A 71,916-nucleotide genomic window follows, 5' to 3' on the forward strand; every position below is an offset into this window, starting at 1 on the left:
TCCGTGAAAAAATTGTCCTAGGCTTCGGAATGCCGAAGGTCCGAAAACACATTCTCTGAGCTCGTTGCCGAGAAACGATTAAAATATTCCTAGCGCGGGGTGGCCCCACCATGCGGCGGGTACACGGGATCTGGTGATTCATCTCCCACGCGTCGTGGTCCACCGTTCAGTGGGTGCGTGTGACTGTTGAGCGGGTGCGGGCGACTTGATGATTCACCTTCACACATGCAGCACTATATAAACAGACGGGTAGGTGTGAAGTTACCACAACATTCATTGCCATTGCACTGTTGTGCTGCTGAAAAATTTAACCATAGCCGAAACTTTCTCATCGCATTCTCAAGCAAAGCATCATTTTGATTTAGCTTCGGCATAAGAGGGAGCTACATCAAAACTGTAAAAATCATCAACATTCGTAAGAACTGCAAGAAATTCAACACCTGATGGCCAGAGTACGTTCAACTGCTAGAGTGACCCGTGACGGAGAGGAGGACGAAGCCACCGAAACAGCCCCGATTTCCAAATGGTTGTGACAGAGGGGACTGTTGACGAAGATGTACATAATGCTGAGGCTGAAGAAGCTGATATTGAGGAAGAAAATGCTGATGAAGAGGAAGACTACAACACTCTAGTCCCATCAAAGCCCAGCCACTTAGATTTTGAAAAAACTACTGTCTCTGAGGCCGATGTGCCGATGATGATGAAGCTCGGTTACTTCGGGGAGACAGAGAAGAATCTTCTTCGTTTTGCCGGCGACAAAACCATCCCAGAGCCAAAAGATGACAAAGTGGTAGTTTTCAAAAGCTTTTTCAGAGCTGGATTGCGGTTTCCACTTCATGAGATGATTGGGGAAGTTTTGAATAATTATGAAATTTACCTTCATCAGCTGACTCCTAACACTATCGTTAGGCTCAGCATCTTCATTTGGGCCCTTCGAAGCCAGGGAATGGATCCAAATGTTGAAGCCTTCTGCCGAGTACATGAGCTACATTATCAGACGAAGGCCAGAGAAGATGGGCTTCATGAGAATTTTGGCTGTTACAACTTCGCTTACCGCAAGGATATGAAGGCCCCGATGCTAAGCTATCGCACCAAGTGGCCAACTGGCTGGAAAAGTGAGTGGTTCTATGTTAAAGCTGATGAGAAGAAAAGGGAGAAGCTGAAGACGTTAGTACTGAGCCCGCTGAGTTTGAGCTACGGGTTGACGAGGCCCTTGTGCCGTATGTCGTCGGGGTCACCATGCCAACAGGCTGTGGCAGAATTTAGAGTTGTAACTGAGCAGATAGACACTAGAGATCTGGTGCAAGAATTCTTAGCCTATGGGGTGTTTCTGTTGTTGAGTGAATGGAATATGCCGAAGCTGAAAGGAGAAAAGAAAAAGAATGAACTTGTTCGATTACCCTATCACTTCAAGTTCAAGAAACAATTCAAAGAGCCTTGCCAAGAGTGGCTAGAAATGATTGAGGCTATGTGCAATGAGATTTTGGGCAACTATACTAAAAAAGAAGATCAACTGATGACTGCGGCCTTCGGCACCCGACCGAAGCGAAGGCTGAATCGAGTAATGGATGCACTAAACTTTGAATACCCTGACTATGAACGATTAAGCAAGGGTGCCGAAGGGTCAAAGTGAAAAAGGGTTGTCAGTGTTATGAACAGACAGGCTGCTAGGATGATAAAAGAAGATGAAAATTTTTTGAAAAAGAAAAAGTCTAGCCGTGAGCCGAAGGTGACAACCTCGAAGAAGAGGAAAACAGCAACTCTAGAGCCGAAGATGGCTGAGATAGAAGAGGGAGCTCCTTCGACACCTTCTGCTACCGAAATGGAAGAAATTTTAAAGGTAATGACCGAATCCTTGCCTATCAAGCTGCTAAGTCCCCTGGGGCCAGAACTGACAAAGCTTTTACAGAAGAAGGACGAGCCTTCGGCAGCGAAGAAGGTGGTTGGGCGAAAAAAGCAAAGGATTGTTACTGTTATGCAAGCAATTGAAGAAACACCACCGCCGGCCTCAACGTCAAAAATAACATTGGCTGCGGAAGTTGCTACAGCTACCGAAGCTGCTCCCACCGAAGCTACAACTGCCAAAGCTACAACGGCCGAAGCCACGAATCTGGAGAGCACATTATCTAATATTGATAGAATACTCTTGGATATGGTCGCAGAAGAAGCTGCTGCAGCTGCCAAAGAAACCCTGGCCACATTGCCTGGAAAAGAAAAGGAGATTGCCAAAGATATTTCGGAGAAAAAAGACTTCAATTTTCAAAACATAATTGGTCAAGAGTTATCTAAGGCTGAGGAAGAGGAGCTACGAGATTATGCTATATCCTGTGGCTACCAGCCAGGAGCATTACTCTTCGGCGGTATTAACGAAGAAAGCCTAGGATGCATCCGAGATCGAACTGGAGTGAAGGTTATCAGTACTCTGTCGAAGAGTGTTGGTTTCCCGAAGCTTGAAGCTGACATCAGTCGCTATCGATGATAGCATATCGTCGGTAGTTTATTCTATTCTAATTTCAAGGTAAAAAAAATTTTCCTTCAGCTTTTCATTGTTTTACGATGAAGGTGATTGCTGATGAAGGTTATTTTGCACAGAGTATGCTACTAAGTAAAGCCTTGAGGATGCAACAAGACCTCGAAGATAAGAAAAATGAGGTTATAATTGAAGGCTTGGAAAGCAAAATTAAAGATCATGAAGCTGCTCTTGAAAAGAAAGATTTTATTCTTCAAACGATGGAGGATTCACTGGCAGAGGCCCAAGCCGAGATTGCCAGATTAAACAGTGAACTCCTCCTGAAATCAGAAAACTTCGAGCAAGAAAAGAAGAATCTTGATACGAAGCTTAAGTCGAAGTCGAAAAGAGTTCAAATTTTCAAAAATCCTTAAAAGAGCTTCAAGACAAATGCCTAAGCTTCGGCAATCGGTGTGTGCAACGGCTGAAGCAGGTCTTCAACTCAGTTGGAGCCAGTTCTGAAAAATTTGAACCTTCGGTTGAAGACCTGCCAGGCACCTTCGAACATATTGAGGGCGAAGTTGATGCACTTGATGAAGTTATAGCTAGGCACAGTGACTTCTGTGCCCTGCTAGCTTCTCGGGGCACAGCTGTTGCTTTCATGAAGACTGGTTGCACGCATGGGAAGATCGTGAACAGGCCAAACTTCAGCCTGTCACCAGCGGATTGAACTGACATCCCTAGTCTAGCCCGAAGCATTGGAAATAGATTCATAACTCAAATCTGGACAAAGGTGGACGAGACTTAGCTGGTGATGAAGCTCGAAGTCATCTCAAGCTGGTAATACACTTGTACCTATTGCTTACCTTGTCCTTGAGATTTGTGTTTACCTTATACCGCTTTGTTATGTACAGGATGCCGAAGCCGAAGAGCAATGATCCGAAGCTTGGCGGATATTGATGAAGTGATGAAGCTAAAGACACTGCTGCGAAAAAGCTCTAGAGAAAATTTTGAATTAACCTTGTAAAAGATATTGTAATTTAGGAATCAAACACTACTCTGTAAATTTGTCCATACCTTGTAATATATTTTTACCTTTCCATCCATGTATGAACTGCTTTGATGTGGACGAAACTTGTATTTTTTTTGAGCCGAAGGCGAAAAACACCTTCCCTTCTTTTCATACACAACGAAGCATAAATTTGCTTCTTTTGTACTCATCAAAGCCTTGTCATTAGAGCCGAAGCAACTGTCTGTACACTATGATATGATGATGATGATCCTACGAATGTCTAAATGAATGTGTATGAATGCAATGAATGATGTGATGTAATGTGCAAATGAATGTCCAAACACACGCTTACGAAGCCACACCCAGACTCTGCATCCCCTTAGGAACGACTTTGGAGTCTTCTTCACCGTTTATTTTTTGGTGTTCACCGTTAACTTTTCGGTGTAAGTTCTGCATCCCCTTAGGAACGTCTTTTGAACTTCTTCGCCTTCTTTTTCGGTGGTATAAGTTCTGCATCCACTTAGGAACGTCTTTTGAACTTCTTCGCCTTATATTTCAGCGGTATTTGGCTCTGCATTCCCTTAGGAACGACTTTTGAGCAGAAAACTTATGCTACGCTCCCTTGGGAACGACTTTTTGTAGCTTCGTCATGCTCTGCATCCCCTTAGGGACAACTTTTGAGCTTCTCCCTGGTTTTTTTTCTGTTTCTGCACTCGATGGTGCATGTTCAGATTTTACATTTTACATTTTTGGGGGATTTTGCTCTCGTAGAGCTGAATAAGAAAAGAAAAATTACAAGCTATGGTCCCATTAAAAACCTTTCTCCTCTTTGGAAAGGAAAAGGGTGCCATAGGAAAAAATGAAAAAAGATTACATCAAATTACACATAATATCGTCGAAGCTCATCCACATTCCAAGATCTAGGAATGTCGTTGTCGTCCATATCCTTCAATCTGTAAGAACCGGGCCTTGACGAAGATACCACCAGAAAAGGTCCTTCCCACTTCAGTTGTAGTTTGCATACTGTGTCCGGATTTGCCACTCTTCGAAGCACCAAATGCCCTGGCTTAATATTTTTCAACCGAACTTTTCTATCGCGCCATTTTATTGTTTCGGCTTGATATTTATTGATATTTTCCACAGCCTGAAGTTTGGTCCCTTCTATAGTATCTTTTGCCACATGATAATCATATTCATCTTCTGTTGCTGTTCTTATTGACCCCGCTTTAGCTTCTTCTGGGGTTATAGCTTTGTCGCCAAATAATAATTTGAACGGTGTAAAACCTGTTGATCTTGATATGGTTGTATTGTGGCTCCACACCACTTTAATCAACTCATCTGGCCACTTTCCTCTGGGCTGATTGAAGATTAGCTTCATTATTCCCGTCATTATAATGCCATTTGCTTTTTCGACCAGCCCGTTTGACTCCGGGTGCCTAACTGATGCAAAATGAATCTTCATGCCAATCTGATCACAGAAATCCTTGAAAGTTTCAGCATCAAACTGTGTTCCATTGTCCACAGTTATAGCCTTCGGCACGCTGAAGCGACAAACAATATTCTACTAGAAGAATTTCTGGACTGTAACCAAAGTTATTGTTGCCAAAGGCTTCGCTTCAATCCACTTAGAAAAATATTCTACAGCCACCACAACATATCTCAAATTGCCTTGCGCTGGTGGAAGTGGGCCTAGCAAATCCAGGCCCCATCTTTGCAACGGCCAGGTGGGCTGTATTAACTGAGTGATAGATGAAGGTTGCTCCTGGTCTCTTGCACATTTTTGACAATTTTCACATTTTTGAACTAACTCTACTGCATCCGAAGCTACCTTTGGCCAGTAGAATCCTTGTCTAAACACTTTTCTCAGCAATAGCCTAGACCCAATATAAGATCCACACAGACCTGCATGTATCTCCTTCATTAATTCAACTCCTTTAGCTCTTGATAAACACTTGAGACGTGGAGAACAGACTCCATGCTTAGATAATTCCCCTTCTATTATCTGGTCTTGTCCTTGCCTCCATCCTCTTATTATAAGCTTCGTCATCTGAAAGGCAATTATCTTGGAGGAAAGATATAATTTCAGTCCTCCAATCTTCACTATATACTGGAGAAATGGCAAGCACTGCTCTCTCCATGAGTTCAACCGAAGGTGCCTTTATTGTTTCAAAAAATACTTTCGAAGGTAGAGGAAGCCCCTGAGCCGCTGTTTTGGCTAGCAGATCTGCATGCTCATTTTCACCTCTTGGAATATTCTTGATAGAAAAACCTTCGAAAGAAGCCTCCAACCTTCGAACTGTATCCAGATATTTTTCAAGCTTCGAATCTCTTGCCTTGCTACTTTTGTCTACATGGCCAGAAATAACTTGAGAATCAGTTTTCAGGATGGCCCTTCTTATTCCCATTGCCCTTAACTTCCGAAGCCCCAACAGAAGTGCTTCGTACTCAGCAATATTATTTGTGCAATTAAAGTCAAACTTGGCTGCATAACATGTTCTGACTTTTGAAGGTGCCACTAGGACAGCAGCCGCTCCTGCACCGAAGGTTCCCCAGGATCCATCACATAACACCGTCCAAGCTTCGGTGTCTTTGTTTATTTCTTCTTCCTGAGCCCCTGGCGTCCAATCAGCAATGAAGTCTGCTAACGCCTGGGACTGAATTGAGGATCTATGCACATAGTCAATGGTGAATTCATTAAGTTCTGTAGCCCATTTCCCAATCTTTCCAGTAGCTTCTCTGTTCCTCATAATGTCCTCCAGAGGCTGTGACGAAGGAACAATTATGTCATATGCTTGAAAATAATGCCGAAGCTTTCTGGAGGCCATTAACACAGCATATAGCACCTTCTCCAATTCTGTATAATTTTTCTTTGACAGACTTAAAACTTTGGAGACGAAGTACACTAGAGCTTGCTTTTTGACTTGGTCATCTAGCTTCTCCTGCACAAGTGCCGCACTTATTGCAGAATGCGAAGCTGCAACATATAAGAGCAATGGAGCCCCTGGCAAAGGTGGAGTTAATGTTGTTAAATCAATCAAATATTGCTTCAATTCTTCGAAGGCTTTTTGCTGAGCCAGGCCCCATTGAAAGACTTCGGCTGACTTCAGTATTTCAAAGAATGGCAGATTTCTTTCTGCTGATCTGGATATGAATCTGTTTAATGATGCTAATCTGCCTGTCAGCCGTTGAGCCCCTTTCTTTGTACTTGGTGGTTCCATCCGAAGGATAGCTTCAATCTTGCTTGGGTTAGCTTCAATTCCCTTCGTTGATACTAGACAGCCAAGGAACTTGCCCTTCTTTACCCCAAAAACACACTTTTATGGATTTAACTTCAAACCAGCTTGCCTGAAATTGGCGAATGTCTCTTGCAAATTAGCAATATGATTTTCTTGCTTCGTGCTTTTAACTATGATATCATCAACATAGGTCAGCACATTCCTGCCTATTTGAGAATGAAGGACTCTGGCTGTCATTCTGCTGAAACTTCCTCTAGCATTTTTAAGCCCCTCAGGCATCCGAAGATAGCAATATGTACCACTAGGGGTTATGAAGCTAGTCTTCGGCTCATCGTCCTTCTTCATCCAGATTTGGTGGTAGCCTGAGTAACAATCTAGTAGACTCATGAGCTCTGACAAAGCGACTGCATCTACTAGAGAATCTATTCTTGGCAATGGAAACTCATCCTTTGGACAAGCCTTGTTAAGATCTGTAAAATCAATGCACATTCTCCATTTACTGTTGACCTTCTTCACCATAACAGTGTTGGCTAACCACTCTGGGTATTTCACTTCTTTGATAACGCCAGCACTAAGAAGCCTCTTTACTTCCTTCCGAGCACCTTCAGCTTTGTCGTCAGACATTTTCTGAAGCCTTTGTTTTCTTGGCCTAAAAGATGGATCCACATTGAGCGAATGTTCAATGACATCTCTGTTGACACCACAAAGATCATTGGCTGACCAAGCGAAGACATCTTTGTTGTTGAATAAAAATCTTAGCAAATTCTTCTCTTGCTCTTCAGATAACTGAGACCCCAGCAGTACCTTCTGTTATGCTATATCTTCACACAGAAGCATAGGCTTCGGTTGATCTGCCGAAGCAGCCTTCTCTCTTTTGTATCTATACTGTTCACAGGCTTCAGCTCCATCTATATTATGGATTGCCTTTGAATCGTCCAGTTTCCTTCGGCCTTTCTGGCAGCTTCTTGACTCCCATGAATAACAATGGGCCCTTGTTCCGAAGGTATTTTCATGCATAGATATGCTGGATGAAGTATTGCTTCGAAAGCATTAAGTGTCCCACGACCAATGATTGCATTATAGGGGTACTCCATGTCAACAATGTCAAATATGACATGTTCAGTCCTTGTGTTATGAACGAAGTCGAAGGTTACTGGCATTGTGATTTTGCCGAGTGCTACAATCTGCCTTCCTCCGAAGCCACATAGAGGATGTGTAGCATCATGAATCTTGTCCTCTGGTTCTTGCATCTATCTGAAGGCCTTAGTAAATATGATATCTGCTGCGCTGCCTGTATCAACCAGAACATTATGGACCAGAAATCCCTTGATGACACAAGATATGACCATAGCAGCATTGTGATGGTAATCTTTGAGCTGAAGGTCATCCTGGGAGAAGGTGATTGGGATATGGGACCATTTTGATTTGATGAAGGGTCCCTGTACCCCAACATGTTGTATCCTTCTCTGTGCTTCTTTCTTCTGCTTCTTGTTAGCCGGTTCTGAACCTGAGCCGCCTGTTATCGGAAGCACCAGCTTCGTAGCCGAAGGTACTTCGGCTTGGTTGTTGAACGAAGCCATCAGCTCAAAAGTGGAAGTGAGTTCACCGAAGGTGGGCGCCAATGTTGGGGACTTGTTCTCAAATGCTATGAATTAGGAACAAGGCAACACAAAAATAGGTTAATGGTTAATGCCCTTCGTCCTGCGAAGCATTATTTCTCTAAGGATATAATGATCTTCGGACGAAGGTTATGAAGGACGTACCTTCATCATCACAACATATATCAATGAAATATGAAGCATATGAAACATGAGAAATAACATGGATAATCATATGACATCATAATATATCTTTCATTTATAATCATGAATGAATAAGAATAACACAAGATTACATTTTTACCTTTGGCTTGACCGAAGGTGTCAGTACAAGCGTGACGCACGAGCGAGTACAAATCAGTGTGAACAGTACGGGGGTACTGTTCATCTATTTATAGGCACAGGGTGCAGCCTGTGTGGATTTACATTCATGTCCTTTACAACTGGTTACAATCATGACACAGATTATCATGGGACGATCGGTCTTTTCATCTTTAAGTCGGTGCAACCCTTCGTCTCAAGCGTGTCACTATGCCAAAACTCCCTGGATGGTAGCTTCGGCGTTGCTTCTGTGTTGATCTTTCGAAGGTATTTCTTCTTACAGGACCTTCGGCGACGAAGCAGACCCCCAACACCATCTGGTTTCAAATTAACTAGAGCATCTGTGTTTTGCAAGATTAAGAACAGTCTAACTGACATAGATGCCACATAGCAGTCTTCATCTGTTGCAGGGTTGCATGTGTGATGATTAAATCTATAGTGGTTTTTTGCTCCTATCCTCTAAGGCAACGGTCCTTCCATTAGTTTTTTATGTTTCATAGCTATGGATATTAATTATCTCTTAGTTTAAAATTTTATTTCAAAGATAAGCCTCACAACCCACACGTTACCCTTTCCTATATGTTATTTTGTTACAAAACAAGCGCTACTGTTACAGCCTGACTCAACAGTTTATGAGAAAGAAAGCATTTGCGAATAAAATTTTTGATAAGAGCAAGGTACCTTATAATTATGACACTGATACTTTCTTTAAGGTATTGAATATTTTTCTAATTTCCCATTAATTGATGCTTTGGTCAGCATGTTATGATTCAGGTGCATAATCTTGCAATTGTACATCGAACTTGGCCATTTGGCATACATGCCATTTTTTATTGAGTTGGTGAGGAAACTTACAGTAGCAGTTCTTCAGCTTTTTGAATGGACCTAATATATAAAAAAACTAGGTTCACTCAATGTTTAGGTGTTCTGGACCTCACCATTTCACCCATCCAGTACTGCATTGGATGACTCCATCTAGGAGGATGGAGGATAGACTAGAGGCAACAATAACAATAAAGGTATGGACCAGCTGCAGAGCTATCACGGTGGAACTAATGGTGTATATGTTTCTCATACAAGTTAACACACAAATGCTATAGTATTTCCCCAAACTATACATTACTCTACTACATGACCCAACCAACGACGTTATTTGCATTTGTGTATCGTCTTTTGTTAGTTATTAGGGCCTATGCTTGGATTGTATAGTTTTCAGCCATATATTAAATGTCCCAATGCACCAATAAACATACAACTGATATCTCGCTATATACAGACATGGATCCTATTTTCCAATATGAAATTATGTGGGACATGGATCCTATTTCCCCAAACTGATATCTTTTGTTAGTTAACACCAGTAAAATTCCTTGTAGTTCTTGTTAAAAAATACCAATAAATTTAGTAAAGGAGCAGGGGAAATTGCAACCTTCGTTTGTACTAACATTAAATTATGTGTTGTGCAACATGTTCTAGTTCTTGAAAATTCGCCCTAGCCTCGCTCTCTTGAGCAACATGGGTTGCGTACATAGTATGGGTACGTTGGCGTCAATTTGAGCGTCAAACACTGGAACAAATTATCTGACGGTGCTCTCTGCGGAGGCGTGAACAGTTCACGATCTAGGCGCAGGAGCGACTTCTCCTCAGCACGCTTCTGGATGGTCCGCGTCTAGGGCTCGGACGGTCCACGATGGCACAGAAGGTCTTCTTTGCAGCAGACTTGGATCTCGCCTCTCGGGAGGGATCCCGTCGGAGTGAAGATATCGTAGGACGTGTCTTACCGGTGGCGGATCCAGAAAGATCAACAGGGCAGACTAAATAATATAATCAATGTTTAATATGACAAAGTACTAATATACATTTCAAATCTTCAAGACACATGTAGACCACAGCGTTGGTGGCCCGACGACAGACATTTGATATTTTATAGTGGGCAACCTAGCCAACTAGTCAGCCTACCTCGAGCCTAGGCACATGCGCCTGCAGGCTGTGGCCATATCATAGAGGAGGTGGAGGGCAACCTAGCGACAATCGATGGAAAGTGCAGACGTCAGACATTAGACTATCTCTAACATGTACTGTAAAATAGGGGATACAGAACTGTAGATGACATTGTTTGTATAATGGAGTTTGAGAAAAAGTATGAGATAAAGAATCTACTAGAGATAGTATTAGATTACAAGAAGATACAACGCCAGTGCTATGGTACGCATGTGTTGGATATAAATGTAAATAGTGCGTTGTGGAGGTGATCATTTAAGTTGGTCCGAACACTCAAGACCTACTTCTACCGTTTTTAGCCTAGGGCCCAAATATTTCATTCATAGTAGGAATAGCTAATTTTTTCTATCTATTTACTTTTTTCTTACAAACTTGAAACCATCTATGAGAAGATAGTCTCGTTGAACTTTGCAAAACTACCTAATTAAATCACCTTCATACCTATAACCTCTACTAAATTTATCAAATAAATTACGTCTAGACTTAACACGTCATCAAAACCAGCTCTTCAGATAATCACATAACCCTCTTCTTTACTCACTTAAATCAAATGATTAATATTATTTAGATTACTCTCATCCCTACACTTAACGTCGCTGCCCCAGCCTCCCCTCCCCACCCTCTCTGTTTTCCTCCCCGCCGCCCTCTCCCTCCACACTCCTCACTCGCGCCATCACCGTTCTTGTCAACCTCTCTTCTCACATCGACCTCTTATCTGCTCTTCCTAAGATCATTACGTTAGTATGAACTATATACTAGTATAATATAGATTTAAGTAATGAGATCGTGTGACTTATTGTACTGTCACTATCGAAACACGATAAGCATATTTTACCATCGGGAAAAGTTCAAATTTCATACGTTTTGAATATCAATCGGTCAGAAGTATTGGTGAGTTCAATGGATAGAACCGGCATCGACAAGTTCTGCTATGTTGTGTCTAGTTTCCATTCGCATGGCAGCATGAATAAAACCGTGCTGCAACCGTTAGATGAGAGAGAGAAAAATCAGCTTTGCGAACAATTAGATGTTCAGTAGCCAAAAACCGGCAGGAGGTCCAAAGAAGAGGGCCTAAGATGCACGAAATATAACATAAATGGTAACGATAATGATTCACACTTGATTACCGACAGTAACATGTTTGAATAAGACAATATCAATTTTTAGTATGATATCTAGTTACATTTGTACTTAAATAAACATAGTTTAACGTTATCATTTACCGTTCACGTTACAAATATGTAAACTAAACAGCACCTTAACTAATAGTATGATCCCATTGCTCTCAGTCAAGAACTTGCCCATGACATTTGCAAGCGATTTTCAAGATTATGGACATTGCTTAGATCCCAAGCCCTGACAGAACTTTGTTAGTCCGGCCGCAAACGAGGGAGGGATCCACAGCCAGCCAGCCAGCCAGCTCCATGGCGCTGAAGTCAGGTCAGGACCAATCAAGGAAACAGAGACATCATGCACGGATCTGTGTGTGAAGACGTAGCTGGCATGCATGTTGCATGGAAAGGGAAGGCTTGCAAGCCTCCATGTCCTCGTCTCCATGGAGACGTCGCCGTCATGGACAGCGATGAGCACTGCCTGCTGCGTCCAGGAAAGAAGGCATCGTCAGGTGGCCGGTTCGCCGGCTGCGTGCATGGTCGGGTGTGGCCGCGTCACTGCTCATTGATGCTGCAAACTTGAATGGATCCGGACTAAGACCCAAGATCCCTTCGGTTCAGTTGAGGAATTGAGCCCCGCTGATGACATGTGCTGGTGTGTTCATCCAAATATGTCAGATTGCACAAACACCGGGTCACATGCCATCAACACCAAACCATCTGAAATCAACGATGATGGCCCCTTCAGAGCACGAGCGCAAGAAATTCTAGAAGAATTTCACATAAACCAGCTTATTTTCACAGAAAAAAATACGTTCCAGACCTTCCTGCTGAATGCTCCGAATAGCTTCTTGTAATGGCCCAAGAGTACAAGAGAGAAGAATCGTATCCGAGGAAAAAACATGCAAAATCTTGTGTTTTTATGAATCTTTTCAGAAAGACTGTACCAAACTAGTCAGAAAAAAAAATGCACGGAATAAACATTAGGATACACAAAACGGGTGGCCAATAAAGTTCGGCCATCACATCCTTAATACTCCGTTTGTATGCCGATATTAGAGGGTAAGAAATTGACTTGAGTTCAATACTAAAACAAGTACACATGAAATACAAAAGAATATAAATAATGATCGTGGATCAGTAAGTTATTTGTATTTTCACTTCATAAACATGAATAGACATCAACAATATTTATATTACATTAATACCTTCGGCTTGCCAGAAGGTGAAGATGCGAGAGTGACACAAGAGTGACTATAATTCAGCGTGAACAGTACGATGTTACTGTTTATCTATTTATAGGCACGGGACACAGCCAGGATAAGATTACATTCATGCCCCTGACATCTACTCTTAATCATAATGCAAACTATCAAGGACTAAGTAGTCTTTTCTCCCTTAGGTCGGTTTCGTCCTTCATCTTCGCTAACATGCTAAGCCGAAGCTCCTTTAGCCATAGCTTCGCGTCCATCCATGTTGCCTTCGGGTTGTATCCTCATATCACACACCTTCATCCCAAAGCCGAAGCTTCCTGTAATAGTCTATGTCATACTGAAAACATATGGTTAGTCACGTTTTTGAGGACCTTCGGAAGAGGAAGGCCTCCAACAGAGGGCTTATCTGGATTGGTAGTTTCTCCAGACTGGAGACATGTTTCTGCATCATTTTGGGGCCCTCATTTTGGAGAGAATAGTAGGTAACTCAGTACTCGTACTTGCTTATCTCATCACCGGACGAGCAAAAGTGTGGATCTCTTATCGGGAGGGGGCATCACAAAATGGCTCCGACTACTCCACATCGATGCCTCATGGTCGTGGCTGTGTTGTCCGGCTCGGCTCTGTAGGCTAGATAGTACCAGATCAGCCAGAGTCGGGAAAGCCGGGAGGGGAGGGAAGGGCCGGAGGAACAAACCATGGGCTCACCTGTGCCTCCCGAAACCCCAAAAAAACCCCCAAGAAAGCAAAAAAAAATCGGAAGCGAGGAACAGGGGAGAAGGATGCTTACCAGCTCGAAGCTGTTGATGTGGTACTCTAAGGAAGCATAGTGCTTCTTCTATTTCTTCCCCTCGTCAGTGCTCTTGACCGGTTCCCCTACTACTACAGGCACCGCCTCCGTGTTCTCCTTGCGGGAATACTCCGCATGCGGCTGCAACTCCTCAAGCTTCTCATCCTCGCTCCCTGGGTCGCGGCGGCGCTTAGGCCATCCCCGGTAGCAGCGGGTCTTTGTCTCGACCTCCTGCTCGCGGTTGCTTTGTGTCGCGCCATTTCTATAATGTTTTGGTGATTAAGTGCCAACATATAATCTTTGAGTTGTTATGTGCCAAACAAGCAAAAAGTGCAAATCATGTGACAAGGTACGTTTCTAGACTTAGTACATTATTTTGAGTACTAACATATTGTGTCTAAGTGCTAGAAACAGGAAAAGAAAGAATTGCAAAAGACTTGGCTGAGTACAGCCAAAGTTCAGCTCGATCTGGAACACCGGACTGTCCGGTGGTGCACCGGACAGTGTCTGGTGCGCCAGGCCAGCCTCCGGTGAACAGGCCACTCTCGGGGAAAGTTTGGCGGCGTACGGCTATAATTCACCGGACTGTCCGGTGGTGCATGGGACTGTCCGGTGAGCCAACGGCACCAGCGCAACGGTCGACCGCGCAATCTGCGGGCGACGCGTGGCCCGCGCCAACGGTCGGCAGGGGGCACCGGACTGTCCGGTATGCACCGGACAGTGTCCGATGCGCCAACTGCCATGAATCTGCAACGGTCGTCGGCGCGAGAAAAGGAAACAGATCCGCATCGGTCTGTCTACAGTGACTGTCCAGTGGCGCACCGGACTGTCCGGTGCGCCACCCGACAGAAGGCAAGGATAGCCTTCCTTGTTGGCCTCCAACGGCTCTTATCTGCCTTGGGGCTATAAAAGGGACCCCTAGGCGCATAGAGGAGTCACCCAAGCATTCACTAAGCATTCTAAGTCTCCCACACTCCATCTCCGCACACTTGATCGATTGTGTTAGTGATTTGAGCTCCGTTCTATTTGTGAACTCTTTGTGCTTCATTTTCAGCTCAAGTCTTGGCTTGTGTGCGTGTGTGTGCCGCGGATTTGTGTGTGTTGCTCCTCGACCTTACTCTTGTGCTTTCATTGTGATCCTTGTTGTAAGGGCGAGAGACTCCAACTTGTGGAGATTCCTCGCAAACGGGAAAAAGAGATAAGGAAGAAAAGCTGTGGTATTCAAGTTGATCATTGGATCACTTGAAAGGGGTTGAGTGCAACCCTCGTCCATTGGGACGCCACAACGTGGAAGTAGGCAAGTGTTACTTGGCCGAACCACGGGATAAAATCGCGTGTCTCTTGTGATTGTTTCTTCTTTGATTGTCTGTGTTCGCAAGAGCTCGTCCCATTGACTTGATTAACCCGCACTAATATTTTTATAATCAAAGTTGTTGCAATTTAGTGTTGAATTCTATAGGATCACCTATTCACCCCCCTCTAGGTGCTCTCAATTGGTATCAGAACCGTTCTCTTCACGTAAGGGACTAATCGCCCGAAGAGATAGATCCTAAGGGAAAGGGGATGGTGGTCAACGACAAGGAAAAGGAGTCCTTCCTCAACGAGCCTAGAGACGACAAGCCCACTGACTCTGGCTCGAGTCACAAGAAGAAGGACGGGAAGAAGAAGAGGCGCATCAAGAAGATCGTCTACTACGACAGCGATGAATCTTCTTCTTCACCAAGAGACGACGACGATGACGATTCTTCTTCAAAGAAAAAGACGGTTAATCAAAATTACTCTTTTGACTATTCTCGCATGCCGTACAATACAAATGCACATCTACTCTCTATTCCACTAGGAAAACCTCCACACTTTGATGGAGAGGACTACTCATTTTGGAGTCATAAAATGTGTAGTCATCTATTTTCTCTCCATCCTAGCAATTGGGAAATTGTGGAAAATGGGATGCATTTTGATAGCACTGATAACCCTGTATTCATTAATGAACAAATTCATAAGAATGCCCAAGCTACTACTGTCTTGTTAGCTTCGCTTTGCAGGGATGAATACAATAAAGTAAGTGGTTTGGACAACGCCAAGCAAATTTGGGACACCCTCAAGATCTCACATGAGGGAAATGATTCTACGATGATCACCAAAATGGAGTTGGTGGAAGGCGAATTGGGAAGATTTTCCATGATCAGGGGAGAAGAGCCAACACAAACCTACAACAGGCTCAAGACCCTGGTCAACAAAATTAGAAGCTATGGAAGCATAAGATGGACGGACCACGACGTCGTCCGACTCATGCTCAGGTCCTTTACTGTCATTGACCCTTATCTTGCAAACCTTATTCGTGAGAATCCCAGGTACACCAAGATGACGCCCGAGGAGATTCTTGGGAAGTTTGTGAGTGGGCGCATGATGGTGAAGGAGGCTCGATATGTGGACGATGCACTAAACGGTCCACTACCCGTCTACGAGTCTCAACCTGTGGCTCTCAAGGCTACTAGCAGCAGGGAGGCGCTTCCAAGCAAGGTGGCACAAGTGAAGGCTGCCAGCCTCAACGAGGATGAGATGGCGCTTATCATCAAGCGCTTCAAGACCGCACTTAAAGGACGCAAGGAGTACCCCAACAAGAACAAAACAAGGGGAAAGCGCTCCTGCTTCAAATGCGGTAAGACTGGTCACTTCATTGCTCAATGTCCCGATAATGAGAATGACCATGCACAAGAAAGACACGGCAAGAGTGAAAAGAAAAAGAACTATAAGAAGGCGAAGTGCGAGGCGCACCTTGGAAAGGAGTGGGACTCTGACTGCTCTTCATCAGACTCTGACGATGAGGGACTAGCCGCCTCAGCCTTCAACAAATCTTCACTCTTCCCCAACGAATGCCATATGTGTCTCATGGCCAAGGAGAAAAAGGTAAGTGTTCGAAATACTTCTAAGTGTACTACTAGCGATGATGATTCTAGTGATGATGAAGTAGATTATACTGATTTATTTAAGGGCTTAGATAGAGCTAAAGTAGATAAAATCAATGAGTTGATTGATGCTATAAATGAAAAAGGATAGATTGTTAGAAATCAAGAGGATATTTTATATGAGGAACATGATAAGTTTGTTAGTGTACAAAAATCTCTTGCTTTAGAGATTAAAAGGAATGAAATGATATCTTCTGAATTATCTGCTTACCATGAAACTGTGTCTAGTTTAAAGAGTGTAAATGATGATTAAATGCTAAGCTAGAGGAAGCAAATAAATCTAGTTCATGTGTAGAGCATGTTAGTATTTGTAATAGATGTAAGGATTTTGATGTTGATGCTTGTGATGAACACCTTATGTCTATTACCAAATTAAATGATGAGGTGGCAAGTCTTAATGCTCAACTTAAGACTTGCAAAATTAATTTTGATCAATTAAAATTTGCTAGGGATGCCTACACCGTGGATAGACACCCCTCTATTAAGGATGGACTTGGTTTTCAAAAGGAAACCAAGAACTTAACAAGCCAAAAGGCTCCCGTTCTCAACAAGGAGAAAGGGAAGGCTCCTATGGCTAGTAGTTCTAAAAAATGTCATGCTTACATTTATGATAGAAAATTTTCTAGAAATGCTCATTATAATAGGAGTTATGATGTGTTTGATTCACATGCTATGTTTGCCTCTAGCTCTACTTTTGTGCATGGTAGAAGTAGGCCTAGGAGAAATCATGTTATGCATCATGTGCCTAGGAGAGTATGTAATGAACCTTCTACTATTTACCATGCTTGCAATACTTCTTTTGCAATTTTTGTAAGAATCAAAAAGTAGTTGCTAGGAAGTTGGGATCCAAATGCAAGGGAGATAAGGCTTGTAAATTACCCAAAGGCTAATGTGACTAGGAAGTTGGGTTCCAAAGGCTATTGTGACTAACCTTGTAGGACCCAACAAGAGTTGGGTACCTAAAACCCAAGTGTAAATTACCTTGCAGGTTTATGCATCCGGGGGCTCAAGCTGGATTATCGACAGCGGATGCACAAACCACATGACGGGGGAGAAGAAGATGTTCACCTCCTACGTCAAGAACAAGGATTCCTAGGATACGATCATCTTTAGAGATGGGAACCAAGGCAAGGTCAAAGACTTGGGCAAGATAGCCATCACCAACGAGCACTCCATTTCAAACGTATTTCTAGTAGAGTCGCTTGGTTACAACCTCCTGTGTGTAAGTCAATTATGCCACATGGGCTACAATTGTTTGTTTACAAATGTTGATGTTTCTGTCTTTAGAAGGAGTGATGGTTCATTAGCATTTAAGGGTGTATTAGACGACAAACTCTACTTAGTTGATTTTTCGAAAGAGGAGGCCGATCTAGATGCATGCTTAATAGCTAAGATTAGTATGGGCTGGCCGTGGCATCACCGTCTAGCACATGTTGGGATGAAGAACCTTCATAAACTTCTAAAGGGAGAACATGTGTTAGGACTAACCAATGTCTGCTTCGAAAAAGATAGACCTTGTGGAGCTTGTCAGGCAAGGAAACAGGTGGGAAGCACTCATCACAGCAAGAATATGATGACAACATCAAGACCACTGGAGCTTCTTCACATGGACCTCTTTGGACCTGTTGCCTACCTTAGCATCGGGGGAAGTAAGTATGGTCTTGTAATTGTAGATGAATTTTTCCGCTTCACTTGGGTGTTCTTTTTGCAGGATAAATCAGAAACCTAAGGGACCCTAAAGCGCTTTCTAAGGAGGGCTCAAAATGAATTTGAGCTCAAGGTGAAAAAGATAAGGAGCGACAACGGGTCCGAGTTCAAGAACTTACAAGTTGAGGAGTATCTTGAGGAGGAAGGTGTCAAACATGAGTTCTCCGCTCCCTACACACCACAGCAAAACGGTGTGGTAGAGAGGAAGAACAGGACGCTTATCGACATGGTGAGGACGATGCTTGGAGAGTTCAAGACGCCCGAGCGGTTTTGGTTGGAAGCTGTGAACATAGCTTGCCATGCCATAAACCGGCTCTATCTACATCGTCTCCTCAAGAAGACCTCCTACGAACTCCTTACCGGTAACAAACCCAATGTCTCTTACTTTTGTGTATTTGGGAGCAAATGCTACATTTTGGTGAAGAAAGGTAGACATTCTAAATTTGCTCCCAAAGCTATAGAAGGGTTTTTACTAGGGTATGACTCAAATACAAAGGCGTATAGAGTCTTCAACAAATCATCACGTTTGGTTGAAGTCTCTAGCAACGTTGTATTTGATGAGACTAATGGCTCTCCAAGAGAGCAAGTTGATCTTGATGACATAGATGAAGATGATGATCCGACGGCCGCAATACACACCATGGCGATTGGAGATGTGCGACCACAGGAACAACAAGAGCAAGATCAACCTTCTTCCTCAACGATGGTGCAACCCCCAACTCAAGATGATGGACAGGTTCATCAAGAAGAGGCGTGTGATCAAGGGGGAGCACAAGAAGAACAAGCTATGGAGGAAGAAGCACCACCGACCCCTCCAACTCAAGTTCGAGCGACAATTCAAAGAAATCACCCCGTTGATCAGATTCTGGGTGACATAAGTAAGGGAGTAACTACTCGCTCAAGATTAGCTAATTTTTGTGAGCATTACTCGTTTGTCTCTTCTATTGAGCCTTTCACGGTAGAAGAGGCCTTGCAAGATCCGGACTGGGTGTTGGCCATGCAGGAAGAGCTCAACAACTTCAAGAGGAATGAAGTTTGGAGCCTGGTGCCACGTCCGAAGCAAAACGTTGTGGGAACCAAGTGGGTGTTCCGCAACAAGCAAGACGAGCACGGAGTGGTGACAAGAAACAAGGCTCGACTTGTGGCAAAAGGTTATGCCCAAGTCGCAGGTTTGGATTTCGAGGAGACTTTTGCTCCTGTGGCTAGGCTAGAGTCTATTAGAATATTATTAGCCTATGCCGCTCACCACTCTTTCAAGTTGTTTCAAATGGATGTGAAGAGCGCTTTCCTCAACGGGCCAATAAAGGAGGAGGTGTACGTGGAACAACCCCCTGGCTTTGAGGATGACAGGTACCCCGACCATGTGTGTAAGCTCTCTAAGGCGCTCTATGGACTTAAGCAAGCCCCAAGAGCATGGTATGAATGCCTTAGAGATTTCTTAATTGCTAATTCTTTCAAGGTTGGGAAAGCCGATCCCACTCTTTTCACTAAGACTTGTGACAGTGATATTTTTGTGTGCCAAATTTATGTCGATGACATAATATTTGGTTCTACTAACCAAAAGTCTTGTGAGGAGTTTACCAGGGTGATGACTCAAAAGTTTGAGATGTCAATGATGGGCGAGTTGAACTACTTCCTTGGGTTCCAAGTGAAGCAACTCAAGGACGGCACCTTCATCTCCCAAACGAAGTACACTCAAGATCTTCTCAAGCGGTTTGGGATGAAGGACGCCAAGCCCGCGAAGACACCGATGGGAACCGACGGACATGTCGACCTCAACAAAGGAGGTAAGTCCGTTGATTAAAAGGCATACCGGTCTATGATAGGGTCATTACTTTATTTATGTGCTAGTAGACCGGATATTATGCTTAGCGTATGCATGTGTGCTAGATATCAATCCAACCCAAGGGAATGTCACCTTGTGGCCATTAAGCGGATTCTTAGATATTTAGTTTCTACGCCTTGCTTCGAGATCTGGTATCCAAAGGGGTCTACCTTTGACTTGATTGGATATTCAGACTCCGATTATGCTGGATGCAAGGTTGATAGGAAGAGTACATCAGGGACGTGCCAATTCCTAGGAAGGTCCCTGGTGTCTTGGAGTTCAAAGAAACAAACCTCCGTTGCCCTATCCACCGCTGAGGGCGAGTATGTTGCCGCATGACAGTGTTGTGCGCAACTACTTTGGATGAGGCAAATCCTCCGGGAATTTGGCTACAATCTGAGCAAAGTCCCACTCCTATGTGACAATGAGAGTGCAATCCACATGGCGGATAATCCTGTTGAACACAGCCGCACTAAGCACATAGACATCCGACATCACTTTCTGAGAGACCACCAGCAAAAGGGAGATATCGAAGTGTTCCATATTAGCACCGAGAACCAGCTAGCCGATATCTTTACCAAGCCATTAGATGAGAAAACCTTTTGCAGGCTGCGTAGTGAGCTAAATGTCTTAGATTCGCGTAACTTGGATTGATCTATAGCATACATGTGTTTTATGCCTTTGATCATGTTACTTTATGCATTTATGAAATTTGTTGCTTATTTATGGTGCTCAAGTTGTGCAAGGGATCCCTGGACCTCACAAGTCCATGTGTGAATGATGCACATATTTAGGGGGAGATGTGCCACAACTTAACCCTTTGAGACTAACCTTTGTGTTTAAGTGTACTTGATGTAGTCTCAAAGGTGCATTGAAAGGGAAAAGGTGAACTTGGACCATGCAAAGACTTCCACTGCACTCCGGTATTAATGTACTCACCTCCAAGTTCATTCTTATGCTCCTATTGCCTTTTTGCTCTTATTTGACATTTTTGGTGAGGCAATAAGGTTAAAGGGGCCAAAAATGATCCTGTTTTGGTGCTTAATGCCAAAGGGGGAGAAATTAAGGCCAAAGCAAACGGATCAGCTACCACTTGTGATTTTTTTGAAAATAATACAGTTAGAACTTTTGATTTGTCAAAATACTCTTATTGCAAAATTTGGTCTCCTGTGGGGAGATTTTATGATTATGGGAAAAGGGGGAGTTTTTGGATCTTGATCGATTTCACTCTTGGAATATCTCTCTTTATGCCCAAATAAGTGAGTTTGACTTAGAGATAGGAAAATGAATTTGATTTGCAAAAACAAACCAAGTGGTGGCAAAGAATGATCCAAATATGCCAAATTAGAGTCAAAAACAATTTGGTCCTCATTTGCATTGATATTGCACTTATTTTGATTGCTTTTTGATGTGTTGGCATAAATCACCAAAAAGGGGGAGATTGAAAGGGAAATGTGCCTTTGGGCCATTTCTATAATGTTTTGGTGATTAAGTGCCAACATATAATCTTTGAGTTGTTATGTGCCAAACAAGCAAAAAGTGCAAATCATGTGACAAGGTACGTTTCTAGACTAGTACATTGTTTTGAGTACTAACATATTGTGTCTAAGTGCTAGAAACAGGAAAAAGAAAGAATTGCAAAAGACTTGGCTGAGTACAGCCAAAGTTCAGCTCGGTCTGGCACACCGGACTGTTCGGTGCACCAGGCCAGCCTCCGGTGAACAGGCCACTCTCGGGGAAAGTTTGGCGGCGTACGGCTATAATTCACCGGACTGTCCGGTGAGCCAATGGCCGCCAGCGCAACGGTCGGTCGCGCAATCCGCGGGCGACGTGTGGCCCGCGCCAACAGTCGGCAGGGGGCACCGGACTGTCTGGTGTGCACCGGACAGAGTCCGATGCGCCAACTGCCACGAATCTGCAACGGTCGTCTGTGCCAGAAAAGGAAACAGATCCGCACCGGACTGTCTACAGTGACTGTCCGGTGGCGCACCGGACTGTTCGGAGCGCCACCCGACAGAAGGCAAGGATAGCCTTTCTTGTTGGCCTCCAACGGCTTCTAGCTGCCTTGGGGCTATAAAAGGGACCCCTAGGCTCATGGAGGAGTCACCCAAGCATTCACTAAGCATTCTAAGTCTCCCACACTCCGTCTCCGCGCACTTGATCGATTGTGTTAGTGATTTGAGCTCCGTTCTAGTTGTGAACTCTTTGTGCTTCATTTTAAGCTCAAGTCTTGGCTTGTGTGCGTGTGTGTGCTACGGATTTGTGTGTGTTGCTCCCCGACCTTACTCTTGTGCTTTCATTGTGATCCTTGTTGTAAGGGCGAGAGTGTAATACCCAAAATGTATACAGGAATACTATATTGGGTTTCCTTATTTTATGTGCCTTATTTGCATCATAAAAAGAGCACACATATAATTAATAGTGATTAATTAAAAACAAATGATACAAAATAAAAGAAAGTGCATCTTGTTGGAGTTTTATGTGTTTGTGCATTACATAAAATAATAAGGATAATAATAATAAGATAATAATTACTAGAAGATGGATTAAACCCTAAATTGAAATTAGAGTTTGGAAATAAGAAAAAGAGAAAGGATACAGATAAATAAATAAAGTATATAAATAAATATTTTAAGACTTGGTATTATTATTGCACAAATATAATTTGTAATGATGAGCCATAAAGTTTGAATTTAAACTTGAATTCAAATTTGGATTAGAAAATAAAGAAAAAGGAATGGAAAATAAAAGAATAAAACAAAACCCAACTAATGGGCCTCGCACCCTCAATTCGGCCCAATTCCACTCCTCCACTCACGCGCGGCCCAAATCACAAAACCGGCGCCGACAAGTGGGGCCCATCGGTCAGCCTCGCCCGCTACTCGCTCACGCGGCCGCCTCCTCCGCTCCATCGATGACACGCGGGACCGCGCTGTCGGGTCCTTCCCCTCCGCGGACTTCGCGTGCGGGAGCAACAGCACGGTCGCCGCATCCCCGTCATCCCCGCCCTGAATACCGCGATGGTCGTTGAGCTAATCGGGGGAGATAAAAGCCGGGCGCGCCCACGATCTCCTCCTCCCCCCTGCTTTCCTCGGCGAGTACACCACAGCGAGCGCAGCGCCGCGATAAGCTCAAACCGAGGGAGGGCCGCCGCCGGCTAGATCAGTACTACGGGGGTTTCCGGTCGTGGCAAGGCGTCCGGGGGGTTCGTGGGCAACGCCCAAAACTGTCTATGGCACATTCGGGTGGAATTAGTCAGCGGAACACTCCGAATTGCTCGCCGTCGTTCTTCCACCGCCACGGATCCGCCTCGCACCGTGTCCGGCCTCGTCAGGTCTCCAATTCCAGGTACGGATACCTCAGCCACGTCCGTCTCGTTTAGCGCAATGTGTAGGACTAGTTAATCGGTGTATGGCGCGCTGGAGCACCGGTTCGCAGTTCGCCGGTGAGACCGCCGCCGCGGAGCTCATCGCCGTCGCTCTGCGGTGACCTGGGGGGGGGAGGGAAAGGTTTTGGCCATTAGATGCATGTTTGACGGCTGAGATCGCATACCGCTTCGCGGGAGATCAGATCTAATCGTAGTCGTCCCTGGTTGATCTCACGGCTAGGATAAATCGGTACCCCTTCGGCTCTGGATTCTTGCTAAAGAGACCCTGAGTAAAACAGAAATTAACTCGTCGTCCTCATTAGCAGTAGACTGAGTCTAGGGAATTTTTCTGCGCTAGCCCCTGGACTTTCTGAAAATTGACGCCTAGTCCAGATAACAAATAAAACCAGAGAAATGAATTTAAAAATGGATTTTTAGTATTAATTAAATGCCAGAATTTGTATAATTCATAGAAAATGCATATGAACTCCAAATTGATCCATTCCAGTTCCTAAATTTTTGTAATATTATTGTCTAACCATTAATTCCTCTGTTTTGACATAAAAGACACATTAAAATTTATCTAGTACTTAATCTTGCACTAAATACACAAAACCTTGGAAAATTCATAACTTAAAATCTATAACTCCAAAATTAATAATTCCAGTTCCTATGATCTTATTTTAATGTCTAGATTATTATTGTGTACTTTGTTTACATGCTTAGTGTGATGTTAATTTTTGCTATACCATATATGTATTGTATTGATGCGAGTAGACGAGCAAGTCACAGAGGATTCTGAGGTTCTGCTGGTAGAGACTGCTGAGCAGGAGCTCGTTGAAGGCAAGTTGTGCCCTTGATCACTTCTTTTTACCCACTCATGTTCTAATTAATCATAATGATCTGCATAGGTTAATTTTGATGGGTCCCAATAGGATACCCTAGTTTGTCTATCTTTATACCTTGTTTACCACTGAACTTTCTGGGTAGTACTTGCTAGTGCTATATGTGGTTTTGGGTATGGAGATACCTTTTATTCATGATTATATCTTTGTTATCAGTTGTTATTTACTGTTCATGATAAGATCATTATGTTAATTGGAACATGGAGAACCACCCGGAAAAACAGTGCTACCACAAGGGTTTATGGACGCCCTTGGCTGATTAATTAGGAAAGCTAGTGGAGGACTACCTTACCCGAAAGGGGCAAGGGCAGTAGGGGAGTGGTCAGTGTAGGGAGGTCCTTGGTTGATTTTGCTGCGATGGCGGTCATGCAAGAACCCTGCACTGGAGCTTCCTATAAACTGTAGCGGGTTTCTGAAGCTAGTGGAACTTTGTAAAGGCCTCGTAGTGGTACCCTGCCTCGCTTCCTTGGTAGAGGTGTATGGAGTCTGATCAACTATGTGGCAAATGGGTAACACGACTTGTGGGTAAAGATGCGCAACCTCTGCAGAGTGTAAAACTGGTATACTAGCCGTGCTCACGGTCATGAGCAGCTCGGACACTCACATGATTAAATTATGGAACTTAAACTCAATTTGTCATATGCATTGCATCGCAGGTGAGTTTGTTACTTTTGTTCTACTACTTAATTGGGTTGGTATTTACTTATACTTAGTAATTGCTAATAAAATTTTGACCAACTTTAAAAGCAATGCTCAGCTCTAACCATCCTCTTTGGTAAGCCTTACACTTCACGTGAGCTCCCACCTTTGGCGAGTTCATGCACATTATTCCCCACAACTTGTTGAGCAATGAACGTATGTGAGCTCACTCTTGCTGTCTCACACCCCCCCACAGGTCAAGAACAGGTACCGCAGGATGAGGCGCATGGAGGATGCTGTGATGTGTTCGTGAGAGGTCTAGGTCGTCGTCTCTCAGTCAACTTTGGTTTGCTGGACCGTTGTCTCCTTATAATGTAATTATTTATTTTGTACAAAACTCCTATTATATAGTAAAGATGTGACATTCGATCCTGTGCCATGATTCATCATATGTGTGAGACTTGGTCCCAGCACACCTGGTGATTATGTTCGCGCCCGGGTCTTGCTGCCCCGAAATCCGGGTGTGACAGAAGTGGTATCAGAGGAATGTTGACTGTAGGACGAAACCTAGATAGAACTGGACAACCATTCTTTACTTACCCTTGCTACTCTGATTCTTTTCTAAACTTTTCTTAATCTTTTCTCATCTATTTCTGCTTTACTCTGATTATTCTTACCTTTTCATTTTAAAGACAAATGTGGATTTCACACTTTGAAATCCTGTGCCTAAAGTGACTGTAGGAATAGGAGACCTACTCTTAGGAACAAAAACAAAACTATTTTTATAGGTATTTGTATGCTTGAATGTTTGTTCTTATGATACTTGTCTGATTTGGATCTTTGATTGAGTGTGATGGGTTGTGGAGTAATGTTCACAATCACATCTGCATATACATATAGAAAAAAAACGGTTATAAAAATATCTAAATGAACTAGGTTAGCCCTCATCAAAGAATCTAGCCTAGCAAAATCCATCTTATCTTGAAAAAGTCTACCCTACACTCATAGATCCATCTTATCCTAAAAAAAATAGATTCTCATCTTATCTTGAAAAGATTTATCTTATCCTAATAGATCCATCTGACCTCAAAAGATTCTACCTTATCCTTATGGATTCATCTTACCCCAATAAGCATATTTATCCCACGCTAGTGTAACAACCATGATCTAGCCTAAAATAAATAAGATCTTATCTAGTCAAACTAGTCACACCAATCTAACCTAGATCTGATCTAATCTAAAGTGACTTATCAAACATGTTAGATAATACTGATGAAATAGATTAGACTCTACTCCTATAGAATGGGTCTTAACTTAGTTCACCCTGCACTAAATTAAGAATGACAGATCGACTTGGCCATATGCAACTACCTTAACCATCCAATAGTTGCATAACCCCACAATTTTAACCTAGCAAGAGATTCTAACCTACCTACACCATACAATCCATCCTACTCACATATGTCCTAGCCATATGTCCTTAACTCGGATGACAACTCCAAGAAATAAAGGCCAAAGAAGACCAACCATGTCAAAAAAGGATAAGCATCAACTCAAGACTTCAAAGATCAAGTTGAATCGCCAGCGGAATCCAGATCCATAGTTTAGGATGAAGTCTTTCCTTATTATACCCCTGCCACAACCCCTACTTGCCATAATCGTACCTCATCTGACCTAATAGATGGCCAGACATACAATATCCATATGTTCCAAATCGTCTACTAACCGTTATGTAAAAACTTGAACAAAACTTTGATTTCCAAAACCCAAATGAGAAACTAAAATTCTAGACCAAACCTATTATATCCCTTTTCTTACAAATCTCGAGGACGAGATTATTTTTAAGGGGGGTAGGATTTGTAATACCCAAAATGTATACAGGAATACTATATTAGGTTTCCTTATTTTATGTGCCTTATTTGCATCATAAAAAGAGCACACATATAATTAATAGTGATTAATTAAAAACAAATGATACAAAATAAAAGAAAGTGCATCTTGTTGGAGTTTTATGTGTTTGTGCATTACATAAAATAATAAGGATAATAATAATAAGATAATAATTACTAGAAGATGGATTAAACCCTAAATTGAAATTAGAGTTTGGAAATAAGAAAAGGAGAAAGGATACAGATAAATAAATAAAATATATAAATAAATATTTTAAGACTTGGTATTATTATTGCACAAATATAATTCGTAATGATGAGCCATAAAGTTTGAATTTAAACTTGAATTCAAATTTGGATTAGAAAATAAAGAAAAAGGAATGGAAAATAAAAGAATAAAACAAAACCCAACTAATGGGCCTCGCACCCTCAATTTGGCCCAATTCCACTCCTCCACTCACGCGCGGCCCAAATCACAAAACTGGCGCCGACAAGTGGGGCTCATCGGTCAGCCTCGCCCGCTACTCGCTCACGCGGCCGCCTCCTCCGCTCCATCGATGACACGCGGGACCGCGCTGTCGGGTCCTTCCCCTCCGCGGACTTCGCGTGCGGGAGCAACAGCACGGTCGACGCATCCCCGTCATCCCCGCCCTGAATACCGCGATGGTCGTTGAGCTAATCGGGGGAGATAAAAGCCGGGCGCGCCCACGATCTCCTCCTCCCCCCTGCTTTCCTCGGCGAGTACACCACAGCGAGCGCAGCGCCGCGATAAGCTCAAACCGAGGGAGGGCCGCCGCCGGCTAGATCAGTACTACGGGGGTTTCCGGCCGTGGCAAGGCGTCCGGGGGGTTCGTGGGCAACGCCCAAAACTGTCTATGGCACATTCGGGTAGAATTAGTCAGCGGAACACTCCGAATTGCTCGCCGTCGTTCTTCCACCGCCACGGATCCGCCTCACACCGTGTCCGGCCTCGTCAGGTCTCCAATTCCAGGTACGGATACCTCAGCCACGTCCGTCTCGTTTAGCGCAATGTGTAGGACTAGTTAATCGGTGTATGGCGCGCTGGAGCACCGGTTCGCCGGTGAGACCGCCGCCGCGGAGCTCATCGCCGTCGCTCTGCGGTGACCTGGGGGGGAAGGGAAAGGTTTTGGCCATTAGATGCATGTTTGACGGCTGAGATCGCATACCGCTTCGCGGGAGATCAGATCTAATCGTAGTCGTCCCTGGTTGATCTCACGGCTAGGATAGATCGGTACCCCCTTCGGCTTTGGATTCTTGCTAAAGAGACCCTGAGTAAAACAGAAATTAACCCGTCGTCCTCATTAGCAGTAGACTGAGTCTAGGGAATTTTTCTGCGCTAGCCCCTGGACTTTCTGAAAATTGACGCCTAGTCCAGATAACAAATAAAACCAGAGAAATGAATTTAAAAATGGATTTTTAGTATTAATTAAATGCCAGAATTTGTATAATTCATAGAAAATGCATATGAACTCCAAATTGATCCATTCTAGTTCCTAAATTTTTGTAATATTATTGTCTAACCATTAATGCCTCTGTTTTGACATAAAAGACACATTAAAATTTATCTAGTACTTAATCTTGCACTAAATACACAAAACCTTGGAAAATTCATAACTTAAAATCTATAACTCCAAAATTAATAATTCCAGTTCCTATGATCTTATTTTAATGTCTAGATTATTATTGTGTACTTTGTTTACATGCTTAGTGTGATGTTAATTTTTGCTATACCATATATGTATTGTATTGATGCGAGTAGACGAGCAAGTCACAGAGGATTCTGAGGTTCTGCTGGTAGAGACTGCTGAGCAGGAGCTTGTTGAAGGCAAGTTGTGCCCTTGATCACTTCTTTTTACCCACTCATGTTCTAATTAATCATAATGATCTGCATAGGTTAATTTTGATGGGTCCCAATAGGATACCCTAGTTTGTCTATCTTTATACCTTGTTTACCACTGAACTTTCTGGGTAGTACTTGCTAGTGCTATATGTGGTTTTGGGTATGGAGATACCTTTTATTCATGATTATATCTTTGTTATCAGTTGTTATTTACTGTTCATGATAAGATCATTATGTTAATTGGAACATGGAGAACCACCCGGGAAAACAGTGCTACCACAAGGGTTTATGGACGCCCTTGGCTGATTAATTAGGAAAGCTAGTGGAGGACTACCTTACCCGAAAGGGGCAAGGGCAGTAGGGGAGTGGTCAGTGTAGGGAGGTCCTTGGTTGATTTTGCTGCGATGGCGGTCAGGCAAGAACCCTGCACTGGAGCTTCCTATAAACTGTAGCGGGTTTTCTGAAGCTAGTGGAACTTTGTAAAGGCCTCGTAGTGGTACCCTGCCTCGCTTCCTTGGTAGAGGTGTATGGAGTCTGATCAACTCTGTGGCAAATGGGTAACACGACTTGTGGGTAAAGATGCGCAACCTTTGCAGAGTGTAAAACTGGTATACTAGCCGTGCTCATGGTCATGAGCAGCTCGGACACTCACATGATTAAATTATGGAACTTAAACTCAATTTGTCATATGCATTGCATCGCAGGTGAGTTTGTTACTTTTGTTCTACTACTTAATTGGGTTGGTATTTACTTATACTTAGTAATTGCTAATAAAATTTTGACCAACTTTAAAAGCAATGCTCAGCTCTAACCATCCTCTTTGGTAAGCCTTACACTTCACGTGAGCTCCCACCTTTGGCGAGTTCATGCACAATATTCCCCACAACTTGTTGAGCAATGAACGTATGTGAGCTCACTCTTGCTGTCTCACACCCCCCCACAGGTCAAGAACAGGTACCGCAGGATGAGGCACATGGAGGATGCTGTGATGTGTTCGTGAGAGGTCTAGGTCGTCTCCCAGTCAACTTTGGTTTGCTGGACCGTTGTCTCCTTATAATGTAATTATTTATTTTGTACAAAACTCCTATTATATAGTAAAGATGTGACATTCGATCCTGTGCCATGATTCATCATATGTGTGAGACTTGGTCCCAGCACACCTGGTGATTATGTTCGCGTCCGGGTCTTGGTGCCCCAAAATCCGGGTGTGACAGAGAGACTCCAACTTGTGGAGATTCCTCGCAAACGGGGAAATGAGATAAGGAAGAAAAGACATGGTATTCAAGTTGATCATTGGATCACTTGAAAGGGGTTGAGTGCAACCCTCGTCCATTGGGACACCACAACGTGGAAGTAGGCAAGTGTTACTTGGCCGAACCACGGGATAAAATCGCGTGTCCCTTGTGATTGTTCCTTCTTTGATTGTCTGTGTTCGCAAGAGCTCGTCTCATTGACTTGATTAACCCGCACTAATATTTTTATAATCAAAGTTATTGCGATTTAGTGTTGAATTCTACAGGATCACCTATTCACCCCCTCTAGGTGCTCTCAGCCTCACAGGACGCGTACTTGCAAGCTAAACTTAGTACCACATCAACCACTAAATTGTGCGCACACCTGTTTATAGGTTCCGGTGTGGAACAACTTGTGTAGCCTTAGTTGGTCAGGTGTGGGAATGGGAAACGGAGAAGAGGAAACTCGATTAGTTCTCACACCACGTCGACATGTCCCTATTCTCAATTATCCGCGGTGCCCTCGGCCCGCTGCCCCCAATCACCTGTCCCCTCCCTCCCCCCACCCTCCACCGTGGCCGCCATCTCCTATCCATAGTTTCGTCCCCTCCTTAAACCTTGCATCCAACTCGATGACACCACCCATAACCGTCGTTGCACAAATCCGGCGACGTGAGCGCGCGTCAAACGAGCAACGAAGAAGAAGTGTTATCAGCATGAATGCTCTTGGATTTCATAAAGGTACGCAGCAGCAGACATGCATTTCTTTGATCTCATTTATATGTTCTTATGTATCACAGACAAGTACGGCCAAAGGGACATGGCCGTAGCCCGTAAGGACATGGCGGCAATCCCCTGCTCAGCCCGCTCCATCGCGCAGATGCGAGCAACCAGCAGTTCGGCAAGTCGATCTTCCCAGGCACCGCGATGCGCCGAAACGTCACCTACAGGCTGCAGCACCGTGCCACGAGGATGATGGATAGTCATGCACCGAGCATCGTCGCCGCGCATACTACTATTTGCAAATACCCCTTCATTTGGGACGTGATTAACATTCGAGATCCAGATATATTTCGAAATAGTCCCCCAAACCACGAAATTCTTCAGTCATCGTGGAGTTCAGCCTCACTGCCTCAGGGAAGACGGTCGACGAGACGGAGCTCGCAGCGGACCAGCACATATGCTACATCATCACCGTGGAGAACATAACGAGCGCGACCACCTTGTTCTTCCCGCCCCGCGTCTCCTCGACTCCTCCCTCGCTTCCAACGCCCGCGTCTTGTCGTCGTCGCAAAAGAAGAATCGTTTGAGTCGCTGGTGATGGAGCACATCCGCCTCAACGGCGCCTACTGGGGGCCTCACCACGCTCGACCTCCTCCACAAACTCCGCGTCGTCGACGTCGCCGAGGTCGTCGACTGGATCATGTCCTGCTACCACCCCGAATCTGGTACCACACCCAAACCCTTCGCGCTGCTTTCTTCGATCGGCTCGATGTCTGCATCACATCGATAGAGACCTCATTGGATAATGGCTCTATGAGCGCCAGTGTAAGGACGACGTGTTGGATCTTTTATGGGCTTGGCCCACTTATTCAATAAACTCTATAGTGTGTAATGGTGAAGAATACCAATAGTACCATATTGAAAGTCCAAGGGTCGTTGGCTTAACTTATATGATGGGAATTATTTCACTTAATTTGATAAGTCAAGAAACGAACAAGGGCGTGCCACACGCGCGCGCGCCACCGCCGCCGCCGGCCGGGCTCGGGCCGGGCGTGGCAGGCGATCGGGAGTGGTGTGGTTGTGTTAATTTTTAGCACTCATTAACCGCGGGAGTTTCAACTCCGGGTTAAACCTTTCAGTTGCCCGTCTCTTCGTCAGCCGAATGCGAGACTCTTCTCCTTTAGCTTCCCTTCCGCGATGATAAAAGGGGAGAACGCCTGTCACTTGGTACACGAGAGGCAGAATCACAGTCCAGCCGCAAGTGTGGGTGTTTCCATCTCGTAACTCTGCGCGCACAGAGAAGCGAGAGGGCAGGTGCCTCCGAAGCCCTTGTCGTTCGAGACCTTTCACGGGGAATCGACAATTAGGTTTTTGGGGAGTGTCTACGCGACTGTCCAAAACATCTTCTTCTTCCTGGCGACATGACAAGAGAAGCTGGACAAGGATCTGGATCCTTAGAGCGCATGGGACGGTATGATCAATTTATCTCCTTACTGTTTTGCGTTCTGCAGATTATATATGTTTCATATATTCATCTCTGATGTTTTATATGTAGCCATGAATTTATCTCATCTCTTCTGTTATATTATAATATGTTATATCTGTTTGTTTTAATTTTACAGTCATGTTGTTTATATTGCTATCTATTTATTTTCAGTTGTTCCATCATAATACATGTACTATGCTTATATGCTTATATGCTTATTATATTTATATGATTCATATGCTTTATGTTCTCATGATCCATATTGTTATGGATATATTTGAGATCACGATTTCTATGATTAATTATCTTTTATATGGCATCATCATAATGTTAATTTATGGAATTAAAATAATATGGAAAATGCTTATAATTCTAACATTTCAAAAACCTAATGTTAGACATTTTTCTGTCAGAGGTTTTGCTGCTGTGCTAAAGACTGATCCTTTTGATGGTAAAAACTTCTTGATTTGGAAAGCTAAAATAGAATTGTGGCTTACTGCAATGTCTTATTATCATGCCGCTGAGGGCAAGTCTGCCGACTTACCTCCTGAGGATGAGACTAAGTTTAAGGCTGAAGACAACCTCTTTCGAGGAGCAGTAATTAGCGCACTTGATACAAAATTTTAGAAAAGCTATATCATCCTTCCTACAGAGAAAGAGCTGTGAGATGCACTTGTTGGAAAGTTTGGAGTTACCGATGCTGGTAGCGAGCTGTATCTCATGGAGCAACTATATGACTACAAGATGGTTGAGAACCGATCTGTAGTGCAACAGGCTCATGAGTTTCAGGCTCATGAGAACTGATCTATAGTAGAACAGGCTCATGAGTTTCAGGCACTAGCTCATTGAGAACCAATCTGTAGTGGAACACGGCGGACTCAACGGGCGGCCTCCTGAGAAACAAGATGATGTGAGGCTTACTCTATCACAAGCCATGTATGGTTTTGCGTTCTTTCAGTACATGTTGCCACTACCACCACCACTATGGATTTAAATGAACCGTTCCAAATTCTCAAGGTTTGTTACTCTCGTGGTGGGCGCTATCGAGCCTCGTAATGATCGATAGAGTGCATTGGATTGACAAGTGTCGTGATTGGTTGTCTGCATACGCACTTGCAGGCTTGTCCGAGCTTGGCTCGTGGGAGACACAATCTATGTGATTGGTTAGCTGTACCGTCTCGTCCCACGCCACCATGTGCGTTGACTTTATCTGAGTTTATGTTTGGTTGCCTGCACGTGTGAAGCGCAGACTGCATGGATAGACGCAAAATAAGTTATATTGGCTGCATCCACACGTACGTCCAAAACGAACGTACGCGGTCGACCAGGTTCGCGCGAGATTGTACGTGTGGGTGCGGTCATCCAATCAGACGGAATCTTCCCACGTTTCTGCGCGTGCAGGCAGAGAGCCACAAATTGGCCTGTGCTGCACCAGCAGATGCAGGCCCGCTCGCTCGTGTGCAGCTATCCAAACATGTGCTTACCCGAAGTCAACGCACATACCGTGCCTGGCTGTCAGCACGCATCCAACCAAACAAATTGAAGGAGAAGCCGCTGCCGCTGACCGAGTTCATATTAAACTGTCAGGTAACTGTTTATCATTCCCGCTACTGTTTCTCAAGGTTCCAACTCTTCTCATTCATGTTGACCGGAGAATGGTGGCATTTCAGACAGACCAGATAATGCAGTCGACATCTACCACACGTACTTCGGGGGATTGCAGGTGCTGCTTCTCGTCGTTCCCCATGCTGTGGTACTTTTATTGTTGGCACGTAAGTGGATGATTAGGATTATGAATGAACTCTTTGCTGAATCACTACTTAACCTCTGTTGCAAGCAGGACTTGGTTTGATGGAGTAGCTAGCCTATGCACTGCCATTGGATGTTGTCAATCGGATTTCGTCTACGCTGACATATGTTCAGATGACGCCGTCGAACGTGGACTAGGAACATGTTGGAATCATCAGAATAGCACATGTTGAACGTTCTTGAGCGTCGACCATCGAGACTGAAGTAAAACATTGGCTGGCGACCGCGTCCTCAATTTGGCTTTGACCTTTTCTGACAATGACTATAAGCCTGATTTGTTTTAGCTTTTTTTTAGTTTTTAGGCACCAGAGGCTGCTGGAAAACTGCCAAATGCCTAGTTTTTCAGTCCGTTTCTTTGAGAATCACACCGAATCCGCCGAGCCATTGCGATAGTAGGAAACCGTCACTTTGTATATCTTAAACCTTATGTACTTTTTTATCTTCACCCGCATATAATATACACGATACTCAGATTCTCTCCACAGCTAGATTCAAAGGAAAGCTACTCAAAAAAAGCTGAACAAACAAACCTAGAGGGAATCTGACTATGGGGACAATGAGTATCGTGGGAATTATGTGCAAAGGAAAATTAAGGGGTCCATAGTGTTTAAAATCTAGAAAGTGATGAATTTTTCCTATCACGGTGACTTAGCTGATTGTATGTTTATATTGATTTTAGACGATTTTCATCAAAGTGATTTTTATAGAAGTGAGCTAAAATCAAAGTGATTTTTATATAAGCGAGCTGAAAAGCTAGACATCTGGCTGTCTGCGGTTACTTTTGATAGCCAGAATCAGCAAAAAAAAAAGCCTTTTGTCACAAAACCTGTTGAATGTTTCTTGTAGCTATGTTTTGCTACCTGATCTGATGCTCTCTGTTTAAGTCGCAATGTTTGATGACACATCAGTCACGAGATATGTATAAACAGTAGGTCGCTGCTTCTGCTTTCAGACAAAAAAAAGGTCAGCCACTGTTTTCAAACTTGGCAACAGGCTCAAATTTCAGTGAGTAGAACGTTCTCTAGAACAGAAGTTGCCCGAGACGCAAACAGCAAATTGATATCTTATGATTCAAATCGACATGCCTTGGTAGAAACATTTAACTAAATAGCATTTGATAACGCTGAAAGGATTACATTGCTTACACAGCTCAACACACCTAGCACAGGAATTCAGGGTGGAACCTACAACAGAGCTACAGATTTACCAGACGCAATTCTATTCCCACCCAAGCTTCTGGCTTGTACTACACACAGCTACTCACACAACGGGCGCTACTGAAAGCGCAGATTGCTACATCCTGCCTGGAATTGGCCAAGAGAATGCAAGCTGCAAACTCATCTCCAAGGCATGCTGGACAAGAACGGTGGCTGGTTACTATTGCTAGCACTAGCAGCCATGGCTCGATGCAGTGGCGGTGGGCTTCCAGCGCCACCGGATGACTCGCTCAATGTGCCTCTTGAAGAAGGGCTGCTGGGTCCTCCCATCCCGGCTGTCGGAGCAACCCTCGGTGGAGCCGATGTGGGTTCTGAAGGAGCCTGCTTTTGTGGCTCCTTTCCGCCTCCAGAATTGAAGCTTCCCAGTACTATCTGCAGAGAACAGAGCATAAGCAGAGATGATCAGCATCCTTGTCTTGGGTGTACGCGACGCGTCCGTAGCAGACCCAACAAAGTAAGGCGGTAGAAACTACACCGCGATTTCACACTTCAACAATATGAAACCCATTTTGGAGCACTACCACCACTACGTTTGGAAAACGAGGGAAGTTGCGGCAGAGAAACGTAATACCTGAACCGGTGAAGCCGCTACTAGAAGTCCTGCGACCCCACCACCCAACAGACGGCCATCAGGACCAGCCAGCGACACGCTGAGGCTTCCGTTTCGGCTGCGCTGGACACCATCCTCAGCCAGGAAGAATGACCCCGACAGCGACAGTATCTCGAATTGACCCTATAGGGAAAAAATAAATAATAGCCATTTGTAATACAGATATCTACATTGCATGGTAGTGATTGCGTCTGAAACTAGACCAGAAGTTTCCACCTCTCATGACCAAATCATGATATCTAGAACCTTTACAGTTAAAAGCTTGAGACTGTTTCTATTTCACCGAGAAGTAGGTTCCGCTGGCCATAGGCACGAACCTCGTATGTTACAGTTCTGCCTGATGTAGCAGTCTGACGAAGCGTTACATTTGATATGGAGCCATTTGCTGAAAGAACACAAACTCCGTGTGTTCCATGCTGGGAAAATGACATAATCTTTGATGCCACGTCCTGAAAAGAAGGGTGTGTTTGCTTTGTTATTAATTCAGAAAACACTGCTGCTAAATAATCATGAGCCTTGAGAGTTGGTTTCGTTGAGTCAAAGGCACATGACCAGAATCAACACCTTAGCACTGGAATAAAAATGCTATGGAAGTACCACTAATTAGCAAAGCTACAACAACTGAGGTTATTTGATATCGAACATCATATTATGAAAGATACAAACATGAAGGTTAATCTATAATGCTATAAAGTGCCAACCATATGCACAAGCCAAAACTGGTAGGCCAAAACTTGCAATGTTCCAAACAATCAAGAGAAGAATAGTCAGTTACCGCAGTAGAAAATGTCAAAAAAAAAGGGCATACCGCGTGCTGAACTGAAGTCTCCCACATGAGTGGGGTCTAGGGAAGAGATAAACCGAGGCAAGCCTTTTCCCACAAATACGGAGAGGCTGCTTCCAACTCACGACCTGGTGACTGGGTGAGAGAGCTATCACCACTGCACAAGATCTGCCATTCTACAGTACAAAACCTCAAACTGGCAGAATTTACTTTATACTCCCATCAGCACCAAATCATGGAAGGAAGACAGCTAAGCATAATGTGATAGCTTAGTGCTTCAAATTAAATGTCCGAATGAACAATTTGGCAATTCAACTTATTGATGGAACAACAAACAATACTTTTTTTCTGTTTTTTGTAAGAGAGGTTGCATTGTGAGAACATTATATAAAAAAAGTATAGCAAAAAGAGAAAGTCCAAAAGAATGTGAACAAGTGCAAAGGATCCAGGAAGAATAAAAGCAAGAACATATTCTGAAAATAAAACAATAAATAATCAGCACGTTCAAATGCAAGATAACGTGTTATACCTCCCCAGCTTGAACTGTGATAACATGAGGTGTAAATCCAGCTCCTGATGACCCTGCAAGATGATTTCATGTTAGGGCTAGTTGCGCTGAAATCATCTACGGAAAAAATGAGTCAATCTACATCAGCTTTGCAGGACTTAGAATAACTAGCAGCTTGTTACAGAATTCAGCAGAGAAATAACCACATGCCACCACTCTGGAAATGAACACGTGGAAAATTGTACAATGAAATAACTGAGGACAAATAAATCCGTCCATCCACAATTTATAGTTTTGCACAGTTAACTAATTAAAGCTAGGATGACCAGTACATCCTTCAGCTGACCATGAAGCAGATTCAAACTCTAATAAGGACAACGGCCCTTGAGGCAGTTCAGTCCCAATAACAATTTTTATCCTGATATATTATGATGAAACTATCCACAAGTACTTCTCCAGTTCCTAGTAAATTTGAGTTTACAAACCACACCAAAACCTTAGAGTCAGTGCAAATGATGATAGGAGTAGAAATTTTACCAGCAGCGTCCACGCGTGGCTTGTTGGTAGAACCCTTAGGCCGGCCCCGCTTCTTGAATCCGTCTGGCGACGCCACCACCAGAGAGCTCGCCGGATTTAACGCAGGCGGTGAGAACGGCCCAGAAAAACCCTGCCCTGTCGCCGGCGACCCTGAAGCCGCCGAAGCAGGCACCATTGCCAGCGCCATGGACCCGTCGGGCCCGTACTTCCTTGGTCGTCCGCGCTTCTTCTTGGCCAGCGGCTCACCCATGCTCGGCGCAGCTGGAGCGCCATTGCCTCCAACGACCGTCGCCGCGGACATGCTAGCGCCGTGGGCTGCGCCCTGCGGCTGGTAAGACGGCGTCGCAGGCGAAGAGCTCACCGGAGCGAACACGGCGGTGCCGTCCGCGGTGTACGCCATGCGCACGCTCTGCATGGCGGCGGACGACGGCGGCGCGGGCGCCGGCGGGCTCTTCGTCAAGCCGAATAGATCCCTCCCCGCCATCAGCCCTTGCTCGGACCTCACCTCCATGGCGGGCTAGCACGCGGTTCTTGGGCCAGAACTCAAATCTGCAGTCATTAGCCACTGGAAAGAGCTCACGAGCACTCAAGTAAGATCAGGACAAGACGACTAGGGATTGCGAACCTGCAAAAAAAACCATAAAACCCTTCACTGCTCAAGTACGCGATCTTTCACGCGACAAACACAGTTTTACGGCGGAAATAAGTAGACATGAAAATAAAAGTAAATTACTGACGGAAATGGGGGATTAAAAATGGGCAAAAGAAAATGGTAAAAGGTCCAAGAAAAAGGTAGGCTTAAAGCCGACAAGCCACAGAAGCTGCAGATCCCCACTTTTGCCCGGATTTCGCAGGGGGATACCCAACAAATCACCAGAATTTGGGAGCCAACAGTTGCGGAATGGAGAGAAAAAAATACGGGTCAAAAAAGGGTAACTGAGTAAGCAAAGCTCCAGACCGGGAAGTTCATGAACTTGGAGAAGGCATCACGCTAACGCCACAGACTCACGCAAGGAGATGAACAGATTAAAGATCAAAGGAGATTTCAGCTAACCTAGAACTCATGGTTTCTTGCTAATGCCCTCCGATTTCTCTCTCTTTTCCCCCTCTTCTCCTCACCCCTCCTGTTCACACGGGCTCTTTCCTTTTCGCAATTAACAAAAATGATTTTTGTCGCGGAAAAAAAGGTATATTGGAAGCGGAAGTAAAGCACGCCAAAATTGCCTCGGGTGATTATTGCAGTAGCAGATAAGAAGGGGAGGGAAGTAGATGGGTCATGGATGCGACGGTCTACCTCATTTGGCCCCAGCAATTGTGCTATTTTACTTCGAGATCCCCACTAGCTGCTAGCATATGGTATTGTTTGGCTACAAGTAGAGATGTCAATGGAGAGGGCATGTTTGGTTCGTTACTCCAATTGCCACACTTTGTCTAACTTTTCTGCCTAAGGTTAGTTATTCAATTCGAACGACTAACCTGAGGCAAAGTGGGGCACAGTTAGCCACAAACCAAACAAGCCTTATATATCATATAAAGTTATACTCATGCTTATCTTCGTACTCGTACCCATCATAGGTATAAGATTCATCTCATACTCATCCATTCGGGTATCGGATCCCCAATTAGTCTCATCTCCTATAAGAAAAGCATTGACCACAGGACCAGTGAGAGCAACATGATTGACTCTTCAGTAGTGTCTTTCTTCTATCGTTTATTCTTAAATTTTGTGATGGACCCTCCGATGATCATATGGTTGACTCTCCTGAACGGTGGGTTGGCGAATTCTTCTTCTTGCTTTGGTGGTGGAGGGGATGGTTGGCGGGGATGTTGGTTTGCCTATTGTGGCGAAAGGGGGTGGCAGTGCTAATCTTTCTTGGTGCTGAAGACGCGGTTGCTGGGAAAAGCATGGTTGTAATTTTGTTGGTGTTGAGGGTAATATGGGTGTTCATTTTGGTAATGAGGGTGGGGGTATAGATGAGGTTGGTAGGTGTGGGCGATGTCTCTCTGGTTGTTTGTTGGGACGGCTCTGGCCATGCGGTCTTTGATTTCCTTGGTTTTTGGGCAATCTATGGTTGCGTGTCCTGAGTCCTCGCCGTGCAAGATGCAGTAAAACTTCTTTCGTTGTTGGGGGGCTCTTGATGCGCTGCCAGTGCGGTCTTGTTGTGAAGGTAGTCCTGATGTCGAGGGGCTTCGCCTGGTTGTTGCAGATTAGCGATATTATGGACCTAGAGCTGCTGGACGTGTTCCTAGATGTAACACCCCTGGTGTTACTGGCACTAAAACTTGAGCATGACATCATATGCATTAACATTTCATTTTGTTTGTCACACCTAGAATGCATTCACTAGGTAAAATTTCAAAACAAGTTGTGATATGGTGACTTGAAATGTGCTTAGCACTAGGGTAGGGTACTTAACCCTAGGATTAGGACACATGGGTGACAGTAAGCCAAATTGAGTATAATCTCAAAAGTCATTAGAAATGTTCACAAGATATCAAATTTGGTGAACTTTTGTGACATAAAAACCCTAGTGTGCCCAAACCCTAAAAGAAACCCTAGAAAAACATAATTGGAACCCTAGGGGTGGATTTAAATTCTATTCACTTTTGGACCAAAGTGCAAATATCAAAGTGATAGAACACCAAAACCAAGCAACTTTCACAATAAAGGATTTTCAAGTAGTGTGGAGGAAATTGGACTTATTTGCAAAAGACCCAAGAACCCCTAAGTGGTTAAGTCTAAATTTCAGTGGAATTGGGTCAACTTTGCGGCCTTGTATCTCTGAATTCATAAGGATTTTGCCCTAGGTCAACACATCAAATGTGTAGAGCTATGATAGGGGTACAACTTTATTTAAGTGATTGGCCCTTAATGTTGTACAAAAATTGAAGTTAATTGGACTTCAAATTGGGTTGTCAGTCAGCCCTAAGGCTGAATTCTGACTGACAGTGAAGTCTAATGAACTTTGAGATCCGTTTTGAGTAGGATCCAGTGACTTCGATTGTGGGTGCTATACCAAAATTAAAGATGGATTATAGTACAACAGGTTTGCTACAGACAGATGATTAAGTTGCTATATAAAAATTGGAGAAAATCATCCCTCAAATTGCTTTGTCAGATGCTCTGATGGAGATCGCCATGGTACAGTACCTGCAAAAGATCGCTGGTGCACTGAACCTCATCGTTGGTGACTCCCGCTCGGATTCGCGCCGGCTGCGATTCGTGCCCTCTGTGGTGTGGATCACGACCGGCCATGAAAATATCTTCATCGTGGATGAGTTTGGGGCACTGTACTGCCCTATCGCCGTACCCACTTGCCCGGCGACGTGGCCGCACGATCGTCGTCGTGGTTGCCGCCGTTTCCCTCGGTTGTGCCACGCCTTAGGCGGTTTACCACATCGCTTTGAGCCGTGGAGGTTAACCAGTGATAGTCGTACGCCTATGTCCAGTGAATGCCACGGTAGAACGCTACGGTGACTCAATCCCTCTCCTCGGCCGCCAGCGCATCTTCTCAAAATTGGGCACCGCCGCTGATGATCACTATAAATTGATGCACCAGTGAGCTCTGTTAGGTTGTTACGTGCCCAGTGCACCAACCCTTGCCTCCGATTAGCCACCATAGCTCGCGAATTTGTGTTTTCCCCCAATGTGGTTCTCCGTGCTGCCTTGAACCACCGCGCCGTGGACCGCCGTCTTCAGGTCCGTTCACATCCTCCTTACCCTCATTTCTACACTGTTGCATGCTAAGGATGCTTATCGGCCCAACCAACTGAACTAGACCAAGCTAGATTGCCGGGAACACCTCGATTTTCCCTTGGGTTTCGCCGTCGTCGTGGGCAGAAAGACTCCGGGCCGGAATTGTGCAATTAATGGTCGGATTAGAGTCGCCAGGGGTGGAAATAGGTATCGACCAAGTTAGGGCATCAGTCGTTGCGTATCCCGGCCGGTACAGGCTCGCCGGAGGGCGTGCTCACCGCCGTTCGCCGTCGGGGACCTGGGTCTACGAAGAAACAGAAGTGCAGGGGCCTAAGTGAGAATGTCAGAGAGACAGTAAATAGTGGCTAGGGATTCTTTACTAGTTATTTGAACAACCAAGGTTCTCTGCGCAAAGTCGTCAGCGCGGGGGCGCGCGCTGGCGCGTTTTCCCCGTCTGTGGGCTGAGTTGGGTTGGTTTGAGCCCATTATTGTTTAATCTTTTTCCTTTTCTTTTTCTACCAGACTGAGGAAATTTATAGAAAATTCTAGAAAAATGGTAAAATCATGAGACCAATTTTACTAGACTCCTAAATTCCTCTAGTAATTAATAAAAATAGTTCCAAGATTTTTAGTCCCAACCATGTATTATTTAGCAATTAATAGTGCCTAAATCTAGCCTTTTAGAATTAATTTGGTGGCTCCAAAAATCATAAAACTTTTTGGGTCAGCTTAATATAATAACCAAAGCCCTTGGGTAAAGTTTGGTATGTTTTGGACATTGTTTGATCCTAAAACCCCAAAACCCTAGCTTCCTAAGGTAGAATTTGTCTAACCCAAATAGGATACTAATCCAGAAAACCCTAGTGACTTAAAAGTGCCGTGAAGGAAAACTATATTCAAAACACAAGCTGATGTGTTTCTATTGCATATTCATAGCATCACATGAGCATTCATGTATAAGTATTGTTATATATAGAAAACGAAGATGAGGTGATTGAAGAGGAAGAGACTACATCGCAAGCTTAAATTCCACCTGCCGGGAATAGTTTCTACTTTGACATTTGTGGAATAGATCTCGAATCTCCTACAACACAAGGCAAGCCCCGGTGCATTTACCCCTTTCTTGTTGTTTAAAATTCTTTATCACTTGAAATGATGCATTAGGTGATAGGAGTTGAGTGCTACATAATTGCTGCATTTCCTGCCTTGAAATTGATTACCATCCCTTGATACATGTTTTACTTTAAAAGTTTTCTGATGCTCAGTCTTGCTTTAGAAAACAAAATGTTTTGTTTTAAACAAAGGATGATGCTTCAGATTGAATGGGATGTTTTCAAAAATAAAACTTGATGATGGATCCATCATGGCCATGATGGGTTCAACATCGGAAAAGATGTACCTTTGTCAGGTACCAAACTTTGGGATTTGTAAATGATAAAGACGAGACCGGGCGGGTGACTTGCACGAGAAGGAAGTCTTAGTGTAGTGTCTTCGTCTGAGTCGATTAAGGACCGTGTCGATGTAGGCTTACTGATTGAGGACCTTTTAAATGGCCACATGCCTCGTCATGAGTAAGCTTTTCCTCGGGCAGACCAATACTAGAAAGGCCAACATGCAATGGGAGTGGAGAGATGGCGAGAGTAGCGTGTACCCTCCGTGGCAAGAGGCTGGACGGTGGTGTATCTGTGCTCTCGGTTGGCGTGAACCCGGTCTGGTCTTGAGAACCCCGGTGGCGAGTTGACATATGCAAGGGTTAAGTGCTACATATGTCATGTGGTTGGAGATCCCCAACTGGGTATTAATCGATTCAGATCGCCATTACTTCTCGGATATGAAAACTTGGTCACTGCCCTACACGTAGCAATCCAGTAAAGTAAAAGGGTGTTAAAAGATGGCTAGTGTAGGCCAAGTGCTTGAACTAGGGTAGAAAGAACTCTAGTTACAGGTAATGACTTAACTTGACAATAAAACTGGATTTTTAAGGATTCACTGATAGTAAGCATTTCTGCAAATAGAGTCTTTGATTCTTGAATAGCCTTACCTTGACTCCCTCAAGCCAGCATATCCTTGAGAGTATTTTTATTTTGTCGGGTAAGACTTGCGAAAGTACACTCCGTACTCAGGGTTTTCGAACCCATGTTGTTGTAGGTGAGGAAATAGCAGAGTTTTGTTGTTTCTGTTCAAAGGTGGTACCCAAGAAAGAGCCCCAATAGTGAAATTGGTCGCGGGAGGATGTTTTCCTCCCACCTTGAAAACAATAAACTTTTGTGCGGGAGGGTGTTTTGCCTCCCTGGGTTGTAATAATACTTTATGCACTCTTAATACCCTGGTATTGTAATAAGAATACTCTCTATATATATTTTATAAGTGTAAATTAAGTCATTGTAATCTGCTTTCGCTTATCCTTTCCTCCGATGTGATGTAATATCTGCTTGACGGGTGAAGCGCTCTTGGGCGAAATGACGAGGATACAGTTACCGAACTTGTCGAGTGAGTATGTGCATCTATAGGATTGTCCAAGGTCCTTAGGACAAGGACAACGGAAGGTGGGCCTAATACCTTGGGAGGTTCCGTCACACTAGTGGGGTGGTCTTGCTGTGGAGCCCTGGTCCATGTTATGCTGGATTGCAGAGTCTCTTTTGGCTTTCGCTGCGAATCAACTTTCCTGTGGTGGAGCTCATCTGACGAGGCGTAATTTTTGAATAGCTGGTATAGCTCTTAGAGGTTGGATGGGGGTCTCTTTCAGGGGCACCACCACCTTAGTTTTGCATGGTGCACAGGCACCATGGTACTTGAAGATTTTCTTAATGAATTGGTTATTAGTTACCATATATGATATAAAGTATTTACATATTGTTTTAGTGGTGTACCACCGTGATTTGGTTGCTAGCTTCGCCTCTGGTCTCTTGTGCAATGACTGTAAAGTACGCCTGTGTGATATCCTGGCCCTGGGATGGTGATATCTTGGCCCAAGGCGTAATAGAATTAATAGAGTATCCATACCAATAAGGTGAATCTTCTTATTCGAAAGCATATCTCGAAAGAACCTCTAAGTTAAGTGTGCTTGGCTTGGAGCAATTTGGGATGGGTGACTGTCGGCGTTTCGAGACCGGGGGGTCCCTAAGCCGACGAGTGAAGTGTCGCCGCGTGCCCCAGCCCAGATGGGTCGGCGCGAGGCCGAGCGCGAAGGGGGGAAGTGAGGTGGTCGGAGATGGGCGTGAGAGAGGTGGAAATCCCGCGGCCTTCGTGTTCGTCCCGCGCCCAGGTCGGGTGCGCTTGCAGTAGGGGGTTACAAGCATCCACACGGGTGAGGGAGCGAGCGGCCTCACGCGAGCGCCTGTCTCGTCCTCGTCCCCGCGCGGCCAACCCTCTCTAAGAGGGCTCTGGTCCTTCCTTTTATAGGCGTAAGGAGAGGATCCAGGTGTACAATGGGGGGTCTAGCAGAGTGCTATGTGTCTAGCGGAGGAGAGCTAGCGCCCTAAGTACACGCCATCGTGGCGGCCGGAGAGATTTTGGTGCCCGGTTTGTGTGATGTCGTGGCCGTCGGAGGAGCGCTAGAGCCTGGCGGAGGGACAGCTGTCGGAGCTGTCGAGTCCTTGCTGACGTCCTCTTGCTTCCGTAAGGGGGTTGAGAGCCGTCGTCGTCATAGAGTATGCGGGGCACCATCATTGCCTATCTGGCGGAGCGAGCCGGATGGGACGCCGGTCTTGTTCCCCGTGGCCCGAGTCAGCTTGGGGTAGGGTGATGATGGCGCCTCCTGTTGACGTGGCTGGTCTGCGCCCTAGGTTGGGCGATGTGGAGGCTCCTCCGAAGCCGAGGTCGAGTCTGTCTTCCGTGGCCGAGGTCGAGTCCGAGCCCCTGGGTCGGGCGAGGCGGAGACCGTCGGCTGAGGCCAGGGCGGAGTCCAAGCCCTAGGGTCGGGCGAAGCGGAGTTCGTCGTCTTCAGGGGCTGAGCCCAAGTCTGAGCCCTGGGTCGGGCGGAGCGGAGTTCGCCGTCTTCCGGGGCTTAGCCCGAGTCCGAGCCCTGGGTCGGGCGGAGCGGAGTTCGCCGTCTTCCGGGGCTTAGCCCGAGTCCGAGCCCTGGGTCGGGCGAAGCGAAGTTCACCGTCTTCCGGGGCTTAGCCCGAGTCCGAGCCCTGGGTCGGGCGAAGCGGAGTTCGCCATCTTCCAGGGCTTAGCCCGAGTCCGAGCCCTGGGTCGGGCGGAGAGGAGTTCGCCGTCTTCCGGGGCTTAGCTCGAGTCCGAGCCCTGGGTCGGGCGAAGCGGAGCTTCCTATGGTGCCTGCGGCCGGGCCTGACTGCCTGTCAGCCTCACTTTGTCAAGTGGCACCGCAGTCGGAGCGGCGCAGGCGGCGCTGTCTTTCTGTCAGGCCGGTCAATGGAGTGGCGAAGTGACGGCGGTCACTTCGGCTCTGTCGACTGAAGGGCGTGCGTCAGGATAAAGGTGTCAGGCCACCTTTGCATTAAATGCTCCTGCGATTTGGTCGGTCGGCGCGGCGATTTGGTCAGGGTTGCTTCTTGGCGAAGACAAGGCCTCGGGCGAGCCGGAAATATGTTCGCCGCTAGAGGGGGGCTTCGGGCGAGGCGGAGATCCTCCGGGGTCGGCTGCCCTTGTCCGAGGCTAGGCTCGGGCGAGGCGTGATCGAGTCCCTCGAATGGACTGATCCCTGACTTAATCGCACCCATCAGGCCTTTACAGCTTTATGCTGATGGGGGTTACCAGCTGAGAATTAGGAGCCTTGAGGGTACCCCTAATTATTGTCCCCGACAGTAGCCCTCGAGCCTCGAAGGGAGTGTTAGCACTCGCTTGGAGGCTTTCGTCGCACTTTTTTGCAAGGGGACCAGCCTTTCTCGGTTGCGTTTTGTTCCGGTGGGTGCGCGCGAGCGCACCCGCCGGGTGTAGCCCCCGAGGCCTCGGAGGAGTGGTTTGACTCCTCCGAGGTCTTAATGCCTCGCGTAATGCTTCGGCTGGTCTGGTCGTTCCCTCATGCGAGCTGGCCGTAGCCCGGGTGTACGGTCGGGTCCCAAGTTCTCGGGCTGGTATGTTGACGCTGTCAACGGTTTGGCCGGAGCCGGGTTTGCGAGAGCAGCCCCCGAGCCTCTGCACAGGGCGAGAGGGCAATCAGGGACAGACTCGACTTTTTTACATACGCCCCTGAGTCGCCTTTCCGCAAGGAGGAGGGGGGAAAGCGCCATGTTGCCCTCGGTGGGCGCTGAACATGGTGTCTCTGGTGAGCTGCAGGCGGGTAATCCGAGCGGACGTCCGTGCCCCATTCGCTAGGGGTCGGCTAGAGGCCCAGAGGCGCGCCCAAAAGTACCTACGGGTGATCTGTCGGACCCGATCCCCTGTCGACGGGGTCCGAGGGCTCGATGCCTCCCTCCGATGGGATTCCGTTACAAGATCATTCCCGCTGGTCTCGGAAATGTCCTAGGGTACCTCGGGAGTGCAGCCCGAGCCTTGGTTATGTATCGAACGTACCCATGGTCATCCCTCGCTCTGTGTCTGAGGCGGCTGTGAACCCTTCGGGGGCTAGCCTTCGAACCCCTGATCAGTAGTGGGCGCGGAGCCCGAGTAGCCTGAGGCGGTCGTTGTACCCTTCCGAGAGGCCGGCCTTCGAACCTCTAACCAGTAGTGGGTGTGGAGCCCACGCGCTCTGAGGCGGCTGTTGAACCCTTCCGAGGGGCCTGCCTTCGAACCTCTGATCAGTAGGGAGGCTCGGAGCCTGGTTCCTTCACGGGGAAGGATCATTTTTGGGGTATCCCCCTTTCCCGGTCCCTGTTGTAAGAAAGAGAAAGAGGAAAAAAGGAAAAGGATACGGAATCGAACGACGTGGCGTACCTTTTTTGACGCGATCATTATGGCGAAGGCGAAGCGTCGCTCGCTTCTCCTGCCAGAGGCGCCGCCTGTCCCGCCGCGGAGTTAATGCGACGGGGCGAGTGGTTCGCGGGGCTGCCGTCGCGCGTGCGCGGGCCGTTCGAGGAACGGAACACAGGCGCGTCGTCTTGACGCCGTGAGAGAGGGTTCTCTCGCTGCCCCCGGATGGGACGTAAGCTTGGCTGATGACGTGACCGCTGCTCCTGCCCGCCTGCCACCGCCATTACTGTCGGCCCATTTTTGGCCACATTGACCGTCGCGCCAGGCTAGCGCTGCTGGGTCGTGCGCTGGGTCGCCTCGAGTCGCGGTATTGGTTCCGCAGTCGAGGAGGCGCGGTAGTGGCGCGAGTGGCGGTGCAGTTGCTTGTACGAAGCATCCGGCGCGCCGGTTGCATGACGCGTGGGCCTGGGCCTCCATGCTGGGCGTGTTGGAAGTCGGAGAAGTGCGCCCACCTGGCGCGGTTGCATGCCGCCTGCATGGCTGCCCGCCCTTTCGCCCGCTGGTCTGGGCAAAAGTGGAGAGCCGCTTGTAACCGCTGGGCGGTTGCATGCACCGCGCGCGGCGGTTTGGCTTCTTCTGCTCTGGGCCGGCTTGCATGACGTGTGGGACCCAGTCCCCGTGCCGTAGGGGGAGGACCTTGGAGCGTGTTGGAGAAGACTCAGTCCCCGACGGCTGGGGACACAAGTAGGGAGAGTCGCCTTTAAAAGGAGGGTGACCCCCTTTAAAGGCGACCATGTCTTCGCGCTCCCTTATGCATCGTGCCTTTCCACCTTCCAAGCCCCCGGATGGAAGATACCCGCAGTCTTTCCGCCTTGCCGTTGGAGGAACGCAACTCCGTGGGAGTTGGTACCTTTTAGCCATCGTTCGGCTTCAAGGATTTTCATCATGTAGCCCGGTTGCACCCCTCCGCCGGCGGTCACCCAAGATGGTGACCTCCAGTTCGATGGCGGGGGAAAGCAAACCGGGCCGCGGCCTCTGCCCCTCCCTCAGCCTCAAGGATTTTCATCACCAGGGCTGGGGAGGGGAGTGTGCCGAGTTGGGGTCGGCCCCTACGTGGGCGGTGGCCCACTCCTTCCCTCAGTGATCGGGGGGAAGGGCGGTTGCTGTCCGTGGCGCTGGCAGCTACCGCGTGCCTGGCTCTCGGACCCGAGTGGCTTCGGAGCCGCTCTCGGCGCCGGCTTCCGCCACGGCAGCTGGAAGAGGTTCTTCCGCCGACGAGATAGCCGGAGCCACCTACGGACCGACCTCCGACTCTACGGCCTTCTGCCCGTCCTTGCCTCACGAGTTTGGGCATGGGCGGGGGCATCCTCGCAGCAGCATCCGCCCTGAGGTCATCGCTGCCGCTGTTTGGCCCCCCGGAGCAGAAGTCGTCGTCGTCGCCGCTGCTGGAGCAGGTGACGGCGCACCGTTCGTCGGTCTTTTGTTGCTCCGCAGGCCCCCCCCCCTCGAGTGGGGTTGTTCGTACCTGCGGAGGTGGAACCGGAGTTCCGTTTGTAACGGCACTTTGGGTGCCAGTGTTTTTGTTCATTGTGGCTGTCGAGGCCTGAACATGTATGTATTTTTTTCTCATTTTCGAGCACTAAGACTCGCCTGTAGGTTGTCTGAACCGCTTCACCAAGCGTGAGTCGCCCCGTGTAAAGGTGACGAGTGAGGTATCCGTATCCCGGAGGCGTAGGAGTCCCTCGGCTCGGTCAGCCTTGTTGCCCGAGGCTTCTCTTGCTCAGTTAAAGGAACCCCTCGGCCGCTCTTCGATGAGCCGAGGCCAGGGTTAGCGGTGTCAGCGCGAACAGAGGCAGAGTTGGCTCGAAAAGAAGACCTGGTCGGCCGGAGCCTGGCCGGGTCGTCCGTTAGCGGGACCGACGCCGGAATTGACCTGCCGAGGCCTCGGGTCGGGCTGATGCCCTCGGAGGACAGCTGGCCGAGGCCCCGGGGTGACCGGCCGAGCCGCCTGCTCGGGCCGGATTCTCGGAGAAGACCCTGGCGGCGATGGCCCGGGCTTGGTGATGACGTTGTCCTTCAGAGCGGAGACCCTTGGACCGTGTCGCCGTCCGAGGCTAGGTCGGACCTCGCCGAAGGTGTTGTTGACGCCGAGGGTGCTGCGGCTCCCTCAATTGTCCGGATCCGAGCCTGCAGGATCGGATTTGTAGCGCGTGTTTTCTGCGGCCGCCGAGGCCAAAACACACCCTCACCGTGTTGTAAAGCTGCGTCTCTTTTCCTCTTGTTTCGAGTATCCAGACTTTTTTTGTCGGTAACAGAATTGTTTGTGCGAGTGAGAGTTGCTTCTCACGAAAGGTGACGAGTGAGGTATCCATATCCCGGAGGCGTAGGAGTCCCTCGGCTCGGTCGGCCTTGCCGCTTACGCGCACTCTTACCCGTCCATGGGGCTCTGTCACCGACGCAGTCGAGAAGGCTCGAAGAATCGCTCCGGCAGAAGGGCTTTCGAACGTGAAGACTTGTTCGGTCTGCGGAATCACTCATCCGAACGTGAGTTACTTATCGCAGAAGGTGATGAGTGAGGTATCCATATCCTAGAGGCGTAGGAGTCCCTCGGCTCGGTCAGCCTTGGCTGCTTACGTGTACTCCGTCGTTCTCAGGATCCACTTTCGAAGTAGTCGAAAAGCACGAAAGACATTCTGGCAGAAAAGATCTTTTTTCGAGGAAAATTTCAACGCAGAGGGGGTTCCCCCCTTTTAGCCCCCGAGGGAGGGTCGGGCTTTACCGAGGCAAGGCTGACCCTTCCTTGATGACTAAACTTTGCGTCAGAGCGAGGTATATGAACAACTTGAAAACATCTTAAGGGTAGAAGCGACGTAGCTGTTGGATGTTCCAAGCGTTGCTGTAGACCTCGCCTTGACTGTTGGCCAGCTTGTACGTTCCGGGCTTCAAAACTTTGGCGATGACGAACGGCCCCTCCCAGGGGGGCGTGAGCTTGTGTCGACCTCGGGCGTCTTGTCACAGCCGAAGCACCAGGTCGCCCACCTGGAGGTCTCGGGACCGGACCCCTCGGGCGTGGTAGCGTCGCATGGACTGCTGGTACCGCGCCGAGTGTAGTAAGGCCTTGTCCCGAGCCTCTTCCAGCTGGTCCAGCGAGTCTTCTCGACTAGCTTGGTTGCTTTGGTCGGCATAGGCCCTCGTCCTCGGGGAACTGTATTCCAGGTCTGTGGGCAAGATGGCCTCGGCCCCATAGACTAGAAAGAACGACGTAAAGCCCGTGGCTCGGCTCGGTGTTGTCCTCAGGCTCCAGACCACCGAGGGGAGTTCCTTCATCCATCGCTTGCCGAACTTGTTGAGGTCGTTGTAAATCCGAGGCTTGAGTCCTTGTAGAATCATGCCGTTGGCACGCTCTACTTGCCCATTCGTCATGGGATGAGCCACGGTGGCCCAGTCCACCCGGATGTGGTGATCCTCGCAGAAGTCGAGGAACTTTCTGCCGGTGAACTGGGTGCCGTTGTCGGTGATGATGGAGTTCGGGACCCCGAAACGATGGATGATGTTGGTGAAGAACGCCACCGCCTGCTCGGACCTGATGCTGTTTAGGGGTCGGACCTCGATCCACTTGGAGAATTTGTCGATGGCGACCAACAGGTGCGTGTAGCCCCGGGTGCCTTCTGCAAGGGGCCGACGAGGTCCAGACCCCACACAGCAAAAGGCCAGGTGATGGGTATCATCTGCCGAGCCTGAGCGGGCAGGTGGGTCTGCCTTGTGTAGAACTGACACCCTTCGCAGGTGCGGACAATTCTAGTGGCGTCGGCCACCGCTGCCGGCCAGTAGAAACCTTGTCGGAAAGCATTTCCGACAAGGGCTCGAGGTGCTGCGTGATGGCCGCAAGCCCCCGAGTGTATCTCTCGGAGGAGTTCCTGACCTTCGGTGATGGAGATGCATTGCTGGAGGATGCCTGAGGGGCTGCGGTAGTAGAGCTCCTTCCCATCTCCCAGCAAGACGAACGACTTGGCGCGCCGCGCCAACCGCCGAGCTTCGGCTCGGTCGAGGGGTAGCTCTCCTTGGTGGAGATATTGCAGGTACGGGGTCTACCAGTTTTGATCAGGCGTGACCCCGCTTTGCTCCCCCTCGACGTGCAGCATCTCGCCCTCGGGGGCCGAGGGTACCTCGGGCTGAACCGAGGGCGCCTCGGGCCGAGCCGAGGGTGCCTCGGACTGAGCCGAGGGTAAATAGGGCTGGGCCGAGGGTGCCTTGGGCTCGGGCGTGTCGTCGATCTTGACGGAGGGTTGACGCAGGTCTCGGGAGAAGACGTCCGGGGGAACCGTTGTTCGCCCCGAGGCTATTTTAGCCAGCTCGTCCGCAGTCTCGTTGTAGCGCCGGGCGATGTGGTTGAGCTCGAGCCCGTAGAACTTGTCTTCCAGGCGCCGAACCTCATCGCAATAGGCCTCCATCTTCGGGTCGCGGCAGTGGGAGTTCTTCATGACTTGGTCGATGATGAGCTGCGAGTCACCGCGAGCGTCGAGGCGTCGGACCCCTAGTTCGATGGCGATCCGCAACCCGTTGACCAGAGCCTCATACTCGGCCACATTGTTGGACGCCGGGAAATGGAGGCGTAGCACATAGCGTAGGTGCTTCTCGAGGGGCGAGATGAAGAGTAGGCCTGCGCTGGCTCCTGTCTTCATCAGCGACCCGTCGAAGAACATGGTCCAGAGCTCCGGCTGGATCGGAGCTGTCGGGAGCTGGGTGTCGACCCATTCAGCCATGAAGTCCGCCAAGACCTGGGACTTGATGGCCTTCCGAGGGGCAAACGAGATTGTTTTGCCCATGATTTCCACCGCCCACTTTGCAATCCTACCCGAGGCCTCTCGGCACTGGATGATCTTCCCAGGGGGAAGGATGACACCACAGTTACCGAATGAGACTCGAAGTAGTGTCGCAACTTCCGCCGTGTCAGGATCACCGTGTACAGCAGCTTCTGAACTTGTGGGTAGCGGATCTTGGTTTCGGACAGCACCTCGCTGACGAAGTAGACTGGCCTCTGAACGGGCAATGCATGCCCCTCTTCTTGCCTCTCGACCACAATCGCGGCGCTAACCACCTGAGTGGTCGCGGCGACGTAGACCAAGAGGGCTTCTCCGGCAGCTGGGGGCACCAAGATAGGCGCCTTCGTGAGGAGCGCCTTCAGGTTCCTGAGGGCTTCCTCGGCCTCAGGGGTCCAAGTGAAGCACTCGGCCTTCCTTAAGAGGCGGTACAGAGGTAGACCTCTTTCGCCGAGGCGTGAGATGAAGCGGCTCAGAGCCGCGAGACATCCCATGACCCCCTGTACGCCCTTCAAGTCCTTGATGGGCCCCATGCTGGTGATGGCTGCGATCTTCTCCGGGTTGGCTTCGATGCCCCGCTCGGAGATGATGAATCCCAAGAGCATGCCCCGGGGTACCCTGAAGACGCACTTTTCGGGATTGAGCTTCATGCCTTTCGCCTTGAGACATCGGAATGTCACTTCAAGGTCGGAAAGGAGGTCGGAGGCTCTCCTCGTCTTGACTACGATGTCATCGACGTAGGCCTCGACCGTCCGGCCAATCTGTTCGCCTAACACATGGTTCATGCACCGCTGGTACGTCGCGCCCGCATTCCTCAAGCCGAATGGCATGGTGACATAGCAGTACATGCCGAAGGGTGTGATGAAAGAAGTCGCGAGCTGGTCGGACTCTTTCATCCTGATTTGGTGATACCCTGAGTAGGCATCGAGGAAAGACAGGGTTTCGCACCCAGCAGTGGAATCCACGATTTGATCGATGCGAGGCAGAGGGTAGGGAACCTTCGGACATGCTTTGTTTAGACCAGTGTAGTCTACACACATCCGCCATTTCCCTCCTTTCTTTCTCACAAGCACAGGGTTGGCAAGCCATTCGGGATGGAATACCTCTTTGATGAACCCTGCCTCCATTAGCTTGTGGATCTCCTCGCCTATGGCTCTGCGCTTTTCTTCGTCGAATCAGCGCAGAGGCTGCTTGACGGGTCGGGCTCCGGCTCGGATATCCAGCGAGTGCTCAGCGACATCCCTCGGTATGCCGGGCATGTCCGAGGGACTCCACGCGAAGACGTCGGCGTTCGCGCGGAGAAAGTCGACGAGCACTGCTTCCTATTTGGGATCGAGCTCGGAGCCGATCCGGATCTGCTTGGAGGCGTCACTGCTGGGGTCGAGGGGGACAGACTTAACCGTCTCCGCTGGCTCGAAGTTGCCGGCATGACGCTTCACGTCTGGCACCTCCTTAGAGAGGCTCTCCAGGTCGGCGATGAGGGCCTCGGACTCGGCGAGGGCCTCGGCGTACTCCACGCACTCCACGTCGCATTCGAACGCGTGTTTGTACGTGGGGCTGACGGTGATGACCCCGTTGGGGCCCGGCATCTTGAGCTTGAGGTAGGTGTAGTTGGGGACAGCCATGAACTTCGCGTAACATGGCCTTCCCAGTACTGCGTGATAGGTTCCTCGGAACCCGACCACCTCGAACGTCAGGGTCTCCCTTCGGAAGTTGGAGGGTGTTCCGAAGCAGACGGGAAGATCGAGTTGTCCGAGGGGCTGGACGCGCTTCCCGGGGATGATCCCATGGAAAGGCGCAGCGCCCGCTCGGACCGAGGACAGATCGATACGCAGAAGCCCGAGGGTCTCGGCGTAAATGATGTTGAGGCTGCTGCCTCCGTCCATGAGGACCTTGGTGAGCCTGACGTCGCCGATGACGGGGTTGACGATGAGCGGGTATTTCCCCGGGCTCGGCACATGGTCGGGGTGGTCGGCTTGGTCGAAGGTGATGGGCTTGTCGGACCAGTCTAGGTAGACTGGCGCCGCCACCTTCACCGAACAGACCTCCCGACGCTCTTGCTTGCGGTGCCGAGCCGAGGCGTTCGCCGCTTGCCCACCGTAGATCATGAAGCAGTCGCGGACCTCGGGGAACTCTCTGCCTGGTGATCTTCCTTCTTGTCGTCGTCGTGGGCCCTACCACCCTCCGCGGGTGGCCCGGCCCTGTGGAAGTGGCGCCGAAGCATGACACACTCCTCAAGGGTGTGCTTGACGGGCCCCTGGTGGTAGGGGCACGGCTCCTTGAGCATCTTGTCGAAGAGGTTGGCACCTCCGGGGGGTTTCCGAGGGTTCTTGTACTCGGCGGTGGCGACAAGGTCCGCGTCGGCGGCGTCGCGTTTCGCTTGCGACTTCTTCTTGCCCTTCTTCTTGGCGCCGCGCTGAGTTGACGCCTCGGGGGCATCTTCCGATGGGCGGCCCTGGGGCTGCTTGTCCTTCCGGAAGATAGCCTCGACCGCCTCCTGGCCGGAGGCGAACTTGGTGGCGATGTCCATCAGCTCGCTCGCCCTGGTGGGGGTCTTGCGACCCAGCTTGCTCACCAGGTCGCGGCAGGTGGTGCCGGCGAGGAACGCGTCGATGACATCCGAGTCGGTGATGTTGGGCAGCTCGGTGCACTGCTTCGAGAATCGCCGGATGTAGTCCCGGAGAGACTCTCCCGGCTGCTGTCGGCAGCTTCGGAGGTCCCAGGAATTCCCGGGGCGCACGTACGTGCCCTGGAAATTGCCGGCGAAAGCTTGGACTAGGTCGTCCCAGTTGGAGATCTGCCCCGGAGGCAGGTGCTCCAACCAGGCGCGAGCGGTGTCGGAGAGGAACAGGGGGAGGTTGCGGATGATGAGGTTGTCATCGTCCGTTCCACCCAGTTGGTAGGCCAGACGGTAGTCCGCGAGCCACAGTTCCGGTCTCATCTCCCCTGAGTACTTTGTGATAGTAGTCGGGGGTCGGAACCGGGTCGGGAACGGCGCCCGTCATATGGCCCGGCTGAAGGCCTGCGGACCGGGTGGTTCGGGCGAGGGACTCCGATCCTCCCCGCTGTCGTAGCGTCCCCCACGCCTGGGGTGGTAGCCTCGGCGCACCCTCTCGTCGAGGTGGGCCCAACGGTCGCGGTGATGGTGCTCGTTGCCGAGGCGACCCGGGGCCGCAGGCGCTGTGTTGCGCGTGCGCCCGGTGTAGACCGAGGCTTCCCGCATGAATCGGGAAGTCGCGGCATGATGTTCCGAGGGGTACCCCTGCCTTCGGGAGGCGGAGCTCTCAGCCCGCCGGACCGCGGCGCCTTCCAGGAGATTCTTGAGCTCTCCCTGGATTCGCCGCCCCTCGGTGGTTGATGGCTCCGGCATCGCGCGGAGGAGCATTGCTGCTGCAGCCAGGTTCTGGCCGACCCCACTGGATGCGGGTGGCGGCCTGACCCTGACATTGTCGGCGATGCGGTGCTGTAAGCCCTGGGGTAGATGACGCATTTCTCCGGCCGGAGGTTGGCCCGCCCATGCCTGCCCGACGTCCCGGCGGATCGACTCAAGCGCTCCTACTCCCTCGTCGAGCCTGGCCTGCACCCCGCGGATTTGCTCAAGCTGTGGGTCATGGCCCCCCGCCTGAACGGGGACCACAACTAGCTCCCGTGGGATGTCAACGCGAGGCACCGGCCTAGGGAGATCACCGTCCTCCGGCATGCCGAGATGGTTGTCTTCGGAGGGACCCCCTAGATCGACGTGGAAACATTCGTGGCTTGGGCCGCAGTCCTCGTCACCGAGGCTACGGCTACCGTCGGAACAGTCGGAAAGGCAGTAGTCGCATGCGGTCATGAAGTCCCGCATGGCACTGGGGTTGCCAAGTCCGGAGAAATCCCAACAGAAGCTGGGCTCATCGTCTTCCTCGGACCCAGAGGGGCCGTAGGTCGAGACGTCCGTCAGCCGGTCCCAAGGTGACCGCACACGAAACCCCAGAGGGTTCGGACTCGCCTCTGCGAGAGCGTCCGCCAAAGCAAAGCCGCTAGGCGGGTCGAGGCTGAATCCGAAAGGCGTGGGATGGGAATCGGTCGGTACCTCTTGGTCGACGGGTGGTGATGAAGTCACGTTGGGGACTGACTGCACCGTCGTCTCAGGTACGAGGGTGACACCCAGCAAGCCTTCCGCGAGCGTGCTGACATCGTCCGTTTGCTCGGGATTGGCGTGTCGCGGGGAGACAGCGCTCGTCTTCGTCTCAAGCGCGAGGTCGATGCCCGGCGCGCCCCCCGTTGGGGTGCTGGCGCTGTCGACTCGCTCGACAGCCGACGAGACGCTGCCTCCTGCTTGGCCTTGGTTGCCCCGCCTCCTCCTCCGTCGGCGGGGAAGAGGACGGGGCGAGCTCGAAGGTTGTTCTTCCACCACGCGAGGAAGACGTCGTCGATTCCGCCGTCGGCGGGCTGTCGGCCGCCATTGTCGCTGTCGCCCGGTGGTGGAAGGAGTATCATGTCGTAGCTGCCGTCAAGGGACATGAAATCAAGGCTCCCGAAACGGAGCACCGTCCCGGGTCGGAGAGGTTGCTGGAGACTGCCCATCTGGAGCTTGTTCGTCAACACGCAGCAGGCCCCTACCTAGCGCGCCAACTGTCGGCGTTTCGAGACCGGGGGGTCCCTAAGCCGACGAGTGAAGTGTCGCCGCGTGCCCCAGCCCAGATGGGTCGGCGCGAGGCCGAGCGTGAAGGGGGGAAGTGAGGTGGCCGGAGATGGGCATGAGAGAGGTGGAAATCCCGCGGCCTTCGTGTTCGTCCCGTGCCCAGGTCGGGTGCGCTTGCAGTAGGGGGTTACAAGCGTCCACACGGGTGAGGGAGCGAGCGGCCTCACGCGAGCGCCTGTCTCGTCCTCGTCCCCGCGCGGCCAACCCTCTCTAAGAGGGCCCTGGTCCTTCCTTTTATAGGCGTAAGGAGAGGATCCAGGTGTACAATGGGGGGTGTAGTAGAGTGCTACGTGTCTAGCGGAGGAGAGCTAGCGCCCTAAGTACACGCCATCGTGGCGGCCGGAGAGATTTTGGTGCCCGGTTTGTGTGATGTCGTGGCCGTCGGAGGAGCACTGGAGCCTGGCGGAGGGACAGCTGTCGGAGCTGTCGAGTCCTTGCTGACGTCCTCTTGCTTCCGTAAGGGGGTTGAGAGCCGCCGTCGTCACAGAGTATGCGGGGCGCCATCATTGCCTATGTGGCGGAGCGAGTCGGATGGGACGCCGGTCTTGTTCCCCGTGGCCCGAGTCAGCTTGGGGTAGGGTGATGATGGCGCCTCCTATTGACGTGGCTGGTCTGCGCCCTAGGTTGGGCGATGTGGAGGCTCCTCCGAAGCCGAGGTCGAGTCTGCCTTCCGTGGCCGAGGTCGAGTCCGAGCCCCTGGGTGGGGCGAGGCAGAGACCGTCGGCTGAGGCCAGGGCGGAGTCCGAGCCCTAGGGTCGGGCGAAGCGGAGTTCATCGTCTTCAGGGGCTGAGCCCAAGTCCGAGCCCTGGGTCGGGCGGAGCGGAGTTCGCCGTCTTCCGGGGCTTAGCCCGAGTCCGAGCCCTGGGTCGGGCGGAGCGGAGTTCGCTGTCTTTCGGGGCTTAGCCCGAGTCCGAGCCCTGGGTCGGGCAGAGCAGAGTTCGCCGTCTTCCGGGGCTTAGCCCGAGTCCGAGCCCTGGGTTGGGCGGAGCGGAGTTCGCCGTCTTCCGGGGCTTAGCCCGAGTCCGAGCCTTGGGTCGGGCGGAGCGGAGTTCGCCGTCTTCCGGGGCTTAGCCCGAGTCCGAGCCCTGGGTCGGGCGAAGCGGAGCTTCCTATGGTGCCTGCGGCCGGGCCTGACTGCCTGTCAGCCTCACTCTGACAAGTGGCACCGCAGTCGGAGCGGCGCAGGCGGCGCTGTCTTTCTGTCAGGTCGGTTAGTGGAGTGGCGAAGTGACAGCGGTCACTTCGGCTCTGTCGACTGAAGGGCGTGCGTCAAGATAAAGGTGTCAGGCAACCTTTGCATTAAATGCTCCTGCGATTTGGTCGGTCGGCGCAGCGATTTGGTCAGGGTTGCTTCTTGGCGAAGACAAGGCCTCGGGCGAGCCGGAAATATGTTCGCCGCTAGAGGGGGGCTTCGGGCGAGGCGGAGATCCTCCGGGGTCGGCTGCCCTTGTCCGAGGCTAGGCTCGGGCGAGGCGTGATCGAGTCCCTCGAATGGACCGATCCCTGACTTAATCGCACCCATCAGGCCTTTGCAGCTTTATGCTGATGGGGGTTACCAGCTGAGAATTAGGAGCCTTGAGGGTACCCCTAATTATGGTCCTCGACAGTGACCGACCGGGAAGTTTTCTCGGAGGCACATGAGTGAGGACAAAGTGCGCACAAAAGACCCGGGTTGGTCTGTGGGGACAATATATGATCCTAGAGATCTGCCAGGACTAAGTATCATCGGTCCATGAGTGGACAGGGTGTTATAGCCTGCATGAAGGCCGCTGATTGCATAATGGATGGTGATCTTGTCATCAACCGACGACAGTTGTGATTTCAGGAGCAGGAATTTCTTGTAGTAGTCACGAAGACTCTCTTTTTCCTGCTACCTACAGAGGGACAATTCTACCAATGCATCTGTCTTAGGTCTGTAACCTTGAAAGTTGAGCAGGAATTTATCGTGAAGGGTCTTCCATTAATCGATTGACAGAGGCAGCAACCTTGAATACCATGTGAGGGTGGAGTTGTCTCCTCCCGAGCCATGGTGAAGTCGTCTCCTCTCGAGGATGCGACGACGACCTAGTAGCTCATAATGTATTGGGTTAGGTTTGTATTGCCGTTGTACTTCGAATAGGTGTCGGCTCTATAGTTTTGTGGCCACGAGGAGGCCTGGAGCTGTGTTGATAGAGGCTTTACTCATTGAGGTAGTTTAATCCTTAGAAAGCAACATGCAAGTTGGCTGGCCTATGGAAATAATAAATATTTTGGTTGTTGACTGCGCAAGCCGATTGTTGGTGAGGGGGTCTTCGCATTGCATATATGTGTTTTTCTTGCTCCTGTGGTCTTGCTTTTTCATCCTCGTCCATGATCAACTGCCTCACTCTAGCTTGCATGTTGGTTCACTGCCTCTTGGCTGCGAGTATCTCCCTTTGCTTATGAAGGTGATTGTTTTTTATGCGAAGGGCTTGTAGTTTGAGTTGGTATTCATTTGAGATTCACAGGTCTTCGCCTTCTTGTATGATGTCTTCGGCCCCTTGGGTTGGGAGGTGTGCTGCGGGGACAAAACCCGGTGGACGCGTTGTCGCATGGGAGTTCTTCAGAGTTGCTGAGAACACCTAGAGGGGGTGAATAGGTGATCCTACAAAAATCAACTCTAATCAAGGCAAACTTGGTTTATAATAAATGTTAGTAGAATTAAAACCAAGTTGATATGAATAGAGGTAGAGAGAAGAAGAGAACTCTTCACTTGATTGTTCCTTTAAGATATGTATTAAACTTAGGAACAATAATGCAAGTGATTATGTGAGAACTCTATGGAAGAAAACAATCACAATCAAGAGATTCACAAGTGACACGGTGATTTTATCCCGTGGTTCGGTAAAAGCCTACTCCACGTTGTGGTGACCTCCTTCTGTCAAGGGTTGCACTCAAGCCCTCTCAAGTGATCCAAAGATCAAACTTGAGTACCATAGTTTTCTTCCTTATCTTAAGTTTTCCCCTTTTTGAGGAATCTCCACAAGTTGGAATCTCTCACCCTTACACAATTGATCTCAAGTAAACCACAAGATTAAAGGGGGAGTAGAAGCAAATACACGAGACAAACTCGCAACAACACACAAGTCAAGAGAGAAAAGCACAAAGATAACAAAACGGTGTTACATCTCAAAACAAGTGCTCAAATCTCTATCTACTAAAGCAAAGGCGTGAATTCGATGTCTCGACATTGTAGGATGTTCAATGACAGCTTGGTGTGGAGCTCCATGCGCCTAGGGATCCCATTTATAGCCCTAAGGGACCTAGGAGCTATTGGAGCTCCATTTAGAAGGCTCTGGTTGCCTTCTGTCCGCGGGTCCACTAGACAGTCCGATGCACCACCGGACAGTGAACAGTGCCTGATTTCCTTCCTTCTTTGGCAAAGCCGACCGTTGCCAGCCACAGTCCGCGTGGCACACCAGACAGTCTGGTGTCGCTTGCTGACCGTTGGTTGAGCCACGTGTCACCCGCTGATCGCGCGGTCGACCATTGGCTAGGCGCACGGCTGGCACACCGGACAATCCGATGCCCAGTGGACAGTCTGGTGAATTATAGCCATGGCGCCCTGGCTTTTTCCCGAGAGCGGCTTGTTCACCGAGCGCGCCAGCCTGTCACTAGACACTGTTCGGTACACCGGACAGTCCAGTGCACCACAGGCTGGTGCAAGTTTGGCTGGACTTAGCCAAACTTCTCCAATTTTTTTTTTCTTGATTTGAGAATATCCCTAGCACTTAATATACAAAACAAAATGTGTTGAGCATCTAACCACCAAAACAATACAGAAATGGCCCAAAGGCACATTTCTCTTTTAACCTCCCCCTTTTTGGTGATTCATTCCAACACATCAAAAGCAACTCAAAATGCAACAACATATCCAAGTGCGAGCTGAAGAGTGCAAATTGATGTCAATTTGAAGACAAATAACATTATCATAGGATTTGGTATTTTTGGATCATTTCTGCCACCGCTTGGTTTGTTTTCGCAAAACAAATTCATTTTCCTATCTCTATGTCAAAAACACTTTGCTTTGGCAAATAACTTTCAAGACTAGTTTTGATCAAGAGTTAGAAAACTCCCCCTTTTCACATTATCAAATTTCTCCCACATAAGAGAGAAATTTTTGCAATAAAAGGGTTTTGATAAAAAACCAAGTATATTTACACTAAAATTTTGAAATTCACAAGTGGTAGCTGATCCAGTTGCTTCGGCCTTAATTTCTCCCCCTTTGGCATTAAGCACCAAAATAGAAGAACTATTTGGCCTTTTAACTCCATTGCCTCACAAAAATTGTAAGTGAAACTGAGGGCAATGAGAAAAACATAGATAGTGACTTGGAACAAGATACATTGATACCGGAATGCAGTGGAAGCCTCTTCTTTGTCCAAGTCCACCTTTTCTCTTTCAATCCATCTTTGAGACTATATCAAAATCACTCAAGAAAACACATTAGTCTCAAAGGGTCAAGTTGTAGTACATCCTCCCTCTAAACATGTGCATCATGTGCATAAGGACTTGTGAGGTCTGGGGATGACTTGTACAACTTGAGCACCAAAATAAGTAAAGACATAAATGCTTAAAGAACATGATCAGAGGCATAAAACACATGTATGCTATAGATCAATCCAAGTTCCACAAATGTAAGACATTTAGCTCACTACGCAACCTATAAAACCTTTCTCATCTAAAGGCTTCGTGAAGATATCAGCTAGCTAGTTCTCGGTGCTAATATGGCAAACATCGATATCTCCCCTTTGTTGGCGGTCTCTCAAAAAGTGATGTCAGATGTCTATATGCTTAGTGCGGCTGTGTTCAACAGGATTATCCGCCAAGCGGATTGCACTCTCATTATCACATAGGAGTGAGACTTTGCTTAGATTGTAGCCAAAGTCTCGGAGGGTTGGCCTCATCCAAAGTAGTTGCACGCAACATTGGCCTGCGGCAACATACTCGGCCTCAGCGGTGGATAGGGCAACAGATGTTTGTTTCTTAGAGCTCCAAGACACCAGGGATCTTCCCAGAAACTGACAAGTCGCTGATGTGCTCTTTCTATCAACCTTGCACCCGACATAGTCGGAATCTGAATATCCGATTAAGTCAAAGGTAGACCCCTTTGGATACCAGATCCCGAAGCAAGGCGTATGAACTAAATATCTAAGAATTCGCTTCACGGCCACAAGATGACATTTCTTGGGGTCAGATTAAAATCTAGCACACATGCATATGCTAAGAATTATATCCGGTCTACTAGCACAAAGATGAAGTAATGAACCTATCATAGACCGGTATGCCTTTTTATCAATGGACTTACCTCCCTTGTTAGGGTCCAAGTGTCCGTTGGTTCCCATTGGCATCTTGGCGGGCTTAGCGTCCTTCATCCCAAACCTTTTGAGAAAGTCTTGAGTGTACTTCGTTTGGGAGATAAAGGTTCCTTCCTTGAGTTGCTTTAATTGAAATCCAAGGAAATAGTTTAATTCGCCCATCATTAACATTTCAAATTTATGCATCATTACCCTGCTAAACTCTTCACAAGACTTTTGATTAGTAGAACCAAATATTATGTCATCGACATATATTTGGCACACAAACAAATCACCATTACAAGTCTTAGTAAAAAGAGTAGGATCCGCTTTCCCGACCTTGAAAGCATTAGAAATGAGAAAGTCTCTAAGGCATTCATACCATGCTACTGAAGCATGCTTAAGTCCATAGAGCGTCTTAGAGAGCTTGTAAACATGGTCGGGATACATGTCATCCTCGAAGCCAGGGGGTTGTCCCACGTACACCTCCTCCTTTATTGGTCCGTTGAGGAAGGCGCTCTTTACGTCCATTTTAAACAACTTAAAAGAGTGGTGAGCAGCATAGGCCAACAATATGCGAATTGACTCGAGCCTAGCTACAGGAGCAAAAGTCTCCTCAAAATCCAAACCTGTGACTTGGTCATAAGCTTTTGCCACAATTCGAGCCTTATTTCTTGTCACCACCTGTGCTCATCTTGCTTATTGCAGAACACCCACTTGGTTCCCACAACATTTTGCTTTGGACGTTGCACCAAGCTCCACACTTCATTTCTCTTGAAGTTGTTGAGCTCTTCCTGCATGGCAAACACCAAGTCTGGATCTTGCAAGGCTTATTCTACCCTGAAAGACTCAATAGAAGAAACAAACGAGTAATGTTCACAAAAATTTACTAATCGTGAATGAGTAGTTACTCTCTTGCAGATGTCACCCATAATCTGATCTACTGGATGATTCCTTTGGATGGTGGCCCGAACTTGAGTTGGAGGTGCCTGTGGTACTTCTTCCTCTTTATCCTTTTCTTCATGTGCTTCCCCTTAATTCATGCCTTCATCTTGAGGTACATGTTCCTCATCTTGAGTTGGGGGTTGCACTAGTGTTGAGGAAGATGGTTGATCCTGTTCTTGTTGTTCCTGAGGTCGCACATCACCTATTACCATAGTTCTCATTGCGGCCGTTGGAACTTCATCTTCATCTATATCATCAAGATCAACTTGCTCTCTTGGAGAGCCATTAGTTTCATCAAATACAACATCACTAGTGACTTCAACTAAACCCGAAGATTTGTTGAAGACCCTATATGCCTTTGTATTTGAGTCATAACCTAGTAAAAACCCTTCTACAGCTTTGGAAGCAAAATTTGAATGTCTATCTCTCTTAACTAAGATGTAGCATTTGCTCCCAAATACACGAAAGCATGACACATTGGGTTTGTTACCGGTTAGAAGCTCGTAAGACGCCTTGTTGGGGAGGTGATGAAGATAGAGCCGGTTTATGGCAAGGCAACCCGTATTTACATCTTCCGACCAAAACTGCTCCGGTGTCTTGTACTCTCCAAGCATTGTCCTTTCCATGTTAATGAGCGTCCTGTTCTTCCTCTCTACTACAACATTTTGTTATGGCATGTAGGGAGCGGAGAACTCATGTTTGATGCCTTCCTCCTCAAGATATTCTTCCACTTGAATATTCTTGAACTCAGATCCATTATCGCTCCTGATTTTCTTCCCCTTGAGCTCAAACTCATTTTGGGCTCTCCTTAGGAAGCACTTTAATGTACTTTGGGTTTCTGATTTATCCTGCAAAAAGAATACCCAAGTTAAGTGAGAAAAATCATCAACAATTATAAGACCATACTTCCTCCGATGGTAAGATAAGCAACGGGCCTGAAGAGATCCATATGGAGGAGTTCCAATGGTCTTGACATTGTCATTACGTTCTTTCTTGGATGAGTAGTTCCCACCTGCTTCCTTGCATGGCACGCTACACAAGGTCTATCTTTCTCAAAATAGACATCGGTTAGTCCTAACACATGTTCTCCCTTTAGAAGCTTATGAAGATTCTTCATTCCAACATGTGCTAGACGGCGGTGTCAGAGCCAGCCCATATTAGTCTTAACGATTAAACATGCATTTAGAACAACATTCTCTTTAGTGAAATCAACTAAATAAAGCTTGTCGTCTAATACACCTTTAAAAGCTAATGAACCATCACTTCTTCTAAAGACAGATACATCAATATTTGTAAACATACAATTATAGCCCATATGACATAATTGACTTACAGAAAGCAAATTATAACCAAGTGATTCTACTAAGAATACATTGGAAATTGAATACTCAGTAGTGATGGTTATTTTACCCAAATCTTTGACCTTGCCATGATTCCCATCTCCAAAGATGATCATGTCTTGGAAATCCTTGTTCTTGACGTACGAGACATTTTCTTCTCCCCCATCATGTGTGGTTTGTGCATCCTCTATCAATAATCCATCTTGTGCCCCCGGATGCATAAACCTGCAAGGTGATTTAAGCTTGGGATTTAGGTACCCAACTCTTGTTGGGTCCTACAAGTTTAGTCACATAAGACTTTGGAACCCAAATGCAAGTTTTGCCTCCCTTGCACTTAGGCCCCGCATTTCTAGCAACAACTTTATCATTTTTACACATTAGCATAAATGAAGCATCATAAGTATGATAAAGCATAGTTGGACCATTAGTTGTATTTCCAGGTTCACGAGAAACAACATGATGAACATAACACATATTTCTATTTCTACCATGGGCATGTGTAGAGCTAGATGATGCAAACATGGCATGAGAATAAAAAACAACGTCATGTCGTGTAGGTAAAACAATAGGTCATAATAACTATCATGATGAGCTACACTAGAAGCATTCTTAACATGAGTATATAGATAAGCATGATTCTTTTTGTCATGAAAAGAATGGAAACTACTAGGCATAGGTGCCTTCCCTTTCTCCTTGATGAGGTTGGAGGCCCTTTGGCTTGTTAAGTTCTTGGTTCCTTTTTGGAAACCAAGTCCATCCTTAATGGAGGGATGTCTACCAATGGTGTAGGCATCCCTTGCAAACTTTATTTTTTTCACACTTAGTTTTGCAAGTTTTAAGTTTAGCATTAAGGTTTGTAATTTCATCATTCAACTTAGAGATATTGGAAATACGATTATTGCAAGCATCAATATCAAAATCTTTACATCTATTGCAAATAGAAACATGTTCCACAGATGTACTAGCAATATCTATTTTTTTATTCTAGCATTTAAATTAGCATTTAATCTCTTAAGGATAGAAATAGACTCATGGCAAGAAGACAATTAAGAAGACAATATTTCATTTTTATTAGTCTCTAAAGCAAGAGATTTTTCAACACATACAAGTTTATCATGTTCTTCATAAATAATTTCTTCTTGTTTATCCAACAACCTGTCATTCTCATTAAGGGCATCAATTAATTCATTGATTTTGTCTGCTTTAGATCTATCTAAACCCTTAAATAGATCACTATAGTCTACATCATCATCAGATTCCTCATCACTGGAAGAAGTGTGCTTAGGGATATCTCATGTACGTATCTTCTCCTTAGCCATGAGGCAAGTGTGATGCTCATTGGAGAAGAGGGAGGACTTGTCAAAGGCTGAGGCAGCAAGTTCCTCATCGTCGGAGTTAGATTAGGAGCAGTCCGAGTCCCACTCCTTGCTGATGTGTGCCTCGCCTTTCGCTTTCCTGTAGTTTTCTTCCTTTCCTTCTTCCCTTTCTTTTCTTGTGCCTGTTCATTATCATTATCAGGACATTGTGCTATAAAATGACCAGACTTACCATATTTGAAGCAGGAGCGCTTTCCCTTTGATTTATTCTTGTTGGAATATTCCTTGCGTCCCTTCAATGCGGTCTTGAAGCGCTTGATCACAAGTGTCATTTCCTCCTCGTTAAGTCTGGCAGCCTCCACTTGTGCCACCATGTTAGGTAGCGCCTCCTTGCTGCTTGTCGCTTTGAGAGCAACGGGTTGTGGCGCGTAGAGAGGAAGTGGTCCGTTTGCAATGTCATCCACATACTTCGCTTCCTTCACCATCATGCGGCCGCTTACAAAATTTTCGAGAATTTCCTCGAGCGTCATCTTGGTGTACCTGGGATTTTCACGAATGAGGTTTATAAGATGAGGATCAATAATGGTAAATGACCTTAGCATGAGTCAAACGACATCATGATTCGTCCATCTTGTACTCCCATAGCTTTGGATTTTGTTCACCGGGGTCTTGAGCCTGTTGTAGGTTTCAGTTGGCTCGTCTTCCCTTTTCATGGTGAACCTTCCCAGTTCACCTTCCACCAACTCCTTCTTGGTGATTATGGTGGCGTCGTTTCCATCATCAGAAACCTTGAGGGTGTCCCATATTTGCTTGGCATTATCCACGCTGCTGACTTTGTTGTACTCATCCCTGCATAGATATGCTAATAAAATAGTAGTAACTTAGGCATTTTTATGAATTTGTTCATTGATAAGTACATGATTATCACTACTATCGAAATGCATTCCATTTTCCACTATCTCCCAAATACTAGGATGGAGAGAAAACAAATGACTACACATTTTATGACTCCAGAAAGAATAATATTCTCCATCGAAGTGAGTGGATTTTCCAAGTAGAATAGGTAATAAATGTGCATTCGAATTATAAGGGATACGTGAATCATCAAAACAATAGTTTTGATTATCTGTTTTCATTTTCAATGAGGAGTCTTCATTGTCGTCGTCCCTTGGTGAAGAAGAAGAGGCATCACTGCCATAGTAGATGATCTTCTTGATGTGTATCTTCTTCTTTCCTTCCTTCCTCTTGTTGTTTGAGCCTGAGTTGGTGGGCTTGTCACCTTTTGGCTCATCACCATAAAGAGTCTCCTTCCCCTTGACGTTGATCACCATTCCCTTAGAATCCATCTCTTCGGGTGGTTAGTCCGTGGATGAAGAGAACGACTTCGATACCAATTGAGAGCACCTAGAGGGGGTGAATAGGTGATCCTGCAAAAATCAACTCTAAACAAGGCAAACTTGGTTTATAATAAATGTTAGTAGAATTAAAACCAAGTTGATATGAATATAGGTAGAGAGAAGAAGAGAACTCTTCACTTGATTGTTCCTTTAAGATATGTATTAAACTTAGGAAAAATAACGCAAGTGATTATGTGAGAACTCTATGGAAGAAAACAATCACAATAAAGAGATGCACAAGTGACACAGTGATTTTATCCCGTGGTTCGGCAAATGCCTACTCCACGTTGTGGTGACCTCCTTCTGTCAAGGGTTGCTCTCAACCCCTCTCAAGTGATCCAAAGATCAAACTTGACTACCATAGTTTTCTTCCTTATCTCAAGTTTTCCCCTTTTTGAGGAATCTCCACAAGTTGGAGCCTCTCACCCTTTCACAATTGATCTCAAGTAAACCACAAGAGTAAAGGGGGGAGTCGAATCAAACACACGAGACAAACTCGCAGCAACGCATGCATGCAAGTCAAGAGATAAAAGCACAAAGACAGCACAACGGTGTTACATCTCAAAACAAGTGCTCAAATCTCTATCTACTAAAGCAAAGGCGTGAATTCGATGTCTCGGTGTTGTAGGATGTTCAATGATAGCTTGGTTTAGAGCTCCATGCGCCTAGGGATCCCTTTTATAGCCCCAAGGGACCTAGGAGTCGTTGGAGCTCCATTTGGAAGGCCCTTGTTGCCTTCTGTTCGCGGGTGCACCAGACAGTCCGGTGCACCACCAGACATTGAACAGTGCCCGATTTCCTTCCTTCTTTGGCGAAGCCGACCGTTGCCAGCCATAGCCTTTGTGGCACACCGGACAGTCCGGTGCCGCCTGTTGACCGTTGGCTGAGCCACGTGTTGCCCGCTGATCGCGCGGTCGACCGTTAGCTAGGCGCGCGGCTGGTACACCAGGCAGTCTGGTGCACACTGGACATTTTGGTGAATTATAGTCGAGCGGCCCGTTCACCGAGCGCACCAGCCTGGCACTGGACACTGTCCGGTGTACACCGGACAGTCCGGTGCACCACAGGCTGGTGCAAGTTTGGCTAGACTTAGCCAAACTTCTCCAATCTAATTTCTCTCGATTTGAGAAGATCCCTAGCACTTAATAGACATAATTAGTACCAAAAACAATTTACCGAGTGCTAGAATCATACCTTTGTTTCTCCAATTTACTTCTCTTTAACTCTGAGCTCATACTAGACAAAACAAAATGTGTTGAGCATCTAATCACCAAAACAATACAGAAATGGCCCAAAGGCACATTTCCCTTTCAGCTGCATGTATGAATGCTGCCTTCTGGAGTAGGTGGTATTTGGTAAGAGGATGCTTGTTGTTGATTGTCCCTAATTCATTGTTTTTAGCTATGGCAGGTCGGATATCATCTTAGAAGGATGCATTGCCTTTCTTGCCGATGAGGGATTGCTCGCCACATCGAGGTGTTGCCATGGTGCCGCTCTGTGCCGTGGACAGGGAGCCTGCGCGTCATGATCACTGGTAAGGCCATCCCCATGAGGTTCTCCCTTCTCTCTACTAAGCGTAGCACCTATCTGTTCGATAAGTAGGGCACTAGAGCGCTAGTCGTGATCCCACCGGCGGTGGCGCCATTGTCGACCATGGCGTACTGCACGGTCGGATCAGGAAGGTGAAAGGCGCTAGGGTCGGTCCATGGACCATCGATTTTATGAAGGGAAGTTGGGATTAGAGCTGAGGCGTACCGCTTCGATATTCGATCATAGCCGTTGATCGTCGAACGATCGTGCGAGATGCGATCTCGCATGAATAAAACCTACGTCGTTAGATCCTGATCTAAAGGCGAAGAATTGATATCGGTTCATAAAATTCGTTGTGTAATATGTGTCATAGACTTTGCATTCAATGGTGCACATGGGTCGATACCCCCTTCGGTCGTAAACAATTGTAAAAAAGAGACCCTATATTATGTTCAAATCAACCTGCAGTATACCTTTACACAAAGATCATTACCTCCAGGCCCCCGGAGTTTACGAAATGAACCTTAAGCTTTATAAGAATAGTTCTTGCAGTCCACCAGGTCAAGAAATCAATGAAATAATTAAAATAAATGATTTATAGTATAGAAATAATTCCTGAACTTTAGATAATTCATAACTTTCTCATTTTAACTCCGATTCGATCCATTCAAATTGTGTTAGCTTTGTATAAATATTCACTACACAGTAACATCATTGATTATACCATATCACATACTCTTATATTTGGACATTTATTTACCCTATATATAATAAGTTAATCTCTCGAGTCGAAGTAATCTGTTTATAATTATAAATTGAATAGAAGATAATCTCTAATTAAGATGATCTTTAATAAGGAGTAACTTGGATTGAAGTTAAGAAAATTAGTTATGTCCTTTCTCATTTAATTTATATTAATTATCGTAGAATATATGTTTATCACCTAATAACTATGAAAGGACATATCTTTTTAACCGTAACTCCGATTTGAGTGGTTCTCGAACCTACGATCTCGTAGCAACGCGTAGAACATTATTACTCAGTTCGTTCTCATGTTTGGTATAATGTTAATTTTTGCCTATACCATGTTTGTTTGTATTGTTGCGAGTAGACGAGCAAGTGATCGAGGGGTCCGGAGCACAACAGGTTGAAGATCCTGAGCAGGAGCTCGCTGATGGCAAGTTGTGCCCTTGATCACTCTTGTTACCCAATAATGTTCCTATTAGTTACCATGATATGCTCAGGTTAAATTGATGGGACCCAATAGGTTACCCTGGTTTGGTTTACTTTAAACCTTGCTTACCACTGAACTTTTGGGTAGTATCTGCATTGCTCTATGTGGTTTTGGGTGTTAAGATAAATATGACTGATGATCATGCTTTACTACTGCTATTGGATTATTTAATGTTCATGATAAGATTATGGTGTTAACTGGAACATGGAGCTTAACTTGAGATAATCGTGCTACCACAAGGGTGGAATGGGACGCCCATGGCTGACTGATTTGGAAAGCTAGTGTGAGTTAATCCTTTACTCAAAGGGGCAAGCGGGGTGCAGGAGTGCAGGTGTAGGGAGTTCTTCGAGTCAGACTGTCTTTTTAGCTTTTTGGGCGAGGGATTCGTATACCGCTTTCGGGTCAGAATCTGTAGCGGGTTCTCTCCTCTAGTGGAACTTTGTAAAGGCCTCGCAGTGTACCCTCGCCTACTTACCTTGGTAGTGTTTAAGGGTCTGATCAATCCAAGGCAACAAAGGAAACACGTCTTGTGGGTAAAGATGTGCAACCTCTGCAGAGTGTAAAACTGGTATATCAGCCATGCTCGCGGTCATGAGCGGCTCGGACCCTCACATGAGTAACTTATGGAATTAAACTTAATCTGTCATATGCATTGCATTGTGGGTTTTATTATTAATTATGATCTCTTATTTTATTGGGATGGTATTTACTTATACTTAGTAACTGCTAATAAAATTTGACCAACTTATTAAAAGCAATGCTCAGTTATAACTATTATTTGTTGAACGACCTTACACTATACATGAGCTCCCACCGTAAGTGAGCTCATGCACATTATTCCCCATACTTGTTGAGCGATGAACTTTTGTAAGCTCACTCTTGTGATAAACCCCCTCCCCCACAGGTGAAGAGCAAGTGCCCCTGAGAAGGACTACTACGACGAGGTCGACAAGGTCTAGGTGTCGTCTCCCAGTCAACTTAATGGCACCAAGGGATAATAATATTAGTTCGATTTATTTATTATAATTTATTTTGTAAGACATTTTCGTTATGTAATAAAGTTTGTGACATTCGTCTCTATACACTGAGTCATTATATGTGTTGATCTTGTTTGGCGCACATATGAGACATTCAGTTTGCCCCTTGAATCCGGGTGTGACAGAAGTTGTATCAGAGGAATGTTGACTATAGGACGAAACCAGATAGACCTAGACAAAACCCTTACCTACTTACCTTTACTCTGATTCTTTCTATACTTTTCTTGATCCTGTCTGACCCTTTGGTTGTTCTACTCTAACAATTCTTATCTTTTCTACTCTAAAAGACAAATGATTTCATACCTTGGAATCCTATATCTACGAATCTTTAAATAGATAGGAGACCTAAGACAATATATATATATATTTAAGTGCTTGAATGCTTGTTCTTATGACATTGCTTGATTCACTTCTTTGATTGAGTGAAATAGTTGTGGGGCTATATACACCATAAAAATTTAGTATAGTAGGTGCATCTTAGCATGTGCCACCATAGGTGTAGTGTAGTAGTGTTAGGTAGGTGACCCTCTAATCTACTGAGCTATTGTGACCCAAAAAGATCGTGACCAAAAAGTCGAGTGTTTCATACTTACTCATTCGTCTTATCTACAAATCTATCTTACCATATGTTTCTAACTCAGATGATCAATACCAGGAAGGGAGGCGGTGTTGATCTACCTGCACATATTCATCGAAGGAGGGTAGCTAATCCAGCACCGGAGATGAATCCTCCTCTAAATCCTCCACCTACTGGGACTGATGCTGTTGTCGCCGCTCAAATGCAACTACTGCAACAAATGTCCAACACCATGGCAGAGATACAGGCTCAGCTCCACCAAAACCAGCAGCATCCACCACCACTAGCACCACCCAGGGATAAGCATCATGAGTTTATGAGCCACAAGCCACCCACCTTCTCCAGTTCCCCGGATCCAATCTAGGCTGATTATTGGCTGAAGATAGTGGAGAAGATGCTCAACATTGCCCA

At 47.2% G+C, this 71,916-nt stretch overlaps 1 protein-coding gene and 1 long non-coding RNA gene across 4 annotated transcripts; one reads left to right on the forward strand and one right to left on the reverse strand.

Annotated features, from left to right (window-relative positions):
• Positions 1-35,115: 35,115 nt before the first annotated feature.
• LOC100284796 (uncharacterized) lies at positions 35,116-39,131 on the reverse strand. Of its 3 annotated transcripts, none has more exons than NM_001413111.1 (6): positions 39,093-39,131; positions 37,799-38,423; positions 37,283-37,335; positions 36,287-36,418; positions 35,931-36,092; positions 35,116-35,731 (listed from the first exon to the last, which is right to left on the reverse strand). In NM_001413111.1, exons 2-6 carry the CDS (start codon positions 38,307-38,309, stop codon positions 35,480-35,482), a joined length of 1,110 nt encoding a protein of 369 aa, NP_001400040.1. In that variant the 5' UTR covers positions 38,310-38,423; positions 39,093-39,131; the 3' UTR covers positions 35,116-35,479. The 3 variants fall into 3 exon arrangements, with proteins under 3 accessions (NP_001400040.1, NP_001151163.2, NP_001400041.1); NM_001157691.2 differs by lacking the exon at positions 39,093-39,131 and adding an exon at positions 38,853-39,028; NM_001413112.1 differs by lacking the exon at positions 39,093-39,131 and adding an exon at positions 38,757-38,830.
• A 29,402-nt stretch (positions 39,132-68,533) lies between these two features.
• On the forward strand, positions 68,534-70,971 carry LOC103654504 (uncharacterized). The gene is made up of 3 exons (XR_002268875.1): positions 68,534-68,661; positions 69,769-69,838; positions 70,796-70,971. It is a non-coding gene; the product is annotated as an uncharacterized lncRNA (long non-coding RNA).
• The last annotated feature ends 945 nt before the right edge of the window (positions 70,972-71,916 follow it).

Source organism: Zea mays, chromosome 4 (assembly GCF_902167145.1).
Source record: "Zea mays cultivar B73 chromosome 4, Zm-B73-REFERENCE-NAM-5.0, whole genome shotgun sequence".
NCBI classification, from domain to species: domain Eukaryota; kingdom Viridiplantae; phylum Streptophyta; class Magnoliopsida; order Poales; family Poaceae; genus Zea; species Zea mays.

Bases quoted from the DNA above. Each gene is read 5' to 3' on its own strand.
- LOC100284796 (NM_001413111.1), bottom strand. From the start codon at position 38,309: ATGGAGGTGAGGTCCGAGCAAGGGCTGATGGCGGGGAGGGATCTATTC. The intron at 36,419-37,282 runs GTATAACACGTT...CCTTCTTTTCAG, and splicing joins TCACAGTTCAAGCTGGGGAG to GACGTGGCATCAAAGATTAT. The intron at 36,093-36,286 runs GTTCGTGCCTAT...TTTTCCCTATAG, and splicing joins GCAGAACTGTAACATACGAG to GGTCAATTCGAGATACTGTC.